Raw genomic sequence first — 72089 nt, 5'->3', positions numbered from 1 at the left:
CTCCCATTAATATAGGGTTTTTAGGATTAATTTAGTTTGTTTTCCCTTTGTTTCTATTTAATTTCAGTATCGTTTTATTACTTTTTAGTTAAAATTAGTAATTTCCTTTATTTATGGTATTTTCGGTGTTTTTAGGGATTTTCAGGGACCTTTCGTGCATTTCCGAACCAGACCCAAGCCTATTGGAGCATTTTCGGATCATTCAGGGACCATCAGAGCACTTTTGGGATTCGTCAGGGACCATTAGAGCACTTTTCGGAAGCCCATGGACCTAAACAGATAAAAGCCGGAGCCACAGTTCCTCAAATAGGACCTGTCTCGGCGAGACATCACCTGTCTCGTCGAGACAGGCCCTCGTCTCGTCGAGACAGGCCTTGTCTCGACGAGACGAGGCGGTGCTGAAATTCGCGGATCAAGGCCCTAAAAGCCCATTTAACACTTTGTAAATGCCATTTTTACCCCTGAGGCATTAGGGTTTCCTTCCTAACTCTATAAATAGGGAGCTAATCCTAATCTTTCAGAGGGGGATTAGCCATTGAATAAATTAGAGAGCCGCTAGGGCTTTCTCTCGTCCATTATGTAGATTTTTAGGTTTTAGATTAGATTTCCTACTTTCTAGGTTAGGTTTATTTTCTATTTTGTCTTTGCTTTCAAGAACGATTGATGGGAGAAGCTCTTCATCTTCTATTTTTATAATCGAATCAGACAAAACGGGTTTTAGATTTCTATCTCTCTCTTTTATCTTTTGCTTTTATAATTTATTGTGGATGTTTTCCGTTATTCTTGATTTCCTCCTATCGTGATTAGTTTGTCTATGAACTGATCTCCATCCAATTTGGGATGGGGATGAAATTGATTATATGAATATGTATGATTAGGGATCTAGGACCTTTGATTGATCAGTTTATGCATGCTTAATGCCTAGATATTGTTAGGAACAGGATTTATGCTAGAATGAACATTGATAATGATCAACTAGCCTGTTTATGTATATAATGTGTCTAATGCCTGTTACCCTGACATTAAATAGGATTATAGATAGATGAGAACCTGACCACGGAATCGTCTATACCGAACTTGTGTAAATCTGACTTCGCTAGAGACCACTAGGAATGAGGCTTTGTGGCTGGGCTACGGCTTTAGCCTTAATTGTCAATAAACCTAATGCTTTGCATGACCTAGGGTATATGCCTAATCAAGCCGTCACCCGAATGCATGTGAATAGGAAGGACAATACTGATCATATTAGTCTTTCACTTAGGGCAATTACCTTCAATCATTGGTAAAACACAAATCTGAACTCCATAAACCCATACATAGGATTTAATCAAAGGATTCCTCAGCCTAGGTTGTGTCATCCATGAATTCACCTTCTACCCTATCAATTGTTCACTTTATTTTGTTATGTTTATTGCTTTTAATTCAATTAGTTAGTTATTCAAAAACCCAACATTTATCCAACCCTCTAAACAATTAGATCATTCTAGGTAGATTTGCTAGTTGTAACGAATAGTCCTTGTGGTTCGATCTCGTGCTTAGCACTTTATTACTTGTTGCGATAGGATACACTTGTCCTATTAACTACTATATACTTTACGAGCATCAAGTTTCTGGCGCCGTTGCCGGGGACTATTTTGATTATAATTAGATCAAATTTGCCTAGACCAATGTGTTTATAATTAGATTATATTTCAAAATACCCGACAACAACACCATCAAGTTTTTGGCGCCGTTGCCGGGGACTATTTTGATTATAATTAGATTAAATTTGCTTGGAACTATTTTATTTATAATTAGATTATATTTCGAAATACCCGACAACAACACCATCAAGTGTTGCCAGGGACTATTTCGTTTATAATCTGTGTAAATTGAATAGGTTGAAACAATTGTTTAGATTTGTATATAAAAATTAAAAAAAAAATTAAACGTTTTTTTTCTTTTTCTTTTCTGTTGCTTTCTTTATTCTTATGTTTGTTTTCTTTTTTTTCTATTGGCAGAACCGTCTAATCGGAATACTCACCGACACCGGTTTGATTTTCAGGACTGCAGCTTGGATTGAAAATTTAGCATCGGAAATTCAGGGTTGGATTGACAAGCCACCCCTGAGGGAGTTTTTCTATCCTATTTCTTTTCTGCACTTTATGTTTTACTTTTATGTAATAAAGGAAGTAAATGCATGTTGTAAGTGTGAGGATGAAATACTAGGATATGGCGATTTTTGATTCTGCCATTTGAATGTTTTTAATTTCTTTTTGTTTTTCTATATTAGGTTTCATGTTTTAGTTTTAATTTTAGGATTTTATGCTTTTTGTTTTTGTTTGCTTTTTAATTCTAGGAATAAACAGAATCTTAGGCAGTTGAATTTGATACATTTAGCTATCCCGCAATACAGTTGACAATGCGCTTAAAAATTTGCACATTCTAAATGAAATTTATGCATGCGAAAAATCTTGAAAAACGTTTGAGTCTCCAAAGAGTATTATTTGCCTAAAATTGACATGGAACGGAACGTTAGTTGAGGCTAGGATTGATACCAATAACCCTTGAATTGTGAGTTAGAGCCAGAAAGATCAATATTTTTAGACTCATGATTAGGAACAATTGATCTCTTAGGTGTGGGATTACATTTATTGTCTTTGTGCTCATAGGAATTGCATCCAATACTGGTTGAATTTTTTGTTTCTATTAAACTTAATGATTAGGCAACCTAGGTATAGCCCTTTGTGAAATTTAGCCTATTTCTTTGTTTAGCCAAAATCCCTTAACAATTCCACTAGATAAGCCCCTTTGAGCCTTTTACCCCTTTCTTTGATCAACCCTGTTACAAACCTTAGCCTTCTTAAATATCCTTTCTCACCCAAGTTAATTGACTCAATTTAGTAACCTTAGCCTTCTTATCCTTCAAATTCTCGCTAGCAATCATTAAAAGGTTGTATTTTAATAGATGAAGCAACCTTTACCCAATTGAATTTCACTCTTTTTTCCCCTCTATTCAAAGAAAAAAAAATCAATAAAAAAAAAACAATAAAATAGAGGAAAGGATAAAAGACGTGTTTATATTTTTAGTTGCTTCCCGAATACTTCACTGATTCACAAACACAACCTTGAGCTTAAACCTTCTTTTACATAGCGAAAAATGTGTCCCTTTTGGATTTCGACTTGCTTGAGGACAAGCAAAATTTTAAGTGTGGGGAGGTGGTTTATAGCTCCCTAATGCTGAAAATTTGTCCTTTTTGCAAAAATTTTAACTATTTGAGTCATTAACTTTTTGCCTATAAATTCTCTTTTTCCTACCCCAACCCTTAGCCAATGTTACAACCCTTTAAAGACCTATGATTTTGTTTAATTTTAATGCATTAATTTTGACCGGATGGATGATGCAATCCCAACGTGACCACTTTGTGCAATTAAATGTAGAGCGTTTACAAAAAAAAAATTCACCCAAACACTTGAGCGTTAGAGTGACCACTTGTGAGCTATCAATTTTAGTTCTCTTCTTTCGTTTTCATGAAGTGTTGATTGATAAAACCAATTAATCAGTTTTGGAGACTCGTCTGAGGTTCATTATGTTTTTAATTGCAAAATGAGTAGTCTGAACTGTTGTGAATAATAAAGTGTAGAAGATTCTTGTTTTTGTAAGGGAGCTATTTGTTGATTTTTCTCTGTTTTAAATTCTGTCTTGCTTGGGGACAAGCAAGATTCAAGTGTGGGGAGGTTGATAGCTCCCATTAATATAGGGTTTTTAGGATTAATTTAGTTTGTTTTCCCTTTGTTTCTATTTAATTTCAGTATCGTTTTATTACTTTTTAGTTAAAATTAGTAATTTCCTTTATTTATGGTATTTTCGGTGTTTTTAGGGATTTTCAGGGACCTTTCGTGCATTTCCGAACCAGACCCAAGCCTATTGGAGCATTTTCGGATCATTCAGGGACCATCAGAGCACTTTTGGGATTCGTCAGGGACCATTAGAGCACTTTTCGGAAGCCCATGGACCTAAACAGATAAAAGCCGGAGCCACAGTTCCTCAAATAGGACCTGTCTCGGCGAGACATCACCTGTCTCGTCGAGACAGGCCCTCGTCTCGTCGAGACAGGCCTTGTCTCGACGAGACGAGGCGGTGCTGAAATTCGCGGATCAAGGCCCTAAAAGCCCATTTAACACTTTGTAAATGCCATTTTTACCCCTGAGGCATTAGGGTTTCCTTCCTAACTCTATAAATAGGGAGCTAATCCTAATCTTTCAGAGGGGGATTAGCCATTGAATAAATTAGAGAGCCGCTAGGGCTTTCTCTCGTCCATTATGTAGATTTTTAGGTTTTAGATTAGATTTCCTACTTTCTAGGTTAGGTTTATTTTCTATTTTGTCTTTGCTTTCAAGAACGATTGATGGGAGAAGCTCTTCATCTTCTATTTTTATAATCGAATCAGACAAAACGGGTTTTAGATTTCTATCTCTCTCTTTTATCTTTTGCTTTTATAATTTATTGTGGATGTTTTCCGTTATTCTTGATTTCCTCCTATCGTGATTAGTTTGTCTATGAACTGATCTCCATCCAATTTGGGATGGGGATGAAATTGATTATATGAATATGTATGATTAGGGATCTAGGACCTTTGATTGATCAGTTTATGCATGCTTAATGCCTAGATATTGTTAGGAACAGGATTTATGCTAGAATGAACATTGATAATGATCAACTAGCCTGTTTATGTATATAATGTGTCTAATGCCTGTTACCCTGACATTAAATAGGATTATAGATAGATGAGAACCTGACCACGGAATCGTCTATACCGAACTTGTGTAAATCTGACTTCGCTAGAGACCACTAGGAATGAGGCTTTGTGGCTGGGCTACGGCTTTAGCCTTAATTGTCAATAAACCTAATGTTTTGCATGACCTAGGGTATATGCCTAATCAAGCCGTCACCCGAATGCATGTGAATAGGAAGGACAATACTGATCATATTAGTCTTTCACTTAGGGCAATTACCTTCAATCATTGGTAAAACACAAATCTGAACTCCATAAACCCATACATAGGATTTAATCAAAGGATTCCTCAGCCTAGGTTGTGTCATCCATGAATTCACCTTCTACCCTATCAATTGTTCACTTTATTTTGTTATGTTTATTGCTTTTAATTCAATTAGTTAGTTATTCAAAAACCCAACATTTATCCAACCCTCTAAACAATTAGATCATTCTAGGTAGATTTGCTAGTTGTAACGAATAGTCCTTGTGGTTCGATCTCGTGCTTAGCACTTTATTACTTGTTGCGATAGGATACACTTGTCCTATTAACTGCTATATACTTTACGAGCATCAAGTTTTTGGCACCGTTGCCGGGGACTATTTTGATTATAATTAGATCAAATTTGCCTAAACCAATGTGTTTATAATTAGATTATATTTCAAAATAATTTATTAGGGAAAAATTATGTTTTTAAAGTTAATTTGTCATATTTCGATAAAAATCGGTAAAAATACTGAATTATATTCAAAGCGTGACTTAATCGAATTAATATATAATTTTAATCTATTATGAATTTTATTCGAGATATATTTCTTGTATTTTGAATAAAATTGAATTTGCTTGAATTCGAATTATAATTTATTAATTAAAGTTCAAAAATCAACCAATCGGATTAATATCTCAATTTTTATTAATTTGCCGTGAATTATATTTAGAGACACTTATAACCTAAATTACGAATTGTAATGTAATATCACATATTAAAATTAAGGTATGTTCGGGTCTAAATCCATCAAATCCCGACCGAATCCACCGACTCAGACTTAATAAAGGTTTGTTTGGCCAGACAACTTAATTCCAGGAACCAAGTAAACATTTCTAGTGAATTAAACAGAGGAGAAGCATCAACAGAGCAAAATCAATCAATGAGTTCAAATTCGGCCCATTCAGCCCAAAGAGGATGCTAGGGAAGACTTCAAATATATAGTAAGAAAGCAGCCATATCCATCACACTCCTAAAAGGATAGAGGGTGTAATAAAAAAAAAAAGGGTAAGTTACACAATGAACATGTTTTAGTGAATTATTTACAAATAACAAGGAGTCTGAAACAAAATTATGTAATTGTTAAAAACTTGAAATTATAATTGAAGATAGGGTTAAGGTGTAAAAATATCCCTAACGTTTTGGGCCAAGAGCAATTTTACCCCTAACATCTAAAATGGTGCAATTTTACCCCTAACGTTGGAAGTCAAGAGCAATTTTACCCCTAACATTAATAAATTGGGTCAACGTGAGAAATAATTCATCAAACTGTCTTCTCGGTCATGAATCTTGTTATCTACACTTCATACGTGTGTTATTTTATCAGTAAAAAATCACAAACATTCGGTGGGATGTGAAAAAAAAAATAAAAAAATATACTGTTTTTTTGTACGGATTAGACAAAAAAATGCAAAAAAAATCCACCGAATTTATAAATATTAATCTCAAATTCTATTATTAAATTATAAAAAACATGAAATCTTTTTTTAGAACGAATTATTATGCAATTTGGTGCAGAATAATGAACAAAAATATATATGTTATATAAATAGTGTCTGAAATTGATCCAATTTATCAACGTTAGGGGTAAAATTGCTCTTGGCTTCTAACGTTAGGGGTAAAATTGAACTATTTTAGACGTTAAGGGTAAAATTGTTCCTGACCCATAACGTTAAGGGTCTTTTTGCACCTTAACCCTTGAAAATAACATAAACTGTAATATATGTTGGTTTTCTGTAAAATTGTTTTTTATTTAATTATTTTCTTGCTAATAACGGCACTCTCTGTGAATTATTCCTTATTTTGTAGAAATCCATTGTCCGCAATCTCAAAAACTACATTTTGCATTAAAATCGAACTAGAAACTCTGTTTTTATTCTTGAAAAATCAGACTCTAAACCAGTTGCATATCTAATTTACAGTTTCAACTCTGGTCCAAAAATATAAAAGATCAGTTCTTCTAGAGTCGTATGATAGCAAAAGAAATCATTTAGGGGAATGAATAAAGAAAGGGAAACTAAAAGAAATGAAATGAATAAGCATTAATTCCCCTATATGTTTGGATATACTTAGAGAAGGGAATGGGGTAAAGGGAATCCAATTCCCTACAGGGCCTCGGGTAATGGGCTTAACCTAAAGTGGGGTAAACCCATAATCTAAAATAGGTAAAGGGAATGAGTTTTTTTTTAAACAAACAAAAACAAAGGAAATAAAACCCTCATATTCACATTACCATTTCTAAAGACCCCGAACCAAACGCCCCTTAGGGCGTTAGCAATTGCGGGAAGCAGAAAATCTCATTTTTAGCATATTTTTCTCTATAAATTTCATAAGAAGATGATGTCTTCTGGCTATTCTTCCAATTCATACATTTTGAATTTTTTATTTTTTTTATTGATCAAAGTTTCAGTATATATTAATTGTGTATTTGAAATGAAAAGTATAAAACATCTATTAAATCTTCTAAACCCAATTTATTGATAAAAATCAAACTCTGCTTGTTGATTGAATATTGTCTTTACTTTTAATTTGTAGTCAAAACAAGTGACTCCTTCCTTCTTACTCTCCCAATTTTAACAACCAAAAGCAACAATTTAAATGTTTCTCTGTTCAATCTTTCTTGCTTAAAATTGTTGCATGTAAATGGTAAATTTCCACATTCTTCAATTTTAATTAAATGCTATGATTATGCCTAACAAGTTGTAAGATACATCAAAGTGCATTTCATCACTAGAATCATTTTGGATTTGAATTAACAATATGTCTCTTAGATCACACGCTGCACCTTTGGATTCTGCATACATCTAAAATGCAAATTTTCTAAATCAGATACTAAAAGGACAATTTATTCACAGTTTGAAAAATAGTATATTAGAGTTTGAGAAGATCAACACCATGAACAACAGTTTCTGAGAGCTATTTTTCTGGGAATAGAGAAAGGAAGAACTCGAAGAAGAGAGAGCAAGAGATGAGCGCAGAGCAAAAGTCTAACGAAGAAAATGAACCCAAGCCACTTAGGCTTCTTATTTGACCGAAAAACACTCTTGGACTACCAAGGGTATTTCGGTCATTTCACGCAATCAAGGATATTTCTGTCCAAACACATCTTTAGTATATTCTAGAAGCTTGAGAGTATATCACATGGTGCACCACACTTCAGCCAATTAAACTCATCTTCAATCACCACCATTCATCATAAAACCCTAGAATCAAGGCACCGGATTTCTCCAAGTGTCTTTGTCCTTTATTTTCTTTAATGTAATTTCATTTCTTGTAGAGCAAACCTAAGAACAATATAAATATTTAATTTTTAATGAGAATCAAATAGTAAAAGTGATTTCCTTTTACCTCGTTTGGTTACTACTCATTGAACGTTAAAACCCGAAGCATAACCTGTGCTAAAGTTTAAGGATCTTCAATGTCATAAGCTTTCCCATTGATCTCAGACTAGAATTACATGTACTTAATCCAAAAGCAACCAAGGCACAGGAATAGTGCAGTACTGAATTTAGAATGCATAACCAATATAGTGGAATGGTAATTGACTCTGAAACAGAAACAAGTCAGGTAAGAGTAGTTTAAAAAATCGTGAATCCCCTATGATATGATGATTTAACATTCTAATTTCTAGTTGAAATGAGCAATAACTTTGAGGCATTGAATTCTACAATATCGAAGTTAATTGGCTTTTCCATTATAACTAGTTCTGAGAAAGGAACAAGTCTGAATTTTCTTAGATTACTTTGAGGCATTGAATTCTACAATATCGAAGTTAATTGGCTTTTCCATTATAACTAGTTCTGAGAAAGGAACAAGTCTGAATTTTCTTAGATTACTTTCCTATTTTAATAAATTAAAACTGAAAATGTGGTAGTAACCGATTCTTTGGTGTCTAAGCATTTGTCATGTAATCCACTCACTTTCCAATAAGCCACAGCCAAGACAACTGTTAAAAAAAAAAAAATTACCAAATAGGCAGTGGTTGGAGGGAGATTAGCCAAGTTGCTCAAGTCATCAATGTCATTGAGGAGTTAGAATTTGATTACAGCCTATTCAATATAATATTGAATGTTTAAAATGTAAAGCCAGAACTATACATATAAATATCTTAAAATATAAACATGAATAATAAAATTAAAAGCATTAACTCCCTAGTTTCAGGTTCATAACATACTATAGAATTAGAGCTCCTGGAGGAAGTTTATTCGACAGCTAGGAAGGAGGTGGCAGTGAACCTATAGACATCATTCCATTTGAACCTATACAAAATTAAATTACATAAATTCTAAAACTGATTTCCAGTGTGATTTCCAGTGTAATTTCCTCTAAAAAGAAAATTACCAAAAACAGACCATAAACTCTTATAACTTTCAGTATAAATAGGGGGAGCGAAAACACTGTAAGATCAGATCAGAAAAAAAAAATTGTAAGGGGAGCAAAACACTGTGAGAGGGAGCAATAAGATCGGATCAAAAAGAAAGGTTAATACATTCTAGTTTATTCATCATTTCTATCATTCTAGTTTATTGTTTCTCCATATTTCTATCACTTTCATCGCATAATAACACAAACCAAAGTGAAATCGAGGTAGTCGGAGAAATAGAGAGAGAGAGCAAACCATAGTCTTACCTTACATGTAGGAATAGAGGTCAGTTAGAACCATGAGACAGCCAAGGACATCATCGGAGTAAACCGGCCCTTGCCGGAAGCCCGAAATCGTCCAACAGAACCCTTAGAGGTACAATTAGAACGAAACAAAGATCGTACAATCCGTCTAAGAAGGATCAGAGAGAGAGAGAGAGACGAGCGTAATAAAACGAGAGGGAAAGAAACATAACCCCCATGATTTCGAGGTTTAGGGATTTGTTAGGAATATATGGGGATGAATTTTAGATGTAATTAGGTTGGGTTGGCCTATTGTTTGGATCTTGGGATATTTACACCAAAATGCAGGTTTGAAATATCAAATACTAATTTAAACAATTTCAAACTAAATAAATAATTGTTTTTTCTATATTTTTAAAGTATTATGTTTTATGAATTAAGGGTTTAAAATATATTTTTAGGATTAATGATTTATGAATTAAGCTTTAAATTTTATAAATTATAATATAAAATCATATTTTATTGATATATAGAAAATTATAACATTTTGAGAATTATATTTTGTAATATGATTTAATTGAAATTTTATAATTAAATATGATTTTCATATAAAAAGCCCAAGGATCTTATAGGTATGGGATGAATATTAGGGGCCAAACAGAGACTTAATTGAATGAGTTGAATCTAAGGAAATTTATATATAAATTCACTTTTAAAAAACTATATACAATTATGTCAACTAATGATTTTGAATTGTATCAAACTAGTAAAATCAGTACTTTTAATATATTTTAAAAATTAGAATTTATAAAGTATATGTCAAACTAGTAAAATTAGTACTTTTAATATATTTTAAAGATTGGAATTTATAAAGTAGGAGTCTAGAATATATTTTCTAGCGTTTATGATTTATGAATTTGGGTCTAGAATTTTTAAATTAGGGTGTAAAATCATAACATATAGAAAATAATGACATATTAAAAATTAAGTTTGGTGATATGATTTAGTTATAATTTTTTATTTTTTTTTATATTTATATATTTATACTTCTAAAACCATCATTCCATTACATTAAATGCTTATATGCAGCACTTAGAGCTGCATATATCAAAACTCTTTACTTTGTTAAAAACAAAGTAAGCATAGTCTAACCCTATAATAATAATAGAAAGTTGATCATTTCTTGAAATGATTTTTTCAACGTAATACTTTTAAACTATGAGATTAAAACGTAATTGTAGCTTGCAGTATAATTTTAGTTAAAAAAAACTATAAATATCAATTTATTTGTAGTTAAATAATAAGTAACGGATATACCAACAAAAAAAAATAATAAGTAACGGATCAAATTTGATTAAATAAGTAGGTTATAAGTAATAGAGTATGAATTAACTGATAAATTTTTTTTAATCAACTGATACATTTTGAATAGACAAAAAAAAAAACCAAATAGTGATTGAAGCTAATACTATATATATATATTCATTATAATTTCACTTTAAAAATAGTTAAATATATTCATTTATTTTTATAAAGTCAGATGTTACTGAGATAATAGTAAAAGTTTTTCTAATCAGAGCTTCTTCCAAAAACAAATAATAATCAAAAAATAGTCAATTTGATAGTTAGATTTAAAAATAATTTTATTTATAGAGAAAAGTACGAAAAAATGCTTTTGGTTTTTCCAATTTGCAAACAGAAGTATGTGGTTTAAAAGTTCACAAATAAAGGTCTATGGTAGGTTTATTTACAAAACAAAGTATTACAATTACACATTTAAGTTCTAATTACAAACAAATACATTTTTATCTTAATAAAAACTATACTTACATATCAACAAAACATAACCCCCGGAAAAAAAACAACTTTCTAAATCGAAACAATAAATAGTATGGTGGAATTTTACGTTTTTTACTAATCTGACAGTTTATGATTAAATTGATATTTAAGTTCTTGTCAAAAAAAATTGATATTTAAGTTCATTTTACACGGTTGCAATTTGATTTTGGGATATGTGTTTTGTTAATATATAAATGTAATTGAAAAAAAATTAAAAAATGCTCTTATTGTCATCGATTACTTAAAAGTTTAATTTTAAATACATTGTTTTATAAAAAAAACATACCACATACCTCTATTTGCAAACTTTTAAACCACGAATCTATTGTACCTAATACTTTTATTTAGATTGTCATAACACACACACACATATATATCAAAACACTGGTTTTGGAAACAAAAAAACAATGATGGAATTATCGAGTTCAATATCAGTGCTACCATCCTGTTTTAAGGGAGCGATATTAGAATGAAAGGTCTTAACAAAGGACGATACTAAAGAATATTGATGGAGACAAAACAGAGAGGGAATGTGTGTTGTCAATCGTTACGAAATCAATTCAACTAAGGGGATGTTTGGTTCGTACAGGGGTAACAGGATGTAATCAAGAAAGTGAAACAAGGAGAAAGGAATGGAATGCCCCTGAATTCCTTTCTCTGCTTGTTTCAGTTCCACAAAGGGAATTATATACTCATGATTCCTTTTGTGGCTGTTTGGTTCAAATGAGGTAATAAAATAGAGTTGTGTTTTTAACAATAATTTCTAGGGTTAATTACAAAAAAGTACCCTGTGGTTTGGCCTTTTTGCAATGTGGTACCTGTGGTATTTTTTGTTCCAAACACAACCTTGTGGTTTGCAAAATTTTGCATTCGAGTTCACTTTGTCAGAATTTGATCGATAACGACTTCGAAATGAAGATTTTCAAAAGTTAAATGATATTTTAAACAACTTTAATTCTTCAACTTTTTAGGTTTGAGGTCATTTAGGAGTTGTTTTTTATGAGAGAGAAATATAATGTTTAGAGAGAGAAAACTCCAAAAATGATGATTTTGAAAAAATAAAAATATGGTTCCATAGTAAATATGATATCAAACAAGTTTAATTCTTGAAAATTTTCATTTTGAGGTCGTTATCGGCCAAATTTGGCGAAGTAAAAAAAACATGTAAAATTTTACAACCACAGGGTTGTGTTTGGAAAAAAAAATTACCACAAGTATCACATTGCAAAAAGACCAAACCACAGGGTACTTTTTTGTAATTAACCCTAATTTCTATACATACATGTGTCTATATTAATAAATTAATCACATATAAACATAAGAACAAAAATCAATTTATTCAACCATTAAAATCAAAAGATTGTGAAACTGAAGAAACTAAAATAAAATAAGTAAAAAAATATAAATATTCTATTTTAAAAAGAAAATAATTATTTTAAAATAATTAAAAATAAATAATAAAACTGAATAATATGATAAAAGAAAAATATTTATCAAAAATATTTTTCAGGATAAAAAAAGTAAAATCAAATAAGTATAAGGATCAAAAGTGAGATTAGTCTAGGGATAAAAAAAATACAAATAAATAAATATAAGGATCAAAATAAAAATTAGTTAAAAATATTAATTGAAAATAAATAATATATAAGTATAAGGATCAAAGGTGAAATTAATCTAAGGATTTAAAATGTAAAAATAAATAAATATATGGATCAAAATAAAAATTAAAAACAAAATAGAGACTAAAATGAAATTTTATAAGGAAAGTAGATGTTCAAATTAGTGAGAGAGAACGGAAAGGCAATGGAAAACCTTAGGGTGTTGGGGGAATGAGATTAGAAGAGTTAGAGGTAAACCTAAAAGTAAAATAGGGTAAATGGAATGGTTGAATTGATAAAATAAACACCAACAAACGGAATGAAAGCTCATGTTTCCCTTACATTTTCCTGAAACCCCCGAAACAAACGGCCCCTCAATTTATACTTTCTAATTAACCCTGAAGCCCAATCAATGATTCATAATAGGATCTGCCCCTGAATTATTATTATTATATGATGAAAAATGAGAAAAGTTCCCATTTCATAAGAGCAACTTCTGATTCTGGAATTATAATCTAATCAAATGAAGAAACTAATTAAGCATATAATGAGCCATGTTTCACTGTTTCTTCAATCTTTGATTCGTCATGTTAATCCATGATCAAAAGCAATAAAATTATGGACTGGTTCTGATTGAAAATATAAGAAGAGAAATGGAGAGGAGTTAGTACCTTCAGCTAGATCAGTGGTAGCATTTTGAGCAGTGGAAGAGTCAAAATAAAGAAGAAAACTCAAGTGAAAAAGAAGCATTGTAGAAGAAGAGCTTATTTGCTTCTCCATATTTCTTTGTTCATTTGCTTTGTCTTTGTTGCTCTTTTACAAACCTGCTGATTCTGCTGCCCCCTCAAGTGTGAAAAATATTGAATCCATTAAGAACTTCTCAACCACAAAAACATATTATATACTAAAATCATCTTTAATGGAACTATTAAGAGGAAATATATTGTATACTTAAAAAAAAGTGTATATGAGAATTCATATATTCTTTTGGTAAGTAAAATGTTAAAGTTGTTAACAGCCAGAAAAAGAATATATTTTATTGTTATTTTCTCTTACGCTGTTAGACTGCTTAATGTTAAGTTCCCATAAAAACTTATAAACAATTTCAGCAAACTGAAAAAATTAGTAGCACAAAAATTTGAAAATTACATACATGGTAAGAACATAGAATATGCCACTTTCAGATTGTTTAGTCTCGTGTATAGGTGTTCTAATAGAATTAATCACATCTTAATTCATTTTATAATTCCCTTTCAAATTAATAATATAAATGAGAAACATTTCAGACTTCAAGCATGGACAAGTTTCTTGGCATCTTCTGAAGCCTATAAAATGGACATAAGCACTAAACGAACTAAGAAACTGGTTGCAATTCATCTTCTGGAAAATGATAGAAAAGAATATATTATAGATAAAAGAAAGGAAGTAGCTATATTCTAGTTGGTTCTAGTTGGAATGTCTATATACGTTAGAAGCAAAAACAACAAATACTTTTGCTTCCAAAAATGAAGTGGAAACAGTAAGACAGAACTTTAAGGGAAAATATCAATGCTTTCAAGCCAAAGTAAGTAGAAGAAACATATACCAATATGAATATTTAGGCTAGTCAGTTCATAACCTAAAAAAGACAGGGTTTTTTAGCTAGAATACATTTATGAGTCGGTCAAAGTTTTTCAGGTAGAAAATGAAAAATGAGAACATATTTCTCAAGACTGTATTGGGCACACATAGCAACATTGCTTTGCCTTTTTTCACTTTCCATATTTACCGTAGCAAAATCTTAAAATATAATGCAATATTATGTGTGTCATTCTCTATTGCATAGAGAGTGAAAGACAAACAGAAAATGCACAAAAAAAATGCAAAACAAAGTTTAGTCTTATATGCATGCATCTATTAGAGTTAGAAAATGTATGCATTTGTATAATTTTAGTCTTATATCCATTGGAGTTCATTCTATCCGTTTTTGCTTAAATATTTCTTCAATTGCAGAAAAATTTGAAGAATGTCGAAACAATTCACGGTTGAACAAATTAAAGAGTTCACAAATGATTTTGAAGACAGCTTTGCAGGTGGGGGTTCTAGAACGCTATACAGAGGAGTCATTGAAGGCAAACTAATAGTCGTTAAAGAATTCATGAATGCATCAAAAGAATGCTACGAGGTTTGACTATTATTAACTAATAATGGATTATATAACTTTACTATTAAATGTTAAGTAACTTAATGTTCTTACTGTTAGAGGGAAAAACAACATTTGGAAACTCTTGCGCATCCGCTTGTTATGAATATCATCGGACATGCAAGCAATGAAGAGTTTTACTACATAGTCATGGAATACCTTCCAAAAGACTTAAATAGCGCATACGAAGGTAAGTCAAATTCACCAGTGGTTTAATTTGAAATGTAAGACAAATTGTTTAATAACACAAATTCATTTTACAGGATTCCAATGGACGAAGACTATTGATGTGTTAAAGCATATAGCTAAAGCAATTCAACATATTCATAAGAATGGGTTGATATACTATGATTTGAAGCCGGAAAATGTATTACTTGATAATGAAGATAAAGCAAAGTTATGTGACCTTGGTTCGGTGGGGAATGCTAAAAAGATCGGAGCAGTCACACCGGGTTATTACCCGCATGAAATCAAAAGTAAGGTCTATAAATTATTGGTAGTAAATACAATAATAAACAGATATGTAACTTCATGTGTTATTTTTCTATTTTGAAGGTATGAAAGATGTGACTCAACAAGTTGATATTTACAGTTTTGGGATCATATGTCTGCAAATTATAATGAAGGCGGATCAGAGGGAGATAGGTGACACGATGGATCGTAAAGCTCTGGCTCATAAGCATAAGAAGAAGGGGGGGGGAAAGAGACAAAAACGAGAAGGAGGAGAAAACTAACATATATGTTAGAGCAAAGCTGATGCAGTTACAAAAGCGACATGTGGTGCATAAGACCCTTATGGGAGAGGATGGAGAAGGATGCACAGAGGAAGAAGCCGAGAAGATAACGGATTTGGCACTGCGTTGTGCGAGTGAACTTCCAAAAAACAGGCCAACAATAGACATGGTCGTAATGAAACTGGAGAATCTCAAAGAAGAAAAACAAATAAAGGAAGAAGAAGAAGGTGCATTATCTAAAAGGGAGATAGGAGAATCAAGCAAAAGCAAAGGAAAGAAGAAAAACAATAACAACAACAAAAAGAGGAAATGAAATGTGGATAAAGACTAAAGTAAGAACATGAGCATGAGCATGGATGATCTCTTTTTTGTTTTTGATGCTTCAAGTCTTTATTTAGTTCCAGCAGTCTGATTTTGAAACTTATCAGTTCATTTGGTGACAGTGAAAAAAGAGCCATCAATTTAAATGGGTTGTTTTCATAGGAACTGAGTTTTATATGAATTTCTTTTTCCATAAAATCAATTATAAAGAAGAAATTTATGAAATACAAAACCCATTGAGGAAACGAAGAGAACTGATAAGAAGAGAACAGAAAAAAGAAAATAACATGGAGAAGAATTCAGCTGATAAGAAATTGGTTATTTCGTGGTGAAGCTCTTAGCCTAGTGGTTGAGAGCTTACCTATGCCTTGGGAGGTCATGGGTTCGAATCACATCCGGGTTTGGTGGGGATTTTTCTTTCTTCTTTAATGTAAGCGCATTGCGCAAATTTTTAAAAAAAAAAAAAAAAAAAAGAAATTGGTTATTTCAATTGAATAAATTATACCTTGTGTGAATATTATATTCAGTTAGGTTTGATCTTGTGAATGATGATCTTTTTTTTATTTTTGATGTTGTTCATTATAAGGCCATTTAAATTTGTGTTGATCTATAAAATAGAAAATTATATATGAGATGATTTAGATCTAAGCAATTTGGAGGACAAAACAGAGTTAGATTTTCTTTTGTTACCAAACCTGGTAATCTCTATCTTCAAGACCATCAGGAGATGAAAATCAAATTGTAGACAGATCGAAGATCATGTCTGCGGTCAGTGATGAATACTGGATTACTCGGTTGGGGGGCCGATTTTACACGTGCTTTTAGGAAAAAAAAATTTGTTGCTAAATCGAACTTGCTTAATTTTTTTTTTTTTTTGTATATATGCGTGTTATAATTTGAATGGTCAAAAATCAATTTTAAGTATTAATGTACAATTTTTCAAAATTAAACTAGATTTCGTTTAATAGTTCTAACATGTAAAAACATTGGATTTAGGGAGCGCTGAACATGTAAAAAAATTAAAAAATTTGATTTCAGATGGCCTACCAGGCCAAAAAAAATTAATAATTTGGATTTAAGGAAGCCTAAAAGGCCAAAAAAAATTTAAAAAAATTGGATTTAAAAAGACCTAACATACCAAAAAAAAATAGAAATTTGGATTTATAAAGGCGTAACAGGTAAAAAAAATTAAAATTTGGATTTAGAGAGGCCTAACAGACCTAACAAAAATTAGAAATTTGGATTTAGGGAGTACCTAATAATAGGTCAAAAGTATTGAGATTTTGAATTTTGGACAAGCCTAACACATAGTGGGATATATTTACACACAAAAAAAAAATTAGAAATTTGGATTTAGGAAGTATCTAATAGGTCCAAAATATTAAAATTTTGAATTTTAGATAAGCCTAACACGTAATCGGATATATTTAATTTTTTTTATTAGTTTAATGCTAGTTTCTAAAAATATTATAACATTTTTACATTTTTTTATTTATTAATAATTGTAGCATAGTTTTATAATTATTGAAAAATAAAATAAATTGAGGTTTGGAGGAATTGAACCTAAGACCTTTTAATAAGAATCAAGTGTTTTTAACCATCTCATCTACCTTTAAAAAATAAAATATTACTACATAGAGCTTGTATAGACTAATATTAGAGGGGCCGAAACTACTCGTGACCATAGTGGTTCCGGTGACCGGAGGGGTCCGGGCCCCTCCCTGTCTGCGATGGAGAGAGACAGGATAAAAAATATTTAACCTTGTATCTTGGATCGATCTGTCTGCATATGTGGGGATGGTCAAGATCTATATCTGCCCGCCTCATTCAAGATCGGAAACTAGAGAGAGAGATGATTTACGTTCAATAATCCCACGGGCTTTCACTTCGACAACGTCGTCGCAAAGGGTCTCGGAGTGGCTTTGACCAGAAAAAATTGCAGTTTCAGTACTCCATAAACCCAACTATGAGAATTGGGATCGGTCGTTTTCTAGAAACTAGGTTTCAATTTGGCGGTGGAGACGGAGAGAGAAGAGAGAGAAAGATGGTTTGGTTTCCAGAGATTTTATTTCTCTTACACTTGTACTTGCGGGGTGTTTGTTAAAAGTGATATAGGGATAAAAAATACGAGATAAGTTATCTCGTGTTTGTTTGGGAGATAGAAGAGTAAGACAAATGAGAGATAAGTTTCTTATCCCCCAAATCATATACCCAAGAGGGGGGTGGAATAAGGAGGTGAGATTAGCTTCTCCGATTTAAATAGGATGAAAAAGTCCCTCTTATCCCTCAAATTAATCTTATGTAGTTTAAATAAGGTTAAAATAGTAAAATATATTATGTTATCCATATCCATATCTCACATACCAAACATTGAATAATAATGCTCGACTATTATATTTTATCTCTATCCCAATTATTTATCCTTATTTCTATCCCAATAGAATATCAAACGCCCCGTTAGTGTATCTAATCTAATTAAACTTACCGTATCTATCCAACTCTACTTAGCTTCTTATTTCTTTCTTTTTAGGGTAAATTACACCCATGGCCACTGAACTTAACCAATTTTCATATTATGGCCACTGAATTTCATTCCTTCCCAGTATGGCCATTGAACTTTATACTTTTTAACACCGATGGCCACTTAACGTCTCAAAACGACCATTGACGGCTAAAAATAAAAAATTCAAAGTGCTAATGATATTCTAAGGAACTTTGATTCTTCAAAATTTTCGCTTTGAGGTCAATTAGGTGTTGTTTGGTTAAGAGAGAGAAAGTGAATTTTTAGAGAGAGAAAGCTCCAAAAAATGTGATTTTCAAAAATAAAAAATATGGTTTCATGGTAAATGTCGTTCTGAACAACTTTAATTCTTGAATATTTTCATTTTGAGGTCGTTAACGGTTGTTAAAGATCATTTTAAGAAGTTGGTTAAAATTGAGTGGCCACCGGTGTTAAAAAGTATAAAGTTCAGTGGCTATACCGGAAAGAAATGAAGTTGAATGGCCATAATGTAAAAATGGATAAAGTTCAGTGGCCAAGGGTGTAATTTACCCTTTCTTTTTACCTTTCTTTTCTTTTCGATTTACCTCTAATTATTTTTCAAATTTACCACTCTTTCAATCTAATTAAAGTAATTTTTTCTTTTTTCTATTACTGTCAGGTAAAATTGCTTGTATTATTCCACATTATTCAAAAATATTTATGAATATGTTTTCTTTTTATTATAAGTATTTTTTTTTTTGATAGAAATTGGGACGAGACCGAATTTGGGCGGGAAGAGCACTCATAGTCTAAGAACTGTCAAACCCGCGATATATTAATAAAAGAAAAAATTGAGTGTCTGAACAAGAAAAGAAATTAGTTTTTATTTTAATAAATGATTATGAATAAAATATATATACGAGGTGATTTGTAAGTCGGACCTTTTTATTTCTTCAAATTGCTCTCTTTATGGGTAAATAGCCACTGTAATATTTTTTGACAAAATGTCTGAAACTGTACAAACCACAAAATCATGTTTGCAAGTTTTTAAATCACGTGATTGTATTTACAAAAACGGTTAAACCTCAATTTTTTTTTTTTTGTATTTTACTCTAATAATAATATAGTTGTTAATTGTCTCTGCAAATTTTCCTAAAAAGTTTGATCTTTATTTGGGTTTTGTTCGGTCAAAAATTAATTTTATTTTATTTTATAAAAAAATAAAATATAAAAACTAGCGGCCTAAGGTTTCTAAAGTACTGGAGTTGCCTCTGTCTGCGGCTAATGTCAATTTCATACTCTTATCTTTAGGACAATTTGAACAAGATGAATAATTCAAAATATAAATGGGTACCTAAAAAGTATTAATTAGAAAAATAATTCCTAATCTAAGAACGGTTAGGAATTATTTTCTTGTAAAGGGCTGTTTTTAGACCATATTTAAAAATTGATACAACTTTGTTATAAAAGAATTATTCTATTAAATAAATTAAAAAATATTAGGATAAGATAAAAAATACTCAGAATGTTTATGAGCAGTAGTAATTTTACCCTTAAAGTCTAAACTAATGCAGTTTTATATCTAACATTGGCGGTTAAATTGTACCTATAACATTGGCAAGTTTGATCAGTTTCAAACATCATTATAAAACATAGAAATTATGTTCCTTATTCTGCACAAATTGTATATCTTGGTTCTAATTTTTATTTTATGTTTTTTGTAATTTAATAACAGAATTGGAGATTAATATTTTTAATTTCGACAAAATATTTGATTTTTTTTTTATCAAACTCGTACAAAATATAGTATAATTTTTAAATTTGTTTCATGTCTAATCATATGTTGTGGTCTATTACTAATTAATGATAAAATGATGCAAATGTGAAATTAGATGATAAAATTCATGATCGAGAAGACAAAACGATGAATAATTTCTTAAGTGGACCCAACTTGTTAATATCGGAGATAAAATTATTTTTAACTGTTAATGTTACGGTAAAATTACAAAATTTTAGACGTTATGAGTAAAATTGCCCCTAACTATAAACTTTAAGGTATTTTTGCATATTATCCAAAAAAAAATTATGTATATATTTTCTTTATTATAATTATTCATTGAACTTCCATTTTGAAGATTAGAAATTAGATTTTATTTTAATAAATGATTATAAATAAAATATATATGTATTATATATGAGATGATTTGCAAGTCGGAATTTTTTATTTCTTCAAATTGCTCTTTTTAAGAGTAAATGGCCACATTAATATTTTTCTAAAACTGCACAAACCACATAATCTTGTTTGCAAGTTTTTAAATCACGTGATTGTGTTTACAAAAAGGTTAAACTTCAGTTTTTTTGTCTTTTACTCTAACAAAAATACAATTGCTAATTGTTTCGCTCTTGTAGGAATAAATGGAGTAAACAAGTTAGGATTAAGGGTTTAGGTTTAGCCTAGCTATAAATAGAAAGCTATGGAGCTAAACCTAGAAAGACACACCAGAAACAGAATATTGCCTACAATAGTTTACCCTAGACTAAAGATCAGAGGTTGCACAAGGCAATCACTCTGTTCCCCCTCCTTTTGTTCTCATGTTGCATTCTTAGTTCGTGGAACAACGGAGATTGCTCCTTCTGTATAGTAACCTCCTAGATCAAGGTAAAGTAATTAATCAAGAGTTTAGAACCAATAATTCGAAAATCTATTAGTTAATAAGAAAAATCGTCATCTTAGAAGGATAAAACAACTCAAAAAAGGTTAAGTGTTATTACCAAGCAAAAATGTTAAGTGAAACTAAAAGCCTTACTTTCTTCTATTATAAATAATTCCTATTGTCAATTTGTATAACTCATATTCACTTAGCGTAATTTTAATTCAATTACCCAACAAACTCTATCTTTCGATTGTTTAAATAATAGATAGTAGCAAAAAGATTAGTAATTATAATCATCATCCTCGTGGGAACAATACTCTACTTTTACTTTATTAATTGATACACGATTAAGGTGCACTTGCCTTCACAAGCACGTATACGTAAAATACATATCATATGTTCTACATTGAAATAAATTCAATTCAATAGTCTGATTCTTGGATATTAGATACCAGATATGGTGGAGAATATCTTTCTGGTGATTTTTTAATTATCTAACTGAACATGGAATTCACTCTAATGGATGATATCATCATCACTGAAAATATTCATGCCCACATTACCTGCACCATTGCATCCATTGAACAGGAATTTCCCATTCAAAATCTGGGCAAGGTAGAATATTTTATGGATATTGAGATTCAGTATAAGAAGGATGGCATTCATATGTGTTAGGCCAAGTATGTGGCTGACATTCTTGAAAGGGTTAAAATGGTTGACTCTAAAACCACATCAACACTCATGGCTACCACACCAACTCCCTCCAAAGATCTTGACACTAGTTTGCCTTCTGGTGATGAATACAAAAAATTGTTGGAGCGCTTTAGTATTTAACTTTCACTTATCCTGATATTGTATTTACCGTCAACAAGTTGTGTTAATTTCTTCACTGTCCCACTGATGAGCATTGGAAAAGTGCCAAATGGGTCATTCATTACATTACGCACATCTGACTTTGGAATATCCCTGTCTACTAAACCTATAAATCTCATTCGATGTTACTCTAACAGCGATTGGGGTGGGTACCCTGGTGACAGAAGATCAATTGGTTCATTTTGTGTTTATCTTAGCACGGTCATTATCTCATGGCAGACTTGCAAACAACCAATAATTGTTCGATCCTCCACTAAAAGTGAATATAAAGATGTTGCCAGTGCCATAGCTGAACTCCTATGGCTTCGGTCTTTGCTCTCGGACTTGGGATTCCACTCCCAACACCTATTTAGCTTTGATGTGATAGTGTTGGAGCCATGTATCTAACATAAAATCCGGTGATTCATGCTAGAACAGAACACATTAAGCTTGATTATCATTTTGTTCGTGAACAAGTTCAAAGTGGATTCCTAAGGGTCCGCTTCATTTTGACTGATGATCAAGTTGCGGACATCCTCACCAAGTCGTTTGCTACCACTCGCTTCACCATGTTTCGCTCTCGTCCGATCTTAAACAGGCAGGCTGCACTCTAGGCGGCGGCTAGGAGGGATCGCTAGACCAGCAACCATTTTTTCTATTGAGCAATGATATGGAGCATATAGATAAACTGAAATTAAGATTTTTATATCTCCCTTCCGGGAGAGAATAATCAAATGAGTAGAGGACCTGTACTAGTATATTATTGAAGTTGACGTACGGCCATTAGTTGGACTCTTTAAAAGGGAATTCGCCTGGTTGGTCTGGTTTTTAATGTTATAAGAGAGCTCCCTAATAGGTTCCCTATAGGGTTTAGAATAGAACTAGAGAAGTAGTAATGTGAGTCTATGCTATATAGGATCAAACAAATTTTGTTCGATCAAGGAGCATAGATAGATATGACATGATAGCTTGTGTTTCATGGTACTTGTTTTGGGTGAGAACGGTAGCTTTCGTGCCTTCCTGCCTATTGAAATTGATTGAATGATCGTAACAGCTCTTGAGGGGCGTGTTAGAGATAATGTTCATCATTATCTCCTAATTAGATTTATTATCTAGTTAGTGTTTATAATTTTCTGTAACACTCATTGCGTATACTAGTTCTACACTAACTCTTGTATCTACCATTATATATAGAAGGCTTTATGCCTAACCCTAATAAACGAAATTCATTATAACTCTTATACTTCTCTGTCTATATCTCCATTATACATATATCCTCACTATATACTCATCATATATTCAACACTTTTACTGGTTGTATACCTTAGTAGAAGGTCACCATATGGCTGTAGAGTTTTGTATGCAAAATTAAAGGTTGTACACTAAAATGTGAAACATGGACAATGTTGTACACCATGTATGTAATTTACCCTAAAAACACACACAAAAAACGTGAAAAAAATCTTAAAAACACAAAAATGTGTAAATACACGAAAACATTAGAAAATGTTAAAACCATGAAAACGTGAAAAAATGCATTCTCTTTATAAAGAGATAATGGTCAACATAGCCAAGAAGCCAATTCATATTGATGGTCCTACCAAATGCTTCTAAAAATTCTTATCTGGCTGGCTTTTCCAACTGCTCCCACTTAGCAGAATTCAACTCCTTCTGGCGATGATATCATTTCACTCGCTCAAACCTCCTCTAAATTGAAAAATAACGAAGCTGTCTTCTCTGAGCAAATTAAAAATCAAAGCGCTTCAACGTCTCAGACCTACTCTAAACTAAAGGTTCTGAAAGCTCTTGAAGCAGCTACTGCTAAGCTGGTCGAAATGGCTGAGGCATTCTCTGTTCCTAAACCTCTCTAACATCATCTCAGTCCGCTACTTAAATGACGACATATTCCATCGGTGAAATCATTCTTCTTCTGAATGAGTTGCCAATATTAAAAGCTTGCTTCACACAACATGGACTTTGGTCTCTCAACAATGTATCCACACATGCGTTGATAGAATGACCTCCATTCAACTAAGCATGATTCAACATATGCCATCACTTGAGTAGAAAATACATTGCATACCTTCTGGCTCTGCCACCACTCAAGAGGTCTGAAACTGTCTTTCTTCTGAGTTCTACACGATTGGCTATGAACTTGGCATTATGACTGATCATCTTGGACACTCCCAAAGCCTAAACATTGCTGAATCTCTATCAGATGCTCTTCTTCATTTGAACGTTAATAGATATGTCATGGACACTCTAGACAAGAAAGTCACAACCATCTATACTTAAAATCAAACTATGAACCAGCACGTCTGAAGGAAAATAGGCAAACACAGGCACACACAGAAATATAAATTTTTTACCTATTTCCCTTAACCCAAGACCCGTTAATCGTTATTTCATATAAAAAGGGGATTAAACATAGTACCTTTATGACGATCAGTCTACCGTTGCAAACGAAGTGCCCATAACTTCTAATCCAAGTTTCACAAGCACAAACAAAATAATAAAGAAACGATTAGAAATCAACCATTGAATAGCAATCAAAGATGATTGTCTCTAAAGGAATCAATATAAGATCAAAGATAGAGAAACGAAGATGATAATCGGTTGAATGGAGTCGGGGAAGAATTTTCTTCTCTCTAGAATTGAGTTGGCCGAAATTCTACACCTCCTTATTTTCTGTGTCAACCGAAATTCTCAATGTAGGGGCTATATATTGTTGCTTCCAATCTCTAACCCTATTAGGATTAGGTTAAACCTCTTAATTAGAGTCATATTCTAAATATGAATTCTAATTAGATAAATACAATAAATAATAGGTAAAGGCTATGCTTACTTTGTTTTTTATAAAGTAAGCCTTACTTTGTGTATTTTCACCATTGGATTAATTTTATGCTCCATCATCTAATGGTGAAAACACACCAAGTAATGGTACTTTGTAAAAAAACAAAATAACCATAGAAGGCACCATAATAATAATATTATATATATCTAATAAATATAAATAATATCTCTAATCAAATTAGATTATTTATGGGTCTCTCCCTAATGGAGTGTTTGCATTTGTTCTGTTGAACAGTTCTAAGTAAAATATAATTCTCACCATACTCAACATCTATTCTCCCGATCGGCTGCCACCTCCGGCAAGTCTCCAGCATGATGAACAAAGAAAAGGGTTTACCAATAGCCTACGCACAGTTATGCATCTCAAATGACGATTCCAAGGGCCTTGTTCTGGACATAATGATAGGGACATTCTGTCCCTATCTTTTAGCGTGATTTACGGTTTAATTTTGAGCTAAATAAGTAAAGTTCAATTACAAAATAGTGCGTTTTCAATAAAATAACAAAATAAAAATAAATTTTATGTTTTTAGTTAATTTCCTTTATTTTGGATTAATTTCAGAAGAATAAACGTCAAGCTAATTCGGTTCTCGAGGATCGTATTTTGCAGGTACAAGATAGGAATAAACAAGGTGATAATCCACGAGACACGCGGGGCGCGAAAGCCACCACGCGGGGCATAGGACAATGCCCCTTGAAACACGGCAGTCAACTGCGTGTTCTCACATGGTCAACACCTACCATGCGGGGCGTCTATGGTGTGAAATTGAGCAACAAAGTTCCAAGAGCTCAACCACGCAGGGCGTACTTTAGTCTACTGAGTCAACGGGTCTAAATTTGGCCCACACGGAAGAAATTATCAACGGAATGGGCTAATTTTGCAGAGACGCAGGGCGTGCCTTCTGAAACCTGCAAGAATAGTGTGAATTCTTACTTGAACTTATGTAATTATGATTCTACCCCCGAGCTTGATGTGTATAAATAGGAGTGTTTGGCACTCATTTAGGGAAGTAGTTTTAGATTTAAATTCAGATTTTTGTATAACCAAACTCTACCACTTTGAGAGCTTGTTCACTTGTTTCGTCACCCCGCCGAAGTTCCGTTCCATCCTCTTCCACCAAGCTCGAGAAGTTCCACCTCCAAGACCTAAGAGACGGCCTTGAGTCCGGTTAGCTAGTTCCAAGGGCCGATTCTTCCCTTCTAACTTGCTAATTATCTTGCACTCTTCCTATTACTAGGCTTGGTTGTACTCATATTCTTTTTCCATTCCATATTTATAATGTATGATTTGCAATTCCCGTTTCTCTATACGTGTTGATGTTTACTACTTGTTTTGATATTCTTAATTTATTATTGTGTAGGGGGATACGATTACCGGCGCCCTTTCACGGGTCATCTTTAGGAAACCATATAGGTGCTGCCCTACCGGAAGTAACACACCGGAAACCGTAGGAATTGACAAGCCACGGAACTTACGGGCCCTAGTTTCTGATCCCCAGCAGACACGCCTTGACTAGGAACCACGTAGCCTAAGCACTTCACGGGTCGGTCGGTCTACACGTAGTCGTCTTTGCAAGAGTAAAGCATCAATCGTATACGTTCGGAGTCTTTGCTTATCATATTTATAACTTATCGCAACCCGTAGAGTTTTGGTTACATAAGTCTGTCTCACCATAGTTTAGGAGTAGTTTGTAGTTGTCACCCAAACCAACCTATAGTATTCACCGCTTATATAACAAATAGAACCGAGTAGTTTAATGTGGTTATAAATCCCGTGGATTCCATACCCGGTCTTAATCGGATTATTACTTGATATGATGGGGTACACTTGCCCCTAAGTAGCCGCGTCTAGTAGAGTTTAAACACACGTACACACATCTCACTCACATTTCACACATACAATTCTACACACCTACTAGGCGCCTTGCATCACATAACAACAACGCCCACCAAAGAAAATCCCACTTTCTTCATCTTAGGTCAGTTCCTAAACTCAAAACCCACCCATTTTGAATCTATGAAGAATACTTTAGTAGCTATCCGGCACCCTGTTAAAGGAGTTACGTTAATAGAGGCTGAGTTAGACGGGAGATATTTGTTTCAGTTCTATCACGAGCTGGATATGTGCCGAGTACTTAACGACAGGCCATGGACCTTCAACCAAAATCCCCTGATAGTCCAACAACTGCTGGAATCAGAGCAAGTGGCCACAATCGATTTAACAGAGTTGATTATTTAGGTCCAGATTTCGGATCCCCCAATCGACTTTCAGATGGAAGCGATGTGCAAAGTGATAGGCAATTGGATAGGGAAGTTTATCGAAGCAGACCCGAAGAGCTTCACCAACCTCAGACACATTTTTCTACGTATAAAAGTTACAATTAATGTGAGGAAGCCCTTGCGGAAAGGTCAGAAACTGAAAAGAAGTGGCGGGGACTAGATATGGGTGGCTTTCCGCTACGAAAAGCTTCCCCAATTCCGTTTCTTTTACGGCGCCATAGGGCACTCAGATAAGTTCTGCCCCGTGCTTTTTGATTCCACTGAGGTCTCAACAGACAGGCAATATGATAGGAGCCTTCGTGCGGCTAACAGACGAGCAGGAATGCAAGCAGGGAAAGAATGGCTCAGAGACCCATCAGAGGCTACAGTTAGGGGTGGGCACGGTTCGGTTAACCGGTCCAGTAGGTAAAAAAATTAACCGAACCGTTACCAACGGTTTTTTAACCATGTAAACCGAAACCGGTCCATATCAATTGGTTAACCATACAATCGGTTAACCATTAAATTCGGTTAGGTTTTTCGGTTAACGGTTTTTAACCAATTCTTATTGGTTAACCAAAAATCAACGGTTAACCATGATTTTTACCCAAACCTAATATATTTTTTTTTTTTTTGATAAAACTCAAACCTAAATTTTTAAACAATATTAAAATACACATAATTTCAAAAATTAAAACGAAACGAATTCATATAAAAGTTCAGAATTCAAACATAAGTACCGAACTAAACAAAATCCATTCAAAATATAAAGAAATGTAAACATTAATTCATCAAATCTTTTCGATCATCATTCATCACATCTTCTCGGTCATCATTCATCAATTGTGCAAAGGGGATGATCATCAGTGACACAAGATTCCTCTACAAAACAAAAACAAAAAATATAGTTAAATTTAGCACCAGAACTTCATCACCTGTTTAGTTAATTTAACAACAAAACGAAGTGCCATAATGTAATTAACTATACATTACAATATGACATAGTGTAATTATTTAATAGTATATCCAATGTAATTAACTATACATTACATTACACCTACATCAGATCATCACTAGAATGCTACAACACAATGTGCATAAAAAAATTTGGTACTTAATTGGTGCTCATTTGATATTGTAAACTAACCTTTATAAGTAACCTTTACAATTTTAAACTTTAATCAGCTTGATATTTACTCAAATGATATAGCTCTGTCATATGGCTGCAAACTAACATATGAAAGGAAAGGAGTGCAAATACACATCTCCAGGGCCATCCTTTACTATAAATCCTCTTAACTTTAATATTACTATTAGAGTGCAAATATAGGTCTATTAAAGATAGAACCTGAAATTGTTGGAAGGAGAAAGAAGAGATGCATTTCCTGTAGCATATTATTTTAGGAGCTTGGCAGTGGTCCAAGCACTCTTTTAAGCAATTTTCATTTTCAGCCCTGAAACCATTATAATCATCATTAACGTTGCTAATACAATTCTCCACTCCATGCCTAGATCTCTCATTATTTCAATTTTCACTTTATTTCCTCCTTTTATACCACTGATCTTATTTATTCATTTATCACTTAATTAGTGTTGATTTTGTATTAGATAATATTCCAATTCAAGAATTCATTATTTCCTCTTCTTGCAATTTTAAAAGTAAAACATATGAAAGGAAAGGAGAACAGAGCTCAGATAAAAAAAAAAATTGATTTTATTTGTTAACACTGATGTTATTTCAACATAAATTTTAACAGATAAACCACCAAACGATCATCAACCCCAATTTCCAAAAACATAAAAACTCATGGCTTAAGGTGTAAGCATAAAATAGTCATGTAAGTAGTCATGTAATTAATCACCAACAAACAAACAATATCATGGCTTAACGTGTAGCATGAATTAATCACGAACAAACAAACAGTACTAAGTAGTCATGTAACAAACAAATAAATAGTAGCAAAATGAGCTATCAGTAGCAGATATACCTTAATCAACCACGAACAGTGAGAGATCGGAACGACAGCGGCGGTGTGAGGAGGAAGAGACAGCGGCGGTGTGAGGAGGAAGACAGCGGTTGTGTGCGAAATCGGAAGAGAGATGACAGGCGGTGTGAGAGAGGAGGAGAGGAAGAGAGACGACGAGATGGGAAGAGACGGCGGTCAGTGTGAGAGAGGAGGAGAGGAAGATCGATGGGGGGCGGGGCGGCTGTTTGTTCTAGTTGCAAACGATGAGAGAGGAGGAGAGGAAAAGATAGGGTTTTGAACTTAAAAGCTTTTGTTTTTTAATTTTATAATATACTACTGATACTCTTATTTATGTTATATATAATATATATACTTTTTAAATTTATATTTATTAAACGGTTCGGTTAACCGGTAACCGCGGTTTTTCAACACGTGAAACTGAAACCGAAACCGAAACCGAAACCTATTTATTTTCTTAACCATTAAGAAAACCACCGGTTCGGTTAACCGCTTTTTTCGGTTCGAATTACCGGTTTTTGATTCGGTTACCGGTTTGATTGGTTTTTTTGCCCACACCTAGCTACAGTATTGCAAGATACCACCAATGTTTCACCTATTGGTAGTTCAACGGGGCATCCGGTGAAATCAGCCTATAACACAATGGATGAGGGTATGATTTTGGATCCAAAAAGACAAAGAACCTTAGGAAATAGCAAGACACCTACATCTAACTATTCTAAATGGAGGTGGATCGGGACCTTGGAACTAGGCCCGCCAAGGGCCATGAGTATAATAAGCTGGAAATGTCAAGGCTTGGCCAATCCTCGCACAGTTAATGTCCTACGAGACTTAGTTCGGGCCTATAAGCCAATGTTTCTCTTCCTTATGGAAACTATGGCGGCAAAAGAGAAAGTAAGGAGAATTGGTTTGAGTTTGGGTTACGAAGGATAGGAAGTGGTGGATCGTCAGGGGCACGGAGGAGGCCTGGCATTCTTCTGGAAACCGGAGGCAAATGTAACTATCCTATTTGCTTCTTCCAACTTTATTAATGCAAGAATCTCCATCCCACTTGTAGACCCATGGAGACTAACGGGCTTCTCTGGCTACATAGAAAGAAGTAAAAGACAGGCATCTTGGGACCTACTCCGTTCATTGAATGGTAATAAGGAGGAGGCTTGGTGTTGTATTTGAGATTTTAATGACATCTTGAGTCAAACTGAGAAGAGGGGCGGCAATCGACATCCTCACTGACTAATAAAGGGGTTTCAGGTAGTCCTAGAAGAGTGTGAATTGTCTAGTGTGCATATGAAAGGTCATCAGTTTACCTTGGAAGCTAGTAGAGGATCGGTGTGATGGATTGAGGAGCGGCTTGACAGAGCACTTGTTAATCCCTGATGGAGAACACAGTTTCAAAACGGGATCTTACATAATCTGACAACTATAGCGTCGGACCATTCCGCTCTACTAATAGAATTCAAAACATGGGTCAGAAGCGGCAGAATAAGAAGATTCAGATTTGAGAATTATTGGCTGATGGAAGATAGTTGTAGTGAGATAGTACAACAGGCCTGGAGGGCAGAGATAATGATGGTATTGCATGTAAAATTCAGTGGGTTACCGTGGCACTAGACGAATGGAGCAGGCAGTTAGACAAGAACTTTGGCGAGCTTGAGGATCAGATTGAATGAACTCCGTGGGAAGGTGGATGCATACAGTGTGGAAATGTTCAAGGCAATGTCTGATAAATACAGCCTAACTCTACATCAGCAATCAGAATTTTGGAAGTAGAGAGACAAGCTTCTTTCGCTACGCGATGGGGACAGTAATACAGGCTACTTTCACGCTCAGGAATCTGTGAGGAGGAGAAACAACATAGTAACAATACTTAAAAATGCTGAGGGCCAGTGGCAGGGTCGAGGTGAGGGGTTGGAAGCGCTCCTAGCGGACTACTTTCAACAGGTTTACACGAGTGAAGGCTATCAGGCGGAAGAAATTATCCCCAAGGTATCGGCTCGAATTACAGGGGCTGACCGGGTGGCGCTGCTTCAACCTTTTAGTGAGGAGTAGATGAGAATCGCTTGTTTCTCCATGCATCCAGGGAAGAGCCCGGGGCCGAACGGCTTTAGTCCCGCTTTGATCAGCGGTTCTGGAGTGTAATCGGCAAAGATGTGACGGGAGCCAGTTTAGCAATTTTGACGAGTTATAGTATCCCCACAGATTTGAACAATACTTTGCTAGTGCTAATACCCAAGAAGAAAGATGTTGAACAAGTTACCGACCTGTGACCAATTTCACTATGCAATGTTCTATTCAAAATAGTGTCAAAGGTACTCGCCCAAAGGCTAAAACAAGTCTTACCCTCTATCATCTCAGAAAATCAAAGCGCATTCCTTCCAGGGAGATTAATAACTGACAACATTATTGTGGCCTATGAAGCGATTCACATGCTGAAAGGACTCAGGCATGGCAGGCACGGGCTAGCAGCTCTAAAACTTGACATGTGTAAAGCTTACAATAGGGTAGAGTGGGCCTTTTTGCGAAGTATGATTGAAGCTTTGGGGTTCCCCGAGGAGTGGGTTAAACTACTAATGATGGGAGTAATGTCGATAAAATATACTATAACGCATGGAGGTAAGGAAATTGGTCCAATCATGCCAAAAAGGGGCCTGAGACAGGGAGACCCTCTCTCTCCATTTCTATTCCTTATATGCGCGGAGGGCCTATCAGGCCTTCTCTTCACAGGAGAGAGCCGGTAGGATCCATGGATGGCAGATTTCAAGAACTGCTCCTCAACTAACACACATTTTCTTTGATGATGATTGTTTTCTATTTTTCAGGGCTAACCATATAGAGGCGAATAATGTCCAATCTTGTCTGAAAGTTTATGAGTTAGCCTCAGGACAGAAGGTTAATTTTCAGAAGTCTGCAATCCTTTTTAGCAAGAACACTACGACTTTCAATCAGGAACAGATGGTGGAAGTATTGGGAGTTCAAGAGGTAAATGACCATGGATTCTATCTTGGGGCTCCAATTGAGGTGGGTAAAAACAAATCACTCACATTTGGGTACTTGAAGGATCGGATTAGGCAACACATCACTAACTAGAAGGAGAAGTTCTTGTCTAGAGCCAGGAAAGAAGTTATGCTCAAATCCCTACTGCAATCAATACCAACTTTCATTATAAGTGTGTTTCGCATGCTTGATCAGTTCTGTGCAGATGTTACCAGTATGCTCAGCCGGTTTTTATGGAAGAATTCTGACAGTACGACTAGAGGCATCTACTGGATCAGTTGGAAATGCATGTGCCAATCGAAGATGCATGGGGGATGGGGTTCAGAGATCTTAAGAATTTTAACTGTGCCCTCTTGGCAAAGCAGGGGTGGCGGCTGCTGCAGCACCCTAATTCCCTTGTGGTCCGTATACTAAAGGCACGTTATTTCCCTGCTACTTCTTTCTTAGCAACTGGTGTTGAGCACAATCCCTCCTATGCATGGCTAACGAGTGTCGAATCCACCAAAAATAAATATAACTTTACTTGACCGAAATATGGATTTGTAACAAGGGTAAGCAAAGGTCGAACCCAAGGGAATATTACTGACTCAAAACAATAATGACTTGATAAATAAACAAAGTAAATAAACAGGGGGTTTTGATTTGTGAGATTTAACCAATTGAGAATTTCAAATAAAATAAAATTAGCAAGAGTAAATATGATTTGTAAACAACGTTTTGGAGAAATCCGATCAAGGGGGTTCGCAGGTAGGTAATTCACTCAGTATCGATCACAGACAGATAAAATAGACTCTTATACACATACCGGATCGGTTTGGAGTATTCTTCCTTAATATTAAACTGGTCAAGCACGCGCATATAACCAGTTCCTAATCAATAAATAATCCTGCCTTAGCGGTCAAGATTTAATCTATTGACAGCCTGATGAATTAGAAAAACCCGACCTTAGCCAACCGAAACTCAGCGTAGACGATTCAGAAACTAAATTACTTGTTCATTCGACTCAAATAAACCTAATTAATTTTGTATTAATGTCACATGAAAGACAATCTCAGTTTGTCAAATCTGAATCTATTCTTTCAAATACAAAACTAACCTAATTTAGATTATCGATTGCTACTATGATTGGTTCATTTAGGTGAAACTCTAACCTTACCAGTTCAGCCGTATGACAATCCAATTCAAAGAACGACATGCAGTTATCATTCGAAGATTGAATAATCAATTGAGAATAAATCCCTAAATGCAATGAACAAATAAACGGTACATTAATAAGAATAATTAAATCGCAACAGTCTCACGATAATGAAGAAAAACCTCCTTTGAATTAACCCTTAACCGAATATAGAAGTTTAGCTACGAATAGCCATGGAAGAACACATGTTTCTGCTTCAAAGAGAGAACAAAATAATACTGAAAAATAAAGCCTAAAAAAGAACCCCCTTTCTAAGAACGTAAATCCGGCTTTTGTAGAGAAAAACCTCTCCTAAAAATTAGCCAACAAAAAGATAATTTTGTTTTAAAAATACAATCAATATCTTTTCTAATCTGTCATATCATATCTCCTAATTTCGTGCATGCTTAGTCATTCCCAACTATCCAGGTTCATTCTTGATAGAATAAGGCAGAGTCCTGGTCAATCTGAACATCAGCAGATTCGGAGGTCCTTAGTCTTGGGCAAGACTAACTCCATTTTCGTTTCAGCTCCTCTGAATCAGCTCCAAATTCCCTTTTAGTCCAAATTTGCTTCAATTAAGTCCAATTTTTCTCCTTTTAATCATTTGAGTCCTGTGGAGGCAAATCAAACCAAAACAAGCAATAATACCCAAAATAACACCAAATTAATTAAATAACCTAGCATTAAAGTGGACATTTGAACGTTGAATTGGACACTTATCAAATACCCCACACTTACCCAATGCTTGTCCCTAAGCATATCAGATCATGTCAACAGCTCTTTTACTCTTATGATTTCGTGTTAACCAAGCTTTCTCAACCCCCCTCATAATGTAAAGATTGTCAGCCATCAACTCTCAAAGCCAAGACATTATTCATGTTTAAACATACAATGTAACCACTTGAAAAATCTCAGGAAACTAGCTTTTGACCATGTACATAAGGTATGAATTAAAATCAACAACACCCTCACGGAAGCCACTCATTACACTCAAGTGTTTAGGCTATGATTAGTTTTCAAGGAATCACTCAAGTCGCAACCTAGAATGAAATTACCATAAGCTTGCCAATATATCAAATCTCCACCACTTAGTATGAATTCAAGACACTAAATCAAAGGGACTTAAAACAGGGTGTAATGTTGGCTGGGGGTAAGGTTTGGAAAGGAAATGAAGGAGAAGGGTAATTGATCAAAATGGAAATGGCCAAATGAAAACCAAAACACAATTATATACAAATTACTTACAATTCTCAGACTTCAGAATGAATGAATGAATGAATGAGACAGACTTAATCAACTATAGACAAACTGAAATGAACAAACTAAACAAAAATTTGTTTTGTTCTTTTTGCTTATGTTTTTTTTTCTTTTTTTTTCTGCCTCTGATTTTTTTCTTTTTCTCTTTTTTTTTCTTTGAGGCTTTTTTTTTTCTTTTTTTTTTTTACTAAAGATCATACTTCAGACTAGAATAAGAAAGCTACTACTCTTCAAGCTAATGTCCATTTAGACACCTTTGAAGCACAACCATATATATATATCTTAAGGATCATTTAGTTGAATCCTCATACTTTGATGAACTTGTGGTTAATTTGAATATGGAAATTGCTCAAAACAACAACTAAACACTAAGATAAATGAAAGAATGTACAGACTCTGATGGCTAGCATGTCCCTGGCCAAGGGATTCAAACAAAGGTGTGTCAAGAATGGAAAAAGGCTCAAATGTGGCTAACTAAGGGCTGATACTGTTATTTTTGTTATTCTTGAGCAAGACTAAGGGTTCGAATTTTCTTTGAAATGGCTAAGAAAAGAAACCTACTGCCCTTATCATTTTTAATGCTTGAATACATCAGTGTGGTCTCGAAATGCATAACATGGCAAGTTCTAGAATCCAAACTAGAATTGGATAACACTCAGAAAGAATAGAACAAAGTGTAATGTTTTTATTCTTGCATTTAGGCTCAAAAACTTTCCAAAAATTGGGGTAAATTGGTGTTGTTTCATTCAAAACGTCTGTCATGTAATGGGAAATTAACCAAATGGTTCATATGCATGCTCAAGACAATTGTGCAATCCCAACCTTTTGAAATCGACAGCTTTATTCAAAACAAAATTTAGGGGTTTCAATACTGAGTTGGCAACCTATTTTCAACCAAGTGCAAAACTGAGAGCTAGCATTGTTATTTTTAGGGACAAAACAAAGGGTGAACACCCCAGACTAGACTCGAGCATATTTTCTGGGTTTCTTTTCACTTGAGGTGACCACCTCACACTAATTTAGCACATATTCCATGAAATTAAACCCAAAAATTTGCAGCAGTAAAATAAGGAAATTTCAGCAGCATTAAATTTTCAAAACAATCAACAGCCTTTCAACAAATTAACCATCACAATCAACCAATTAACTATGAAATCAAACACTTCTATAGCAAAGGTCCCTCCCCCACTTTCTCCTCGCACTGTCTCAGTGCGGAATTCAAAAAAATTAGGGGCAAAGGGCAGCAAACATGAGAAAAATGAATAAATTGAGAAGAAAAGATTATGCTTACTGTCCTTTGTTTGGTGGTTCATATGTTGGGTTTGCTGTGTCTGTTGAAGTCGCAGCCATCACTAGTTGTGATATGAAAAAGACGGCTGTGATTTTCGGGCGTAAGGGAGCATCAATGATGGACGAATTGGAAGGGAAAAAATTGAAGTGAGAAATTGAAGGAAAGGAAAAGAAAAAAAAAATCAAAAATTAAAGGAAGTGGAAGTTGGTGATGGTGGGTGGAAGTTGTAAGAAATTGAAATTGAAGAAAGGGAATGATGCTGGTCGAATTTGAGAGAGGAGAGATGAGGGTAAATGAAGGGAATTAAAAGTAAAAAGAAAGGGTTAAAACCAAGAGTTATAATTAGCCCTTCTTTTTCATTCTTCTCAGCATATTGGGCCTCTATTATTTCACTAACTCTCTTATTTCCCTCACTTGGACCTACTTCTCAATTCTTTTCCTTTCCTTCACACCTGCAAACCAAAACCCAGAACCACAACTTAATTGGATAAGATGATGGTAAAATTGGTTATTCCATATGAATTGAATAAATAAATAAAAACTAAATATAAATGATAGATGCTGGTCCTGGGCAGGACCAACACTGCTGAATATAAATGACAGATGCTGGTCCTGGGCAGGACCAACACTGGGTTGCCTCCCATTAGCGCCGCTAGTTAACGTCTTTGGCTAGACGAAATCGAGCTTCAGGCTAGTCTCCAGGAACTTGTATCTCCATAACTTCACCACTTTCAATCGGGATATTCTCATAAAATGGCGTGAGACGGTAGCCATTTACTTTCTTCAGTTTCCCGTTCTCCAAACGCTGAATTTCCACAGCTTCATTCCTTAGTTCCTCAAGCCTTTGTACTTTCAGCTTCCTGAGTTTTCCTGCTTCATCAATATTCATGCTACACTGCTCAATTGCCCATAAGGCTCTGTGTTCTGATTTTGGTTCCTGCAAAACGGAAGCTAAAAGATGTTGAGTTGTGTGTGAAATTGTTTTAGGATTAGAACGCTCAGGTTCTAATTTCAGAGCTTCCATCTGTTGCATTTCTTCCTGCACATCTTTTCCAAGCTCCACGTTTTTCTCCTTTATTTTGCTGCTCACATCTAAGCTTTCTACCCGCATCTTGTCTTCCCTACATACTTCAAAAACTTGATGAGTTATTGGTTCAATAGCATCTATGCCACAAACAGAAGACACTTCATTAGGAATTTTCATGGCCTTATAAACATCAAATTGAACAATTTTACCATCAACCTCCATAGTCATTGTTCCTTTGTGAACATCGATTTTTGTCCGAGCAGTTGTCATGAATGGTCTACCTAACAGGATTTCCGATGAATATAAAGAGTGATCTTCATCTTCCATGTCTACGATATAGAAATCAGCTGGGAAAATTAAACCATTAACCTGCACAAGAACATCTTCCAACAAACCTTCAGGATAAACTATAGATCGGTTAGCGAGTTGGATTACTACTCCTGTTTTCTCTAAAGGACCAACATTTAAAGATGAATAAATTGATTTAGGCATGACATTAATTGACGCTCCTAGATCACACATTGCTCTCTTAATACTAGTGTTCCCAATTTGACAAGAAATAGCAAACATACCTTTATCCTTACATTTTTGGGGCATTTTCTTTTGGAGTACAGCAGACACATTCTCACTCACGGTAATCTTTTCATACCCAATTTTTTTAATCTTGTTAGCACACAATTCTTTAAGGAATTTAGCATATCGAGGGATTTGTCTAATAACATTAAGCAATGGAATATTCACCTCAACCTTACGAAATACCTCAAAGATGTCTTTCTCCTCTTGTTCTTTCTTTGATTTGGCTAAACGACTAGGGAAAGGGACCTTAATTACAAAAGGCATGTCTTGCTCTTCAAATGACTTACCAGCTAAATCTTCTGTAGCTAAACCTTCCATTTCTTTTTCGAATACCTCCTTTTTGCTTGCAGATTTCTCTGACACAGTCTGTTCTGATTCGGAAAAGGACTTAGTCTTGGGCAAGACTAAAGATTTTCCGCTACAGAGTGAGATTGCACTCACATTCTGTCTTGGATTCGCCTCGGTCTGTGAAGGCAACTTCCCCTGGGATTGTATTGCACTCAGAATGGTCGCTATCTGACTCATTTGCTTCTCTAAATTTTGGACATTTGCTTGAAGATTTACATTGATCTTGCTTTGTTCTTCCTGAAATTTCAATAAGTTAGAAAGAACAGATTGGTCATTAGGATTTAGCAGCATACCTGAATTTGGATCTGTTTGAACATGTCTATATTGTTGAGGTCTTTGTTGATATTGTTGGGTTGCATTCGGTTGAAGCACATTATTTTGCTGATTGTAGTTGAGATATGGGTGATCACGCAATCCGGGATTATATGAATTTGAGTATGGGTCATACTTATGTGGAGGTTGCCCCTGATATCCGAGGACGGCATTAATCTGTTCCGGTGTTCCTTCATGCAATGTGGGACATTTATTCGTGGCATGTCCAGTAACTGTACAGATCCCACATGCCTTAACTTGAACTACCTTTCCTACAACCAAATTTTGTACAAGAGATGTCAAAGTATTTAATTTTTCTTCAATGGAAGAAGTACCTACCTCATACGCTTTTCGTGGAGCATCTTGTTGTTTGCCAAATTGTTGGGAAGTTGCTGCCATGCTTTGGATCAATTCTTTAGCAGCAGATGGTGTTTTATCAATGAGGCTTCCCCCACTTGCAGCATCTACCATTTTTCTTTCCATTCCTAACATTCTCTCATAAAAATATTGAATAAGAGAATGTTCAGTTATCCCATGTTGGGGACAGCTTGCACATAACCTTTTGAACCTCTCCCAATAGTCATGGAGTGTCTCAATATCTTTTTGTCTGATACCGCTGATTTCTCTTCGAATCATTGCTGCCCGCGAAGCTGGGAAATATTTTTCCAAGAATGCTTGTGCCATACCCATCCATGTTGTGATGGATCTAGAGGGCAGATTGAGAAACCAGTCTTTAGCTGCATCCTGCAAAGAAAAGGGAAAAGCTCTTAATTTCACTTGTTCCTCGGTTATTCCTTGTGGACTCATACCTGAGCAGACCGCGTGAAATTCTTTGAGATGATTATGTGGATTTTCACTTTCCACTCCATGAAACTTAGGCAAATAATGAATCAGTCCCGATTTAAGTTCAAAAGCCGCATTTAGGACTGGGTATGTGACGCATAAGGGCTGTTGATCAGCCTGAGGTGCATGAAGTTGTCTTAAAGTTCTGGCTGCCATCGTCTCCTCTTCAGATTGTTCACTTTCTTCACTGAAAATTTCTTCTTCTTTACTAGAACTTGAAGTTTCAACACCTTGAAGTTTCTGCAGCTTTGCTTCTTTTCGGAGTTTCCTTGCTGTTTTTTCTATTTCTGATTCAAAAAGAAGTTGTTCCAAATTTTCAGACCTAGTCATAAATTGCTTTAAATCAAGTTAGAATATTCCCCGGCAACGGCGCCAAAATTTGACGGGTGTCGAATCCACCAAAAATAAATATAACTTTACTTGACCGAAATATGGATTTGTAACAAGGGTAAGCAAAGGTCGAACCCAAGGGAATATTACTGACTCAAAACAATAATGACTTGATAAATAAACAAAGTAAATAAACAGGGGGTTTTGATTTGTGAGATTTAACCAATTGAGAATTTCAAATAAAATAAAATTAGCAAGAGTAAATATGATTTGTAAACAACGTTTTGGAGAAATCCGATCAAGGGGGTTCGCAGTTAGGTAATTCACTTAGTATCGATCACAGACAGATAAAATAGACTCTTATACACATACCGGATCGGTTTGGAGTATTCTTCCTTAATATTAAACTGGTCAAGCACGCGCATATAACCAGTTCCTAATCAATAAATAATCATGCCTTAGCGGTCAAGATTTAATCTATTGACAGCCTGATGAATTAGAAAAACCCGACCTTAGCCAACCGACACTCAGCTAGACGATTCAGAAACTAAATTACTTGTTCATTCGACTCAAATAAACCTAATTAATTTTGTATTAATGTCACATGAAAGACAATCTCAGGTTGTCAAATCTGAATCTATTCTTTCAAATACAAAACTAACCTAATTTAGATTATCGATTGCTACTATGATTGGTTCGTTTAGGTGAAACTCTAACTTTACCAATTCAGCCATATGACAATCCAATTCAAAGAACGACCTGCAATTATCATTCGAAGATTGAATAATCAATTGAGAATAAATCCCTAAATGCAATGAACAAATAAACGGTACATTAATAAGAATAATTAAAGCGCAACAGTCTCACGATAATGAAGAAAAACCTCCTTTGAATTAACCCTTAACCGAATATAGAAGTTTAGCTACGAATAGCCATGGAAGAACACATGTTTCTGCTTCAAAGAGAGAACAAAATAATACTGAAAAATAAAGCCTAAAAAAGAACCCCCTTTCTAAGAACGTAAATCCGGCTTTTGTAGAGAAAAACCTCTCCTAAAAATTAGCTAACAAAAAGATAATTTTGTTTTAAAAATACAATCAATATCTTTTCTAATCTGTCATATCATATCTCCTAATTTCGTGCATGCTTAGTCATTCCCAACTGTCCAGGTTCATTCTTGATAGAATAAGGGAGAGTCCTGGTCAATCTGAACATCAGCAGATTCGGAGGTCCTTAGTCTTGGGCAAGACTAACTCCATTTTCGTTTCAGCTCCTCTGATTCAGCTCCAAATTCCCTTTTAGTCCAAATTTGCTTCAATTAAGTCCAATTTTGCTCCTTTTAATCATTTGAGTCCTGTGGAGGCAAATCAAACCAAAACAAACAATAATACCCAAAATAACACCAAATTAATTAAATAACCTAGCATTAAAGTGGACATTTGAACGTTGAATTGGACACTTATCAATGGCAGAGCATTATTCATGGACGGGAACTTCTCGTTATATGGCTTCAAAGGAAAATTGGAAACGAGCTTGATACCGACATATGGAGAGACTCATGGCTCCTCGATGATGGTAATCTGTTCCCGGCTGGACGCCCAATAGTCACACATAGAGTCGGTTTGGTGAGGTCCCTATTGCAGGAGGACGGGAGTTGGAAGCTTAAGGAGCTCGAAAGGCTCTTTTTAGAATGGGATCAGCATCTGATATGTGCGATTCCCAAACGGTTGATGTCACAAGAAGATGGATGGTTTTGGAGGAAGGATAAGAGGGGATATTTTTCGGTCCGAAGTGCTTATCGCTTAGCAATGGAGTCGTTCGATGAGGCTAAACCACAAAACAACATCAATTAGAACAGAATTTGGTCGTTACAGGTAGCACCAAAGCTGAAAAAAAATTTGTGGAGGCTAATTGCGCACTGTCTCCCTACAATGGCAAACCTTGAATGGAGGCACAATACTTTTGCAAACTTTTGCCCTGTTTACAAATTACCGGGTGAGGATGAGCATCATGCCTTTCTCGTCTGTGATGTTGCAAAGGAAACGTGGAGGAAGTTCTTTGGAGATAATAGAATGGAGCAGAATGGGTCTTGCGTAGAGTGGCTGATAAATCTTCTGGACAGGAACGAAACTGTTAAATTAGCCAATATGCTTGGCGTATTTTGGTCCTTATGGAAAAAGAGGAACAAAGCAGTATGGACAGGCAGTTTCGAATTGGCAGAGCGAGTATTTGAAATGGGTGTTAGACGAGGTGCCGCGGCCTAATCTCCCGGGAGGACCGGGGGGTGGACACCTCATGGAGACGTAAGCGGTGATTGGCGCCGAAAGCAACCAATCGTGGAATCAAGCTGCTCGGCAGGACCGGAGCTCAGAGTATGGAAGAGTCGCCACCCACGAATGGGAAAATGAACACCGATCCCTTACGGGAGATCGGTGAGGGTTCGGGAAACTTAGGTACGAGCCGAGAAGGCTAGCTCCTTTCCGGAGAAAGGCTACTAGGCACCCCGACATCGCCCGGTTATGAACCACCGGCCTCCTACTCAGCGTGTTAGACGATAACGGACTAATCGCATATTTCTTTAAGTTTAAAATTCATTTGAAACCTTTTCTTTCTCGTTTTGAAAACCGTTTTGAGCATGTCATGAAAAGCCATTTTAGTAAAGAATTACCCATTTTGCATAAATTTAAAGTATATAGGAGAGAGAGGGGGAGAAGAAAGAATAGATTCATTCACAGTGTGGTTTATGCTTTACACTAATTCTAAGCTAATCTCGTTCCCAAAAACGAGTTTATTTACATGGTTCGTACCTTAATCGCCGTTGAAACGATTTAGGTACGTTTCAAAGCCCGTCAATGATAATCACTCGAACCGCCGTTGGAACGACTCGAGCGTTTGAAAATATTGAGCAAACCATTTTAATCTAAAAACGTGGTTAAGCATACAAGTCAATTTATTTTGTGCAAAGCCATTTAATTAAGAAAACAATTCAAAACTCTATCATTTACAATGAAAACGATTTTAATTACAATGTTCGTTTAATTCATCATTGGAACGAATCAAGGTTTTAAAATGTGATATTTTGGAAACGATTAAAATGACAAGAAAACATTATTTACACTTTAGGAACCTTTAAAAAATTAAGTTTAAATAAGCAAATTAAACTCTCTTTTTGTGGTTTATTTTCCCTTTCCACTCAATTGAACCTTACTCGAATGTATATACAAGAATAAACCATTTAAATCCCCAAAATTCACCAAGTAAGCCAAACTCGAAATATGTACATTAAAGTCCAAAAATGAAGTGAATATACATATATACATATATACATTTTATCTAAAAATAAGGATATAGTTTAAAAGATAAGTAAAAGATACTAGATATAGGTATAATAATGATAACACAAAATACTAAGTATAATACATTTTTTATCCTACAAAAACACATGAAAATAATGGGCAAAATCCATAAATGGAAAATAATACTTATCTCGAAATGGTTTTACATAATAATATATAAAAAATAATTTACATGCTAAATAATAGCTAATATAGCTCAAATGAGCCAAAACTATATATATATATATATATACATACATACTACTTTATAACATTAAATCCAACCAAATTAAATTCCAACATGAAATAAATAGCTATATAGTACATAATTAATAATTATAGAGCTTAAAAATGATTTTAATCAATATGTTACATAATTATATACATATATATAAGAGATGAAACATAGGAAAAAATGAAACATAGGAAAAAATGAGAAAATGGATTTAAGGGGTGATTTTCGGTTTCCAGCAGATTACCGACGGCAAATCCGTCGCCAATCTGCTGTTAGTGACAGAAAATGTAGAATTACAGCAGCAGTCCAAAACTTTCCAGATTTATTCAAAAGCTTTAGATTAGATCTATTCTATCGCTTTGGACCTCCGAACTACCCAAATTGGATCATAGCCTATAACGGAGATTCCTAAAACGACGTTTTTGTTTTAAAACATTATTTTGAAATATTTTTAAAACTTATAATTACAACGTTTTTTAATACCCGAACTACCTTTGAATCGGATCATGGTTCGTATTGAGATATCAAAATGAGGTTTTTTATTTCAAAGCAAAACCGAACATTTATTTAACGCGTGACGAAATTTAAATAAATACGGGATAATAAACAAAACGTGATAAATAAACGACTAAATAAATAAATAAAAACTATAACATAAAAATAAATAAATAAAGAAAATGAATTAAATAAAATAAAACGAGTCTAGTCCTCGGATAATACCTCAAGATCGGTATCTGACGACTAAATGCGGTTGATTCCACGAGTTGCGATTTTCCGGTTTTTCGTGTTTTTCGTCTTTTTAGTAAAAATTTAACTTTTGGGAAATTCGGACTTTTTTGAGAAAAAAAATATTTTTCTCAAAAAAATTCACTTTCTCTCTCTAAAAATGTCTAGAGTGAGAAAGCTCTCCAAAATTCCCCCTTAAATGCATGGGGATCCGTGCCTTAAATAGGCACGGATCCCGGAATATTTTGGGCGACGCCCAACTAAGGTTGGGCGTCGCCCAAAAGAGGTTGGGCTATCACCCAACCTGGTTGGGCGGACGCCCAACCTATGTTGGGCGAACGCCCAACTGACGTTGGGCGTTCGCCCAACAATCGTTAGGCGTCCGCCCAACGTCGTTGGGCGTGCGCCCAACCAACGTTGGGCGTTCGCCCGACGATCGTCGGGCGCTCGCCCAACGGCTGTCGGGCGCTCGCCCAACGACTGTCGGGGGAGCATGTCCGACGACCGTCGGGTGTCCCGCGGACGCTGAGTGCACGCCCTGCGCTGCTAGGCGTGCGTCCGACTGCCGTCGGACACACGTCGGCTGCCGCTAGGCGTTCGCACCACGTCGCGGAGCGTCCACGAGCCGTCCACTCGACGACTGCGATTCCCGTTGACCCACCGCTTTGTTATTATACATTTTTCTCTTTTTCTTTCAAAATTTTTTCCGGAATCAACCACTTCGACCGCTTTGTTAAAGGTTTTCATCACAGGTCCTCCGACTCGGTGTCTACAGTTGCCCCTACTTTCCTATTTTGACAGTGATGTGGGTGTTTTGAAAACGTTTTTTACTAACGCAACACATGCAATGTAAAACATATTAAAGTAAGAGACACGTAAAGAGTAGGAGGAAGAATACCTGATCCTTGCGCCGCGCGCTCCATCGTTGTTTTCGATTCTTTCCGGCCTCGCCTTTGAATCGACTGCAGACGAACGCTCCTTCCGACGACCCTAGTCTCTAAATTGACCGCAGGTGTATAGCTCTATCTAGCGACCCTAGTCTAAATCGACCGTAGGTAAAGTTTCTCTTTCTAGCTACCCTAGTTTCCAAATCAACCGCGGGTAAAATTGCTCTCTTTAGCGACCCTAGTCTAAATCGACCGCAGGTAACCTTGCTCTCTCTAGCGACCCTAGTCTAAATCGACCGTAGGTAAAGTTGCTCTTTCTAGCTACCCTAGTTTTCAAATCAACCGCAGGTAAAATTGCTCTTTCCAGCTACCCTAGTTTCTAAATCAACCGCAGGTAAAATTGCTCTTTCTAGCTACCCTAGTCTCTAAATCAACCGCAGGTAAAATTGCTCTTTCTAGCTACCCTAGTTTCTAAATCAACCGCAGGTAAAATTGCTCTTTCCAGCTACCCTAGTCTCTACATCAACCGCAGGTAAAATTGCTCTTTCCAGCTACCCTAGTCTTTATCTCGACCGCAGGTAAAATTGCTCTTTCCAGCTACCCTAGTCTTTATCTCGACCGCAGGTAAAGTTGCTTTTTCTAGCGACCCTAGTCTTTATCTGGACTGCAGGTAAAGTTGCTTTTTCTAGTGACTCTAGTCTTTATCTCAACCGCAGGTACTCTTTCGTTTTGCATATCTCAAAATCCATCGTTCTACCATAATCTCTACATCGATCGCAGGCGTTTTCTTGTATTGTAGATCTCCAAATCGAACATTCGACCCTAATCTATACATCGATCGCAGGTGTCCTTTCGTTTGTATATCTCCAAATCAACCGTTCGACCCTAATCTATACATCGATCGCGGGCGTCCTCTCGTTTTGCATACCTCAAAATCCATCGTTTTACCCTAATCTCTACATCGATCGCAGGCGTTTTCTTGTATCGTAGATCTCCAAATCGAACATTCGACCCTAATCTATACATCGATCGCAGGCGTCCTTTCGTTTGCACATCTCCAAACCAACCGTTCGACCCTAATCTCTACATCGATTGCAGGCGTCCTTTGTTGATGATAGCTGGGCTTTATCACTCGTCCGAGAATTTTTGACCGCAGTCGCTTTGATATTTGGGCTTTATCACTCGTCCGAGAGTTTGTGACCGCAGTCGCTTTGACATTTGGGCTTTATGACTCGCCCGAGAGTTTGTGACCGCAGTCGCTTTGATATTTGGGCTTTATCACTCGTCCGAGAGTTTGTGACCGCAGTCGCTTTGATATTTGGGCTTTATCACTCGTCCGAGAGTTTGTGACCGCAGTCGCTTCTTTTTACCAGGATCGTCTGCGTTTGACCGGAGTCGATGATGCCGTAGACCGGAGTCCGTAGCAGGGCCTGTGCCTATTGATGATGCCGTAGACCGCAGTCCGTAGCGGGGCCTGTGCCCATGGATAATGTCGTAGACCGCAGTCCGTAGCGGGGCCTGTGCCCATTGATGATGCCGTAGACCGCAGTCCGTAGCGGGGCCTGTGCCCATTGATGATGCCGTAGACCGCAGTCCGTAGCGGGGCCTGTGCCCATTGATGATGCCGTAGACCGCAGTCCGTAGCGGGGCCTATGTCCATTGATGATGCCGTAGACCGTAATCCGTTGCGGGGCCTGTGCCCCTTGATCGAATTTTAATTTACCTATCGGAGCCTGCCTAAACTCGCACGGATTTCTTGGAGCTATCCGAGTATTTCTGCATGCGGCTCGACTTGAGTCACGCCCATCACCTGGTGAATATTTTTATGGTATGACCTAGTGTAGTGATATGTATGCACATGATTATGAATGAATATTTTTCTCTCTTTTTCTCTTTTTTTCTTCTTTTTTTTTTATACATGCTTCCCTCCTATTTTCTTTACAGGGAGACCTCCATTCTATTGACCAAAGATTACAAGAGAACGTGGCGGTTGGGCAAGGGGAGTGGCCACTGGATGCTGACACTTAGATCGGACGTCGTTGTCAGGATATGGAGGATGAGCGCTCCAACTGGGAGGAGCGAGGCCAAGCAGCCGAGGAGAGGGGTCGTGTGGATATAGAAGCCCAGCGAGCTGCTGAGGGGAGTTTGCGGATTGCGGTGGAGAGCCACCGAGTTGTCGAGGAGCGGGAACCTTACTTCGGAGGCTTTGATTCGTTTGAGGGCTTTTGGGACTTTGGGATTCCTTCTCATTGATAGTCCCGTCATTATTTCGGTTTACAACTTTATTAGTACTACCGTGATGTATGGCGGGTATATGTGAGAAAGATATTTGGGTAGGCTTTTTATTTGGTGGTGGGGAAAAGAAGTGTATAACTCATGACTTACAATACCATGCATTCCGTCGATCATAATAATTCCAATCATTCTCTTCAAATATATTCATGCCTTTATTTATTTACAAACAACAGAGATACTTAGCCGCTTATACATCATTTTTATAATTGCTCAAGATACAACTACTGTTACCAGGACCCGCCTTTTTTACGGTTTTCATATCCCATCGATTTTTCAACTCTCCTCTTACTATCCCGGAATTTTCAAATGAGCGCCCTTTCGGGTTTTCACCCATTAGGATGTCCCTTATTGTTGCATAGGTCGCCCTTTGCGGGTTTTCGACCTATCGGGAATTTTTATTTCTTTCTCTTTTTTTTCTTTTTTTTTTTACGAAAAGCATTTCTTAAGCCTATCCAGATTGGTAGGTTCGGAGAACTCCATGCCATTCATAGTAGTTAACTTCACCGCTCCCTTGCTTAGTACCTTCTTCATGAAGAACGGCCCTTTCCAGTTTGGCCTAAACTTGCCCCTCGGGTCGGTGTGCGTCACTCGGATCTGTTTCAACACCATATCCCCTTCTTCGATAGGGCTGACCTTGACTTTTTTTACTGAAGGCTCGGGCCATCCTTCTCTGATATAACTGCACGTGGTAAAGAGCCTCCATTCTCTTTTCGTCCACCAATGCCAACTGCTCATATCGCTTCTTCACCCATTACGCCTCGGGAATTTCTTCTTCTACCGCGATTCTCAACGATCGCTTTTCAATCTCAATCGGCAGGACTGCTTCTGCCCCATACACTAAGGAGAACGGCGTTGCCCCAGTTGACATCCTAACCATCGTGCGATAAGCCCATAAAGCGAGTGGAAGCTGTTCGTGCCAGTTTCGGTGCGATTCTACTGTCTTTACGAGGATCCTTTTAAGGTTCTTATTAGCCGCTTCTACTGCGCCATTAGCTTGTGGACGATATGGAGAAGACCCGTGATGTTCAATACCATATTCTCGGAAGAGACCTTTCACTTCTCCTTGAAACTGGACCCCATTATTTGTGATTATGTGATAAGGCACTCCGAATCTGGTGATTAAGTGTTTTTCGATAAACTTCCTCATCTGTTTAGACCCCAACTTGCCAAACGACTCTGTCTCTACCCACTTGGTGAAGTGATCAATGGCAACTGCGATGAATTTGTGTCCATTCAAGCATTAGGTGTCACCTTGCCGATGACGTCAATGCCCCAAGCTGCAAACGGCCAAATGGGTGCCAACATGTGCAGTTCCATAGCTGGTAAATGATTGTAATCTCTGTGGATTTGACAATCGTGGCATTTCTTCGCATATTCGTTACAATCTCTTTCCATGGTGAGCCAATAGAAGCCTTGCCTTATGATTTTCTTTACCAACACTGCTCCTCCCATACGAGCTCCACAAATTCCCAAGTGTACTGACTCCATTGCCTCACGAGCTTCTTCCTCGTTCAAGCATCTCAGTTGTAAACCATCGGCGTGCCTTTTGTAAATCAAGTCATTGTGGATGACGAACTGCTGAGCTAACCTTCTGATCACGGCCTGATCCCTAAGTTCTGATTCCATCAGGTATATCCCACTTTCCATGAAGTTTACAATGTCGAAATACCAAGGCTTTTCATCTGTCCCCAACAGCATTACGTCTTCGTAGCATGGTTTGTGAGACCTCTTCAATATCAAAGGCTTCGAGGCAAGGTTTCGTGGGTTATCCCATACCGATACCAAAATGACCAAAGCGTCCGTAGCCTGGTTCTGTGCTCGAGGGATATGATAAAAACGACATTCCTTGAATCTTTGTGTCAACCCTTCTAGCTGGTCTAGGTATGGACGTAACCTTTCTTCCCTCACTTCCCAGTTTCCTTGTGCCTGTTCGATGATCAGTTTTGAGTCGCCCCGAATTTCGACATATGATGCTCCCAACGCTGCCAATGACTCCAACCCGTAAATGCATGCTTCATACTCGGCCATATTATTGGTGAGAGGGAAGGATAACTTTTTGCCATTGGGATCCTCTCTCCCTCTGGTGAGATAAGTAGCACTCCTACTCCGGCTCCATTTGAGTTAACCGCTCCATCGAGGAACATTTTCCACGGTATAACTTCTATTGCGTTCAAGTGTTCATCGGGGAAATCATAATTTATCTCCTCCTCTTCTGCGTTCAGAGGCTGATTGGCCAGAAATTCCACTACGGCTCTCTCCTTAATAACCTTCTTTGTTACATATTCGATATCAAATTCGGACAAAAGCAACAACCATCGAGCTAGCTTCCCTGTTAGAGACGGAGTTCGGTACAGATACTTCACGGGATCTATCCGGGAAATAATGATCACTTTGTAAGATTGAAAATAATGCCGTAGTTTCTTTGTTAGCCATACTACTGCCACGCACATCTTTTCGATCATGTTATACTTAAGCTCGTATTCCAGGAACTTCTTACTCAGATAATACACCGCGTGCTCCACACCGGTGTCCCCTTCTTGGGCTAGCCTTGCCCCAATAGATCGCTCTTCGATCGCTACATAGAGGAGAAGCGGTTTTCCAAGTTTAGGCGGTCTCAAAACTGGTGGATTAGACAAGTAGTCCTGGACCTTCTCTAAGGCTTGCTGACACTTATCATTCCAAATCGTGGGTTGATCTTTCCGTGGCAGCTTAAAGATCGGCTCGCAGATCACAGTGAGTCTTGCTATGAACTGACTGATATACTGAACCTGCCCCAGGAACCCTCTCACCTCTTTCTCATTCTTTGGTGCCGGCATTTCCCGTATGGCCTTCACTTTGTCGGGATCTACTTCAATTCCCTTATTTCCGATTACATAGCCTAAGATTTCCCCCGATGAAACGCCGAAGAAGCACTTCTTAGGGTTCAACCTTAGCTTGAATTCTGCAATTCGGGCCAAAAACTTCTCAAGTGCAGCGAAATGCCCCTCTCTCGTCTTCGACTTGACCATCATGTCATCCATCTAAACTTCCACCTCCTTGTGTATCATATCCTGGAACAGTGTCGTGGCCATTTGTTGATAAGTTGCCCCGGCATTCTTTAAACCAAACGGCATTACCCTATAGCAGTAGGTTCCCCACTCAGTTGTGAATGAGGTTTTTCCCTTGTGCTTTTCTGCCATTTAAACCTGCATGTAGCCCATGAAGCCGTCAACATTTGTGTGCAGGACGCTCGATGCTGCACTGTCGATTAATACGTCGATGTGAGGCAATGCGAATTCATCTTTGGGGCACGCCTTGTTGAGATCCCTATAATCGACGCACATTCTCACTTTACCATCCTTCTTCGCGATTGGCACTACATTTGCGACCTAAGGGGGATAGTCGATTACTTCAATGACCCCGCTTCTAACTGTTTCTTCACTTCCTCTCTGATCTTATCTGCCCATTCCGGCCTCATGCGTCGGAGTTTCTGTTTCACGGGCTTAGCATCGGAGTACGTTGGAATACGGTGAGTTACGATTGATCGATCGATTCCTAGCATGTCTTCGTATGTCCAAGCAAACACTGTTTGGTTTTTTTTTATTATTCTCTCAAATTCTTTTCTCTCTTCAATAGTTAATTCTTGAGCAATTTGTATAAGTTTAGGATTTTCATCCGTGCCAAGATTTAAGGTTGACATTTCTATTGCATTGATTTCAAATGTAGGCATGTTATATGAATGAGAATGCATGGAATGATCAGAATCAACATTAAGCAAGTAAGCAAAATCAGAATTCATTTCATTCCTAGTATTGGTGAGTACATCATCAGATTCAAACAAAGCGGTAATCTAGTTGTCATCAACAGGGTTCTCGGGTTTCTCATAAGTCTTGGAGGTACTGGGCTCATCCACCGCTCCCGCAGTGGCCTCAATAGTGATCACCTGCTCCTCGGTATTAAGATCTAACATCATGATCTCCTCGATGAAACAGCTTGCTTCTCCTTTGCCCCAGTCGGTAACATCCTTGAAGATCTCAAAACCTGGCAGAACCTTTCCTTCGGTGCTAGCAGCCATTTCCAGCTCATCATTAGACTCATCCCAGATGTTGATCGGAACTCTCTGATTGATACCCTTCTCATCGGAGGAACTTCCCCAAATATCCACGACCGTCAGATCCATTACGTGAGGGACGTTCAGATTTACGTAGGAAGGGTCCGATGATCCATATCGAGCCCAGCCTATCAGCTCTTCATAGTCACTGAGGAACACTCCATTCATTCTTCTAGCGACGAGTGGAATAGTACCCCTTCGGATACACATGAGTTGCTCCTGATCGCTCAAGGTGACCCAACATGAGGCATACTTGAACCTCCATCTCCTAGCATAATCCACGAATGCTTCCTCGGGAAATTGCTTGATCCTTTCTAAATCCTCCAACGACCCAGTCCACGGGATGTACATCTCATATCTCCGTACGAAAGCCTCCATGAGGGACCCCCAGTCCCCTTTTGCCTTTGCCGAGAGCATTCGGTGCCACATCAAAGCTTCTCCTACGAGTGTCTTTGGAAAATGCTGAACCAACTCACTTCGATAGAGTCCTGCGTCAAACATGTAGGCACGGAAACAGTATATGTGGTCGATGGGGTTCTCACCTCCTTTGTACTTAGCCATGGTTAACACCGCCTCAGGTGTCTCCTCATCGGGTAACATCGGCACTTCCTCCGGGTATCCCCCTGCGGTGTACTTCTTGATGAATCTCTTAGTCATTTCAGCCCAATTCACTTTAACGTTCATCGGAAGAGACATATACCACACTAGTGACTCTCCGGCCAACGAGTTGCAAAACAAACTCGTGATTTCGTCCTTTTTGAAGCCTAAAGGGCCCATAGCGGATAGGTAAAAATGCAAGTGCTCCATGGGGTCCTTGCCTTTATTATACTTGCCGACAATCGGAAACGGACGTTTGATAGGCCCAATTTGCATCGCGCTATGTTCCCCTGCCTGTGTTTGGGCTTTTCGATACTTCACCAAAAACAAGCTTGACATCAGTGACCAATCATGCTTAGTCGAGTCAGGTAGCGATTGAAACCACTTCAAAGGTTCGCCCACCAGCGAGAGATAAAAACATGGAGCGACTTCTTCCACTTTGTATGGCTCCCCAAACATAGCGCACACGTATCCATACAAATGAGCTTCGGGATCTTCTACCCCACTAAACAATTTCAACACAGGCATGATCCTCCGAGATGATACTTCCTCGGTTTCCTCAGTTTTAGTTCTATCGTCCATCACTTCTTCCGTTGGCTCTTCCTCCAAAACAGACACGTATAAACCATTTCCCACATTTCTTTTCTCATTGGAGTCCAACAGCTCCTCCTTAAATTCGCAGAATGACTCCACCACAAAGCTCTCTTCCAACCTAGATCCAATTGCGCTCACCCTATGACTAGACAATGGATTGCACCTAAGGGGAGGGTTTACTGACGATGGGTCGGCTATTTTCTTTTTATCAATCAGATCCTGGATCTCATGCTTTAGCCTCTCACAATTTTCAATGGTGTGCCCGTAGTTACTATGGAACTCACAATACCCCCTGGTTATCATCCGTGGTGTGGGTCCTGTCTTGTTCTTGGGAGTAAGGGCTTTTAGCAACTCCTTTTTCTGCAATCGTTCGAAAACTTTTGCATAGGTCAGATCAAATTGGGCGAACTGCCTTTTCCCGATAGCGTTAAGTTCAAGCACTTTCACTGCGGTAGGTTCTATATTAGTACTTGGCCCTCCGGCACTATACCCCGACTTCGTCCATTTAGTACAAGCTCTTTTCGGCTCTCCATCCCCCTCAACTGTCAAAGCGTACCCATACATCTGATTGAAATCGGTGAAAGGCATGCATCGCAACTCATTCTTAACATATGGCAAAGTGTTGCTGATTACCATCCGGATCTGATCCTGCTCCGACGGCTTTTGTTTCATAACCGCTGCCTTAGCTCTCCACCTGCTCACAAAGTCGGACAAAGACTCTCCAGCCTGCTGCTTGGTGCTCTCTAGCTCCCTCAAAGTAATCTCAAACATAGTGTTGAAGCTATATTGGGTGATGAATTCCTTCGCTAGTTCTTTCCAATCTCTCTTCGTTCCCAGTGGCAATGCATGAAACCACACGAGGGCAACTCCCTCCAGATAGGCACTGAACAGCCCTAGGATCTGTTCCTCAGTCAGGATTATGTGATTCATCGATGCCACATATTGGTTCACATCGGCGGTAGGATCCCCAGTTCCATCGAACTTCTTCATGTCCGGGAGTTGGAATTTCAAAGGCAAAGCAGTCGTCGATAAGCAGTTCTTCAAGTTATAAAAATCCTGACTCCCGGAGCCTACCCCGCGTAGATCATGCACTTCCTGAGTGATGTGCTGCTTCCATTCCTCTTCCCTTTTCTTTCTCTTCCCCAAACTGCTGGTTACGCAATTCTGATAGTTATCTCCAAAACGGGGACCCGTGCTCACAATGTTCTCAGCTGGTTTACTGCCACTCTTGTTACTCTTAATTGCAAGTTCGTCCAGCTGGACTAAAATTGCGGTTAACTGATCGTTGAGGTTGTTTACAACTCTTTCTAACCCTGATATTCTCTCATCTGGCGTAGACATACTGACCGAAGACTGAGCTGATTCGGACAACGATGATTCGGACGTCACAACTGCTAATTCGGAATTGACGATCCGTAACTGATCAAACTGCCTGACTAGCCGGTTACTCTCGCGAAACCACAACCGCTTGATGCTGATGTCTGCGTAAGCAACACTCGTTTCAATATGTATGCATGATTTATATGCATGAGTCGTGGTGTGTGCGTTTATTTATTTACGGATATATAAGATAAGAAGAACAAACGTCAGTCTAATTACATGTATCACAACATCTCTCTTCCACCCTTATTCCTCCACGCACTCGATGGTCCAAGTCTCTTTCCTAGGATTTTGGTTTGGGGCTCACATTGCGGTCCTGGGGACGCGTGATGCCGTCGATTATTGCGGAAAAGTAAATCATCCATCAGACAATACAGTTCGTTTTGACGTATCAACGTTCAGTGACTAAGATATCGACCAAGTTGGATTGTCCTTTCGGAATAACTCGTCTTTGGTCATTTTACGAGATGCATTAGTTCGGGTTTTGACTCCCTTTGAGCGTATCTCAGTTTTTAGACGTGGTACGAGCTATTCTTTTGGTTCAACCGTTCGTTATTGACAATGTCTCGTTTCCTTTTATTTGCGTGGGTTCGTGTCTCGATTTTTGGATTACAACGAGATCTTTTAGATCTATCGAGATACGTAACCACATGTTCATTTAGTGATGATATCACTTTTGGATTTTATTTTAAGGAACGGACTCATCGCGTAACGTGTTTGTTTTTAGCGTTAAGAACCCGTTTGCTCGTTTTGGTTACGTGAAAAGACGGCGAGTCTTATTTGAGCGCACGGTAATCTTTCGGCTAGCAACAATTCTTTATTCCTTCCAATCTACAGGATATATCACCTCAGTGTGGCTATAGAAAATCAACGTTTCGTTGAATTGCATGCTTATTCGAAGCGAGGATATCACCGTTCTTTTTCATTTAGGCACGAGTTGAGCTAGCACGCACATCGGGCCATATTTCTTGTAGTTTTGGTAACGGTCGAAATGATCGAGTCGTTAGTCAAACCTACAGTCTCGTCCATATGGCGCAATTATGCGGTTTAGCTTAATTCGGCTTCGTGATTTTAAACGGGGTATACACTTGTTCGAGGCACGTATTCAACGGCATTGGTTTATTTTCTTTAACTACTCTCGGGATTAACATATATCGTGGATATGGAATGATTTTGGTCGTTAGTTCATTTTGCTTTTATTTTTCTTAGTCACTTTTGCGGACACATCCATTTCTCTTAAGAACGACACAAGGCATAACGTAAAAGCTCGTCTTTTATTCGGAAGGGACGGGCCACGTTTGCGAAACTTTTCTCGTTACAATAGGGTCGTTCAAGACAGAAATGTTCTTTGTCTTCGTTTTGTCATGATCTCGTTTCATCCCAACCTATTTAAAGAATGTGAATAACGGCTACCGTTAATATAGTCTTTTGAATCGAAGTATAATTATCCTTAATACCAAAACGATTTGTACTAATACGTGCTTGCGTCATAACGCATTTCCTGAACATGTGCCTTCTTCGGGACACGGAAAGGGACCAGGCGGGTCGCACAAGTTCATTCATACGAGATGACTAAGTCGTCTTTAGTTCGAATCGTTTCGATGTTTGGGGTGGTTTGTACATCGGTTTAAGAGTATATATTAACGTATCGTTTCATTTTCTTTACGTATTTTAGGATTAGACACGTATCATAGCAATTTGAAAACGCGAACTGATTCATTCATCACATCAAAAATGGTAACGGGTAATCCTATGGCAACTTCTAAGGCTACTATATGCTGACACGGCTGATCGCGGGACCTGACAGGATCGCACAAATTCGCCCCTAACGAATGGATGGGGACCCTTTGGCGCCTTACTGTAAGGGGGAACTTACACTAGCCTCTTTCGAGCGATGAATGGACTCTCGTTAGAGGTTTCGCGGAAATTACCCAAAAGGTTTGCAATAATGCACATGAATGCATACGAAAAGAAATAATACGATCCGTCCCCATTAAGGGCTTAATACACGCCTTCCGGAATCAAATTTCTCGCTTCCCCAGCAGAGTCGCCACTTGTTAGACGAGGTGCCGCGGCCTAATCTCCCGGGCAGATCGGGGGGTGGACACCTCATGGCGACATAAGCGGTGATTGGCGCCGAAAGCAACCAATCGTGGAATCAAGCTGCTCGGCAGGACCGGAGCTCAGAGTATGGAAGAGTCGCCACCCACGAATGGGAAAATGAACACCGATCCCTTGCGGGAGACCGGTGAGGGTTCGAGAAACTTAGGTACGAGCCGAGAAGGCTAGCTCCTTTCCGGAGAAAGGCTACTAGGCACCCCGACATCGCCCGGTTATGAACCACCGGCCTCCTACTCAGCGTGTTAGGCGATAACAGACTAATCGCATATTTCTTTAAGTTTAAAATTCATTTGAAACCTTTTCTTTCTCGTTTTGAAAACCGTTTTGAGCATGTCATGAAAAGCCATTTTAGTAAAGAATCACCCATTTTGCATAAATTTAAAGTATATAGGAGAGAGAGGGGGAGAAGAAAGAATAGATTCATTCACAGTGTGGTTTATGCTTTACACTAATTCTAAGCTAATCCCGTTTCCAAAAACGAGTTTATTTACATGGTTCGTACCTTAATCGCCGTTGAAACGATTTAGGTACGTTTCAAAGCCCGTTAATGATAATCACTCGAACCGCCGTTGGAACGACTCGAGCGTTTGAAAACATTGAGCAAACCATTTTAATCTAAAAACGTGGTTAAGCATACAAGTCAATTTATTTTGTGCAAAGCCATTTAATTAAGAAAACAATTCAAAACTCTATCATTTACAATGAAAACGATTTTAATTACAATGTTCGCTTAATTCATCATTGGAACGAATCAAGGTTTTAAAATGTGATATTTTGGAAACGATTAAAATGACAAGAAAACATTATTTACACTTTAGGAACCTTTAAAAAATTAAGTTTAAATAAGCAAATTAAACTCTCTTTTTGTGGTTTATTTCCCCTTTCCACTCAATTGAACCTTACTCGAATATATATACAAGAATAAACCATTTAAATCCCCAAAATTCACCAAGTAAGCCAAACTTGAAATATGTACATTAAAGTCCAAAAATGAAGTGAATATACATATATACATATATACATTTTATCTAAAAATAAGGATATAGTTTAAAAGATAAGTAAAAGATACTAGATATAGGTATAATAATGATAACACAAAATACTAAGTATAATACATTTTTTATCCTACAAAAACACATGAAAATAATGGGCAAAATCCATAAATGGAAAATAATACTTATCTCGAAATGGTTTTACATAATAATATATAAAAAATAATTTCCATGCTAAATAATAGCTAATATAGCTCAAATGAGCCAAAACTATATATATATATATATATATATATATACATATATACTACTTTATAACATTAAATCCAACCAAATTAAATTCCAACATGAAATAAATAGCTATATAGTACATAATTAATAATTATAGAGCTTAAAAATGATTTTAACCAATATGTTACATAATTATATACATATATATAAGAGATGAAACATAGGAAAAAATGAGAAAATGGATTTAAGGGGTGATTTTCGGTTTCCAGCAGATTACCGACGGAAAATCCGTCGCCAATCTGCTGTTAGTGACAGAAAAGGTAGAATTACAGCAGCAGTCCAAAACTTTGCAGATTTATTCAAAAGCTTTAGATTAGATCTATTCTATCGTTTTGGACCTCCGAACTACCCAAATTGGATCATAGCCTATAACGGAGATTCCTAAAACGACGTTTTTGTTTTAAAATGTTATTTTGAAATATTTTTAAAACTTATAATTACAACATTTTTTAATACCCGAACTACCTTTGAATCGGATCACGGTTCGTATTGGGATATCAAAACGAGGTTTTTTATTTCAAAGCAAAACCGAACATTTATTTAACGCGTGACGAAATTTAAATAAATACGGGATAATAAACAAAACGTGATAAATAAACGACTAAATAAATAAATAAAAACTATAACATAAATATAAATAAATAAAGAAAATGAATTAAATAAAATAAAACGAGTCTAGTCCTCGGATAATACCTCAAGATCGGTATCTGACGGCTAAAGTCGGTTGATTCCACGAGTTGCGATTTTCCGGTTTTTCGTGTTTTTCGTCTTTTTAGTAAAAATTTAACTTTTGGGAAATTCGGACTTTTTTGAGAAAAAAAATATTTTTCTCAAAAAAATTCACTTTCTCTCTCTAAAAATGTCTAGAGTGAGAAAGCTCTCCAAAATTCCCCCTCAAATGCATGGGGATCTGTGCCTTAAATAGGCACGGATCCCGGAATCTTTTGGGCGACGCCCAACTAAGGTTGGGCGTTGCCCAAAAGAGGTTGGGCTATCACCCAACCTATGTTGGGCGAACGCCCAACTTTTGTTGGGCGGACGCCCAACATATGTTGGGCGGACGCCCAACAATCGTTGGGCGTGCGCCCAACGCTCGTTGGGCGTGCGCCCAACTGACGTTGGGCGTTCGCCCAACTAGCATTGGGCATCCGCCCAACCTTGGTTGGGCACGCGCCCAACCAACGTTGGGCGTTCGCCCGACGATCATCGGGCGCTCGCCCAACGGCTGTCGGGCGCTCGCCCAACGACTGTCGGGGGAGCATGCCCGACGGCCGTTGGGCGTCCCACGGACGCTGAGCGCACGCCCTGCGCTGCTGGGCATGCATCCGACTGCCGTCGGACACACGTCGGCTGCCGCTAGGCGTTCGCACCACGTCGCGGAGCGTCCACGATGCGTCCACTCGACGACTGCGATTCCCGTTGACCCACCGCTTTGTTATTATACATTTTTCTCTTTTTCTTTCAAAATTTTTTCCGGAATCAACCGCTTCGACCGCTTTGTTAAAGGTTTTCGTCACAGGTGCTCCGACTCGGTGTCTACAATGGGCATACAAGTCTGTGATGGATGGAGGGCAGTATATGCCATGTCCACCAAAAACCAGCCACGAGCTGTCCAGCAGAGTGCAGGTTGGCGTCATCTAGAAACTGGCAAGCTAGCCTGCAACATCGATGCAAGAGTGTTCAAGGAGGAAGGGTACTGCTCCTTTGGCTTTTTAATTAGAGACTCTGATGGATGTTGTGTGTATGCCGTGCACGGAGCATTGGACGGGTTGTACGAGCCTATAATTGCAGAAGCTGTTGCGATAAAGGAAGCTCTCTTATGGTTGAAGGCCGAAGCACTTGAAGACGTGGTAGTAATGTCAGATTGCCTATCGGTAGTTCTGGCAATAAACAATTCAACAGTTCATTTATCTTATTTATGTGATGCAATCTCTAATTGCATCTCTTTACTAAGAGCATTAGTTAATGTTTCTATTTCTTTTGTTAATCGATCAGCGAATTCTGCAGCTCACAACTTAGCAATGGTTGTAGTTTCAAAGTCTGTTCGAGGAGGCTGGGCTAGCTCTCCTCCGTTTCTTTCGATTATTCTTTCTTCGGATATTTTTTAATAAAGTTATTCTTTGATTAAAAAAAATTAGATTATCTATTTGCTAGGATAATCATTTTAATTTAGAAACATAATCTCATTAATTTCCTAATTAGAATTATCCTAAATTAATTTAAGTATAATTATAATCTAATTATAATTCTCTAAATAAATTAGTCAAACAATTTTAATATACATACAATATGTATATTTCGACCCCCTATATGCTCCATTCAATAATTACCATTTTGTCCTCTGGTTCTGTCGTCCTCAAAACAGACTCTAGCAAGTGCACTAGATACAAGTAATATCTCGATAAGTAGAGTATCGTCTTCTTAGGGATTGATGAATAATTTCACATAAAAACTTTATAGAACATGGTGTTCGTAGTATCGTGACTTCTTTATTTATTGAAAATGGTTTTGTTGGGTTTGATTTAGAATGACTAATTAAAATGGCTTACAACTTGTTAGGTGAAAAGATGTTGGTTTGTAATATTAAGAAGAAGGAACAGGCTAAGCCAAAGTGGGAACAAGTTGCATGCAATATAACTTTCTTCTATTTATTCATGAATGTAATATAGCTAAGTCAAGGCCTCTGCTTTAGGCTCACTTAAGTCAACTTTCGTGTGTTCTTAAGATTCTAGGCCTTACTACAACCTTAAGCGTCCTTAAAGTTGGTTCTTTCTTGCATTATGGATGAAGCAGCATTTCTATCTAGAAAACCCTTCATACAATCCCCTAATATTCCTATTTCGAGTCTTGTAAGTTAGATGAGAGATACATGATAATGAAAGCAGTTCCCTATCATTGATCACTAAGATAGATGCATTAACATACATTCAAGAACTTCATCAAACACTTAAGCATATAATAACATTCATTCATAAAAAAAAGATAAGCTTACTTACAGCACCAGCTCTTGCTGACCTAGCCCATTCAAAATGACTACTCACTCATGGCTAAGAGTGAACAGTCTGAGCTTGATCGGAGATACCCCATTAAAGGAGCTTCCTTTAAGTTCTTAGAGAGCCTTCTTTCTTTCTCTACAAAGTGATCCGAGAACAAAGTATATCCTTCCCTCCAAATCTGATCTCAAATATATAGGAGGGAAGGTTCACCAAAAAAGTACGAAAATATCCTTAAAATAATACAACAAAAGATTCTTCTTAAAAGGGTGGTAATGTTCGAGTACTAGAATGGGTGGTTTCATCTTTGACGTTTGAACACTCAAGGTCGAAATATCTTTTCATCATGTTGCTTTTGGGCCGCCTACTCCTGCTCCGCTCCCTCTTGTCGCTGTCCTCATCAGATCGCAGCTTTATACGCTGGTCCGAGGCTTGCTTTCTTCCTTTAGGCTACAAAACAGGCTGCATGGCAGCCATTTTGACTTCTTCAATCTAGATCTGCATAAAACACCAATTAGACCTTCATTTATGTAAACTTAGACCTTTATTAGCCCCATTTTCATCATATTAGGTATGTTTATTAGGATCAATTATGTGCCTATCGGTTGGGTAAGACCATATGGGATAGGCAATGTTAAAGAGACGTCTCGTATATGTTGTGATTTGTGATTGAATTATAAAAGGATGAACTCAAGAATGGATACAATATTTTTATGTTTTTGGTTTAATACCTTGGCTATATTATGAACTTAAGTTTTGTTATATTTTATAAGGTTTTGATTAAATCCTTTATAAATGTATATATTTAGCTATGTTAAGTAAAGTTGGTTTTGATAGCTGATAGTTTCTTATTGAGATTTTTGTCTCATTTTTTCCAAATGTTTTTAATGTTTTGTTTTAGGTGAAGAAGTGCAAGGTACCGTGAGGGGTACTCGATCCGAGGGCGAGGTTCGGTTACAGCTACAAGGTTCAAGTCGTCTCTAGGGTATTGCATCCATTTTGTTCATGTACATATATGTGGATAGTATATGTTTAAGGACACTTGTGTAACTTGTTTTTGGTAGTGTCCTTTTGTTTGGTATATATTATCTACATGTATATATATATAACTAGCCGAAGTTGAGAACTTGTGGAGTAGTGTGATATGAAATATGAGTAAATTATAACTTTGAGTTTGAGATAGTAGATAATTGTCTATATAGGTGTTGCAGAAAATCCGATTTGTGTCGGAACCTTGTGATGCATTTCGACCATATATAGGCAAAATTTGTCATGAAGTCCTAAATGAAAGTTCTTTATTTTTGTCTTACGTCCTGTGGTTTTGAATCGTCTTATACGGACTCCGTATGAAGAAGTTAGGTTATAAACAACATATATTGGTCATTTTAGCTTTAAACCAGAATTTGGTTTTTGTTTTGATTTTTCTCCTTATTTGATAAGTCAGTGGTAATGTCTCATCGTCTTCTCTGATCTTATTTTGGGTCGGGTATGACACTCTTACTTTCTTTTATTACTTTAATTAATGGGCTATTAATTGATAATAAATAATATGTTAATATAGTACTAATTATATAGAGATAATTAAAATTCATAAACTCATTTATTCTCTTTGCTCTTACGGTGCCAACTAAGCCAAAAAAAAACATCTAAAACACTTCTTGCAAATTCTCTCTGTTTCCACTATTATATATATAAAAAAATAAATAAATATAGATATAGATATAGATAGATAAAGATAAAATTAAATGATTAGGGGTGTACTCTAACAAAAGAAAAAAAAATAAGGGCTAAAGATATTAAGAAAAGACAAAAACTATTTTGTGTATATAATATAACTAGATTTAAACCCGTGCAATGTACGGATTATATGATTTTACTATATTAAATAAATATAATTTTCATATTAAATATTAACCGAATTTATAATTAAATAGATGTTATCTACGTTGAAGATATTTTTTACTAACTTATTGAGTTTAACTCAAACCAAAAAGCTAGATTGGAATTGATAATTCAATATGCTTGTCTATTGTAATTATAATTGAATTAAAAGTCTATTTGACCCCTAAAGTTAGCGCACTTCCAGTTTAGCCCAAATCAAAATTTAAGTATCAACTTAACCCTGAAGTTAGTAATATTTAACAAATTAGTCCAAATTTAATAAATTTTTAGATATTAAAATTGATTGTATTTAAGGAGTGTTTGGTTGCTCATATTTGCATTTTTGTTTCAAAAATGAAAGTAGATAATAGATTACAGTAAAAACACTATAAGTTAATAATGTTGGGAACATGAAATTTTATTAATTTACAAAGATATTAATTTAATGAACTGGTCCAAGTTTGGATAAGAAGAAATTATTATTTTAAAAATATTATTAATTTATCGAGTATTAATTTATGAAGGTTTTATTATAGTCCGTTATTTTAAAAGTGTTATTAAAAATGTTATTAATTTATTAAGGATTAATTTAATAAATTGTAACCTAATCCGTTTTCAATAAACTGTAACCTAATCAGTTTATTAATTTAGCTCTTGTGTCTTTTCAAAAAAAAAATTAGCTCTTATGTAGAAGGAGGTTAATGAAAGTAAACGAAAGTAATAAAAAATTAACCTTATTTGATAGTTATTTTTTTTTTAAAGTAAATAAGATTAATGGGGTTAAATATTTATTTCCTGTAACCTTCAAACTCTAACATTCAAATTGGGCTTAATAAAAATAACATACAAATATTTAATATTTCTTGTGTTTACGTGAGTAAATTTCCATTTCATTTACATCCCATAAACTCGAGAACAAGCCTTTTCATCACTTCCCTTCACTTGAGCTATTACGTTTTCAATTATAATCGAGTAACAAAAGATCGTGGGAAGAGGGAGTATGCGGGGTTAGGGCTCCACACAAATCACAATCTCGTTTAGTTTACAGCCAAGGTTCATTGTAGAGATCAAAATGGGCATAGAAGAACAAGTTACTAGTTCATCATCCTTTTCAGGTTCTGCTTCTTCCTGAATCTATCTATCTATGCATTTTTATGTTCATTATTGCAAAACTGACTTTATTGTTGTCTGGAAGGTCGATGTCAGAGAATGCCTTATGGCATGATGTATTTGACAGACGAAGAATTAGAAAAATGTGTAAACGGATTTAGTGAAAATAATTTTATGGGGAAATTCCAATTTGGAGAAGTTTACCGCGGAAATTATAGAGGAGTTGATGTGGTTGTGAAGATTTGGAAAGGTGAAAAGCTTCCAGGGGAAAACAGAGGCAGATTGCAAGTAAGATTCTTCGACTAGGTTTTTTATTATTATTACTAGCTTCTTCGACTAATTGATATCCTGCTTCAATTTATTAATAGGATGAAGTCAGCTTACACGAATATTTTTCAGTGTATGAATTCCATCCGAATCTGGCCAAGTTGCGAAATTTCTGTTGTGGCCCCAAAAATCTGGCTGTCCTTTATTATCTGAATCCCATCGCAATCGACACACTACATAATCTCATTGAAAAAGGTATAGCTTAAACTCACTGTTGCCGAGTCTTGCTATTGCTGTTTTATCTCATCATTTACTGTTACTGGGCTATGCATATTGATTATCAGAGTTTTATTTTGTTTTTTCTTTTCCAAGTTCTGAATATTTAGAAACTCATTCTAAATTTGGTATATTTTAGTTTACACTGTTGAAAACAATTATATAAACTCATTATTTGCATTTTTAGATACTTTTACATGGGCCCTAAGGATCAAGGTTGCTTTTGGGTTTGCTTCTTTGCTCCGGTATATGCATACTCCGCATCCTAACTGTCCAAGTGATGTGCCATATTTGTTTCGCAATATAGATGCTGCTCATATATTGGTTGATCAGGTTGGTCTTTTTCTTTTGAGGTGGATTAACTTTTCAGTAGTTAGGCATTTTACTTCTGTATGCATTTAGAGATAGGGCTATAGCATGAACTGATACCCTTGCAGTTATTTGCATACGAGAAAACCCCCATTTATCTTCCTACAATTGTTTTTTTTAATATATTTTTTTCATATTTATTCTATTTCACTTGTTAGGATTACGAGGCACTGTTATTTGACTTCAGTATGATATCTGGTGGTATTCTTACTGATAAAAGAGAGCTTCTGAATCAATACATACAAGGCTCTTGCGGATACAGTGATCCAAATTGTACTCGAACAGGTAGTTTACTATCATATGTACCCTGTGTATTGTGAAAATATCAACTTTCTTGATTTTGAGTGTAAGGTTTGTTAAATAGCTTAAATGCCAAATAGCTTAAATGCCCTCATTGACCAATACTTTTTCACTTCATTAATAGCTATAATATGAGGAAAATACCTAGATATAATGGATAGTCACACAGGCGCGCACGCGTACACACACTAAAAAAAGAAAATCTAGAAGTGCAAAATGAGAATGACCACGTTGTCCATGATTTTGGAGATAAACCATCAAAATATTTAATGTACTGAATTGTATGCTCATTAATTTCATTGCGGCACCACCTTTTCTAACAAGTTTTCTTAATGTCACAAAAATAATATTCTTTTATGCCCTCCCTTGTTTGTACCTTTTCCATTGTACGACTGCCAACAAATTCCCTTCAGTAATTAGTTTACATGTTGCAAATGTCTTTCTTCATTCTTCTAGTGTTATGCTTTCTGTGTACATGGCTCTCTTTGTTTTAAGATGGCAAATTAAATGGTTGCTTCCGCTTGTGTTTATTCTCTTCAAGCAATTTGCAGTATAGGCTTGAGTTCCTATTATTTATCTAAATTTTTGTCATCTGGTCTAGGTATCACCATACTCTTATAGTCGTTATAAACTGTGTTTGTTTAAATCTAATTTCAAATTTTGGAACCTCTCGTTGAACAAGTTAATTTGAACATGTGCAGGTAAATGGGCGGATAGCTGTGATATTTTTTCTTATGGTGTTGTGCTATTGTCTTTAATAAGCAAAAGAGTCTACAAAGATGACGGTGACAGTACTGATGCGCCGTTTAACTCAGTAGCTAGTGGTAAATTCAAGTCTTGGTTGGTGCACGATAGCCTAAAGTCAGATCCAGATTTTAATTTTGATGATGCATTTACAATTACCAACTTAGCAATGAGGTGTGTTAAAGACAACCCTCAGCAACGACCAACAATGAAACAAGTTGTTAGACAAATGCTGAATTTGCATATTGTTAAACAAAATGCCAACACGTGGGAGTGTTGTCGGATGCTTGATGGGGTTAACAAGATTCACCAATCACGCCGTTTACCGAAGGACAATCGAGGTACTTTCGATTATCTATTAGACCTTAGTGTTAATATAATCATATAATGGTATCCTAGTAACAAGCAATAGTGTTAATATAATCAGTTGTTGGAAGTTTAAATTGGAGAAACTAGTTGAATAATAGGACATTCTCCTTATCTATTGTTTTTTTTCTCTTTTACAAAATCCAAGCATGAACTAGAAACATATACCATGCTAGTATAGCTGTGATAATTGGACGCAGTCCCCCCCCCCCCCCCCCCCCCCCCCCCAAAATGGTGCTATAGTATTAGTGGTTCCACTAACTCTTTTCTGATTGTAGGGTAATTTTTCTTTTAACTTTCTTTTTATGCTTTCACTGGTAGCTTCCCTTTTGCTTTTTAAAAGTGTATTTTTGAAGTGCTAGTTTAAAAATTGCAAACTCCACAGTTTTTTCAGTGTTTTTTAATGTTGATTATGCTTTGTTTAAAGACAAATGTTTTCTTGTAAACTTTTTTTTGTAGTTTGTAAATGTTTGTGGCTTTATTGGACAGTGAAGCTATATCGGCAACCTACGAGATGGCATCGGAGCATACTGATTAACCGTTTCAATGATCGAATGTGCAACCGCACAATTAAAGGCTTAGGTCAAACCCAAGCAAGTAAGCATATAGTGTTAATGCAAAAGCATATAGTTTCTTTCTAATAATATTGCTATCGTGTGATAATATGCCTTAATTGTCTAGTACTAAAATCACAAACACATGTTTTTTTTAGTATTTTTTTGTTAAAATTTCTCTAGTATTTGCATTTTAGTTCAACAGCTTTTTAACAACTTCTTTGCTTATGTATTATGCAATTTAATGTAAAAGGATTTGCTAGACGTTCTATTTCTAAAAGGTGTGGATAGAGTCATTCAACATTTTTTTTTTGAAAAGGAAAGTATATCTTGAGTGTTGTGTTTTTTTTTTTCAATTTATGCTCATGATTCTAATTTCCGTCACAGGGGTTAAAGTGTTCTCTTCTAAAGTCCTGATTAAGGCGACTGATAGTTTCAGCGAAGAGAATCTCATTGGAAAGTATCAATTTGGGAAAGTGTTTGTGGAGAGATAAAAGGACAAAAAGTGACTGTGAAGATATGGGAAACCGTCGTAGATAAGGGAGTCTATCAATTTGGTAATGAAGACCGGTTAAGGGTATGTTGCAGAACTATATAAGCAAGTCTTGTGGTTTTTGATGGTCACCTTTAATACACATTCCTTGGCTTGACTCACATTGAATTTATATTTCAGGATGAAATTTCTTTACTTCAACACCCTCGGCTGTTAGGTGATCCTAACTTGGTGAAGATGATTGGATATTGCTTTGAGGGAGAAACACTTGGTGCTGTTTATGATTTGGATCCGCAGGATAGTCTACATGATCTTGCACCCAAAGGTACTGCTTAATATTGATATGGTTTTTGTTTGGTTACTTGGGAATAAAGAAACGGCATCAGTTGTAATCCTAATGTGTTTAAGTTTAAGCATATTAAACAGGCTGTTAGAGTATAAACTTTAGGCGGTCATAGTTCATAATGTGAAAAGCCGTGATTATAATTTTCATTTCCCTTGCTTCCAATGAGATTACTTGGACTTGAAATTAGTTGTTTTTCTGATAATGTTAATTCTCTTGAAATTAGCTGACGATATTGCTTCTTTAGTTTCTTAGTAAAATTTCTTTCCTACCTGTAGATGAGTTCAATTGGCTTCAGAGAATAAAAGTTCTTTACGAACTTGCCAACCTGCTTGAGTTTCTTCATACTCCAATTCCGGCACCCCATGTGCCTAATAGAGTTGGCAACATTGATGCTGCCCATATAATACTTGACAAGGTCTGTATATATTTGCGCTTCTTTGATTTTTATCTGTTTATTTTTGCTAATGTATTCGAACAACATTCAATTATATACATGTAGGAGTACAGCCCAAAATTGGTTGATTTTGGGATGACTGTTGGTGGAATCATTCTTAGCCAACGAGAATCAAGAATGAAGGTTCTCCGGGAACGGTTTGGTTACATGGATACGAGCAGAGGTATGCCATCTTCACCACGATTTAGAATTCTGTTTTTCTGTATATAAATTAGGGGAAATACATAATGTTAGAAAATTTAAAAATTTGCTAAATCCATGCATATGCACAGGTGGTGTTTATGAAGCACGAGATATTTTTGGATTTGGTTGCATACTCTTGTGCTTGATACACAAAAGGGTTCCGACACTAGATGGCGATGAGAACGATAGATTCGTTCCTGATTATGAGGTCCAGGATTTATATGAAGAATATTATGAAAAAACTGGAATTTCAAATGGATTTTCATTTGTGCACAAAAGCCTAGAACAGGAACATGGTTTCGTGGAGAAAGATGGGTTGGAACTTACTGAGTTGGGGATGGAGTGTGTAGATTCTGCTTATAATCGCCCTTCAATGATGGAGGTTGTCAAGAGATTGGGGAATTTACATGTTATTCGAAAGCATGCTAAAGAAATGGGCATCCAGGAAACGCTTTAGGTTCAACTACTCTAATTAACTTATCTATATAAACACATAGATAGTACTACAGTAAAATTTCTATATAGGAATACTCTGTATAGGAATAACCTCTATGTTGTTATAAAAAAAACTCGGTCCCAACTTGGTAATAACCTTTATTACCAAACTCTCTTTAGTAATAACTTTCCAATTGTTATACAAATAGTCCAGTCCCAAATGTATTCTTATATATGCCACGTAGATTGGGATTATTTATACTTGTTTTTATTAAATATACTTATGTTCAGTTTTCGTTAACAAAACCATTTTTTTAATCATATATTAATGATCTAAAATGAAATAATGGCTCAACTAAAGTTTGATTTCATATAAGCTAACAAATTGAAAATCTAATAAAATATTATCACTATTACCTAATATATATGTGAAAGGGCGGGTCAGGCTGGGGGGTAGTTCGGGTTTTCAAAACAAATCCCAAACCCAACCCTTTTATGTACGGGGTTATATGGGTTTGTATCAGACCGATCAAATGAAAAAATACATATCCAAGTCCAACCCATAAAGAGCGGGTTATCGAATTTATCATTTCACTAAGAGATCAAGGAATGTCTGAACACTATATGAGGATGATATTACTATTCTTCATGTTCAACATGATATCATTTAGCAATGGATTACTATGAGGTTACTATTAGGTTCTTAGGCTTCGAACACGAGAACAATATCTGAGTTAGATAGTCATAGAGGTCAGCTAAATTGGGTTCAAACCTCTTGAGTCTTATTTTTGTTCACCAAAAAAAAAAATAGAGGTCAGCTAAAACCTAGTGATGACTGGTTAGACAAAGCGGAAGTTCGGTCTAACCATCACCTCTACATATACCTATATAGATCGCTCATGGAAAGGAACTATTATGGAATCGAGCATTTTGCTTAAGAAAGGTTAGAACAATGTTAATATGTCTAGATGAACAATGAAATTTTTTAAGTGCTGGGGTTCCTGCAATGGTTAAAAATAGTATTTTAACTTCAACTAGTTTCAGTGAAGGGACTCTTCCTTCAGGTATTTAGGGATACCTTTAATCTCCACAAAGCTAAGCAAGGAGGAGTGTTCAGTGTTGGTGGAAAGGGTTACAAGAAGAATTGATTCCTGGGGTGCAAAGCATCTGACATATGCAGGGAGAATTCAGTTGATTAGTGCAGTTCTTAGGAGTCTCCATGTTTATTGGGCCTCCATCTTTATTTTGCCTGCCTCTGTTATTTGTGCAATTGATCAGAAATGTAAAAACTTCTTATGGACTTCTAGCTCCAACTCTAGAGAAGCTCTGGTTGCTTGGAAGACAGTGTGTCAACCAAAATCTGAAGGTGGTTTGGGTATACTGGATCTTAATCATTGGAATAAAGCTGCTATTGGCCGTCTACTGTGGGAGATTATCACTGCTAAACAGACACTTTGGGCCAGCTGGGTAATTGAAAATAAGCTCAAAAAGTTGAGTTTCTGGGGTTTAACTAAACCTCTTGAGGCCAGCTGGAGCTGGAGGAAGATTCTCCAGTTAAGAGACATCTTCAAAGGAAAATTTCAGTATAAGTTGGGGAATGGTCATTGCTTCTCTTTTTGGTTTGATCCTTGGTTAAATGGTAAGAGTTTGCATGAGCTTTTTCCTGCTTTAGACATTACTGATGCTGATATTCCTATTGGTGCTAAAGTTGATGAGGTTTGGAGGAGAGGGTCTTGGGTTCTGCCTGATCCTATGAACAAAATTACTGAGGATGCTTGGAACCTTGTTCGCTGTTTCAAGCATATCCCTAATTTACAAGACAAGATTATCTGGCCTCATTCTAAAAATGGATTTTATTCCATCTCTTCTGCTTGGAATGTTATTCGGCCTAAAAATGAAATTGTTCCTTGGTCTAAGCTACTTTGGGGTCCAGGTAATATCCCTAAGTGTAGTTTTATTGTTTGGTTGGTTATACACAAGAGACTCAATGTTAAAGCTAGGTTATTTCGTGTGGGTATAGTTCAAAATTCTACTTGTGATCTGTGTAAGGGGAATGCTGAAACTATTGACCATCTGTTCTTCAAATGTCCTGTCACTCATGCTGTGTGGAAAAATATTGTTGATAGGTGTATGTTGCCAGTTGAGAATCTAAGTTGGAGAAGAATTGTAAGTTGGTTGGGGAAAAAGGCTGCTGGAAAATCGGTTCTTGCTGGAGTTAGAAGAATTGCTTTTACTGCATCTGTTTACCATATATGGTTAGCCAGGAATAAATCTTATTTTCAGGGAGTTTGGTTTGATTATAACAATGTAGTTGGGAGTATTGTTTTCTATGTTAGATTAAGGGGTCTTGCTTTGAAGAACATAGATAAGTATTCCTGAAATACTTGGTAGCTTTTGCTACTGGTTTTAGCTGTTTTTATACTGTGTAATTTTGGTTTATGTTCTATAAAATTTCTTTTATTGATAAAAAAAACAATGAAATTCAATTAAATTGAATTCAGTCTTGGTCTGACCCAAATAAAAGAAACAACAGGGGCATGGTTAATATGAAGTTTAGTGTTCAGTTTAATTAGATTAAATCGGAAATATAAATTCAAAATACATATATTTATATATATTATTGGATAATATATATTTATATACTTATGTATATATAGTTTTATATGCAAACATTTAATATTATAGCTAGAACTTTAGAACTTTATAATATAACATTAGATGTTACGTATATAATTAGTTCTAATCTAATACCTTAATTAAAAGTTATATAATAAATTGGTTCAAAAAAGAAAAGTTATATAATAAATTGGATATTATTATTTCTAATTACACATGTTTACTCAAATTGGTTTTGATTGATATACCTAATTTAGGAATAATTAAGTCTATTTCGGAAATAGGATTTAATTGAATGAAAAATTAAGTAAAATTTTCTAAATAAGGTTAATTGGACTAAACTTAGGTTAAGCTTAAGTTTTAAGCCTCCACATTTACTTATTAGGAAAAAAAAAAAACGCTATGTTCATCTTCAAATAGAAGTCACTGCCCCCCTATACTGCAAATTCGACCAACGCTAGTTGATCCATATACGTGGGAATTGATTTCGGCGATCGCAAGCAGTAGTTCATGTTCCACAAGTGACGAAGTAGATGGAGTTTGCTTTTCAACTCATGTATCTCGTTCAAAGGAACCTTCTTGCTCCACCAAAGGTGAAAGGTAGGGATGGCAACGGGTACTCTACCGCGGGTATCCGGCACTACCCGATCCTAATGGGACTACCCGTACCCTGTATAAAAGGGTATGAGACGGGTATGAGATCAAAACCAATACCCGTTAGGGTAATGGAACGGGTATGGAAAGACCCCAGGGTACCTGGTACCCGTTACCCGTCATAAATTTTTATATATTAAAAATATTATTGTGTTTTAGATGTAAAATATGAGATTTGAATACTAACCTTTTGTTCTTTAACCATTAAGTGATACCACTAAACTATTTTATTTTTATTGATTAAGGTTCAATTTGTTCAATTTTTAAATCGATGATTTATTAAATTTATACTTTGTTAAATTTGTAATATTTTTATTTTATTTATTGATTCTTAACGAGTAAGGGTACCCGCGGGTACCCGTGAATTAAATGGGAAAGGTATGGGATGAAAATATATACCCGTTAGGGTAATGGAAATGGTACGGGTAATTAAAAAATAAAAGGTTAAGTGTTTGGGATTGACACTATCCGCGTTGCCCTACCCGTTACCATCCCTAGTGAAAAGTGATTTTCTTCTCTTAACCTTAGTCAAATGCTGTATGTGCTAGATCCTAGGGATCGGGTTTTGTATGCAAAAATGTGTTGTTAACCTTTAAAAAGCATGATAAAAACCCAACAATAATGTGCAAAGTTTTTCCCACAACCCTCTTCGGGAGTGCACAAAAATGTGCAAGTTAAATGCAATAAAGTACATTACAACAATTGTATTTACATCAAAGTAAAGCAATCCTAAATATACACTAAGGTGGACAACATGAATATAGTGTGCTTAAAATAGGTAGAAATAACTCTCTCCCCAAAATCATTTTTCATACTTGTATATATACACCATATATTATAAAAATACCCAAAACCATGTTTATGCATATATCCATAGTTACGAAAGGTGATCATCACCTGAGGTGAGAGGCGACCTAGACTAGGGGTGCAACCGAGCCGAACCCTAGGTAGGTTTAGTATTGGCTC

General features: G+C 36.3%; 1 protein-coding gene and 1 long non-coding RNA gene across 3 annotated transcripts; one reads left to right on the top strand and one right to left on the bottom strand.

Annotated features, from left to right (window-relative positions):
- Positions 1–28078: 28078 nt before the first annotated feature.
- Positions 28079–29687, bottom strand: LOC136203239 (uncharacterized). The gene is made up of 2 exons (XR_010674755.1): positions 29388–29687; positions 28079–28281 (listed from the first exon to the last, which is right to left on the bottom strand). It is a non-coding gene; the product is annotated as an uncharacterized lncRNA (long non-coding RNA).
- Positions 29688–62903: 33216 nt separating this feature from the next.
- Positions 62904–66752, top strand: LOC136202221 (probable serine/threonine-protein kinase PBL28). 2 transcript variants are annotated; one of them, XM_065992720.1, is made up of 9 exons: positions 62904–63071; positions 63152–63354; positions 63435–63588; positions 63797–63942; positions 64137–64263; positions 64980–65363; positions 65878–65985; positions 66330–66519; positions 66616–66752. In XM_065992720.1, the coding sequence occupies exons 1-8, from the start codon at positions 63029–63031 to the stop codon at positions 66434–66436; spliced, it is 1272 nt and encodes a 423-aa protein (XP_065848792.1). In that variant the 5' UTR covers positions 62904–63028; the 3' UTR covers positions 66437–66519; positions 66616–66752. The 2 variants fall into 2 exon arrangements, with proteins under 2 accessions (XP_065848792.1, XP_065848793.1); XM_065992721.1 differs by lacking the exon at positions 66616–66752 and having other exon boundaries at positions 65883–65985; positions 66330–66469.
- The last annotated feature ends 5337 nt before the right edge of the window (positions 66753–72089 follow it).

The sequence above is a fragment of the Euphorbia lathyris genome, chromosome 8 (genome assembly GCF_963576675.1).
Source record: "Euphorbia lathyris chromosome 8, ddEupLath1.1, whole genome shotgun sequence".
In the NCBI taxonomy this organism is placed as follows: Eukaryota; Viridiplantae; Streptophyta; class Magnoliopsida; order Malpighiales; family Euphorbiaceae; genus Euphorbia; species Euphorbia lathyris.
The sequence above is the reverse complement of the archived record's forward strand: the minus strand, read 5'-3'. Positions and strand labels throughout refer to the sequence as shown.

Coding starts and splice junctions, on each gene's coding strand:
- LOC136202221 (XM_065992720.1), top strand. CDS start 63,029: ATGGGCATAGAAGAACAAGTTACTAGTTCATCATCCTTTTCAG. Junction 63,943..64,136: donor CTCATATATTGGTTGATCAG/GTTGGTCTTTTT, acceptor TTCACTTGTTAG/GATTACGAGGCACTGTTATT. Junction 64,264..64,979: donor TCCAAATTGTACTCGAACAG/GTAGTTTACTAT, acceptor GAACATGTGCAG/GTAAATGGGCGGATAGCTGT.